Below are 68,491 nucleotides of genomic sequence, written 5' to 3'. Positions count from 1 at the left end.
AAAAAAAATGGTACTGATGAACCTAGTTGCAGGGCAGGAATAAAGAGGTAAATATAGAGAATGGACTTGATGACATGGGGTGGGAGGGCGAAGCTGGAGCAAAGTGAGAGTAGCATTGACATATATACACTACCAAATGGAAAATCGTTAGCTAGTGGGAAGCAGCAGCATAGCACAGGGAGATCAGCTCGGTGCTTTGTGACCACCTAGAGGGGTGGGATATGGAGGATGGGAGGGAGGCTCAAGAGGGAGGGGATGTGGGGACATGTGTATGCATATGGCTGATTCGCTTTGTTGTGCAACAGAAACTAACAAGGTATTGTGAAGCAATTATACTCCAATAAAGATCTATTTTTAAAAAGTTACAGCATATCCACCAAATGCAAGGTTGTAAAAATCACTTTTGGGGGTCCTATTTTATATAGACAAACATAATATACAAAAACATACACTCGAATTTTGAAAAGGAAAAGATACATCTGTGTTACATGTACAAAAACTTCTGAAAGGTAATGCATTAGAACATTACCAATGGTTACTTTGTGTATTGTTTGGGGGTGATCCCTTTATTTCATACATTTTTAAATGTCCAAATTGTCCATAATAAACATGAATTGTTAGGGAAAAGACAATTCTTGTTATTTTAGAAAATAAATGGAGCTTTCTCAACCATAAAAAAGAACTAAATAATGCCATTTGCAGCAATACTGATGGACCTAGAGACTGTCATACTGAGTGAAGTAAGTCAGAGAAAGGCAAATATATGATATCGCTTATATGTGGAATCTAAAAAAAGGGTACAAATGAACATAGCTACAAAACAGAAATAGAGTTACAGGTGTAGAAAACAAACATGGTTACTGGGGGGAAGGGGAGGAGGATAAATTGGAAGATTGGGATTGACATATACACATTACTATATATAAAATAGACAACTAATGAGGACCTACTGTATAGCACAGGGAACTCTACTGAGTACTCTGTAATGGCCTATGTGGGAGGGGAATCTGAAAAGGAGTGGATATTTGTGTGTGTGTATAGCTGATTCACTTTGCTGTACACCTGAAACTAACAGAACATTGTAAATCAACTATACTCCAATAAAAATTTTTTTTTAAATAGATGGAGCAAGACACAGAATTTTTTCTTTTGACTAGACAGCCATTTCCTTTTGCTTTATATATACAAATATTTCACAGGAGTGATGCTGTTAAAATTTAGGTTAATCCCACTTGGTTTTCCTTTTTTATTCTTATCTCATCTGTTTCATCTTCTTCATGACATTAGGCATGTTTCACTCAGACATGTGCCAGGTTATTGCTTCTGCTTTTTCTAGGGCACTGGGCAATCACCCAGATCCTTTCAAATAGTCTTACCAGAGAGGCATGACAGGAACACTGCCAGAGAACTTTACACAGTACCTTTCATGACAGGAAGATGATGAAATAGGAGGGCCCTGGAGCCTTATAGGGAATCCCAGTAATTCATTTAATTGAGAAATTGCAGTTTCAAGTAGTTGAAGCCACAAGAGCAGATCAGCTTTCTCAATGGTGAGTATTTAAGTAACTACTGGAGCCACGGTAAGTATATGCTTCCCACGAACCACATGGATCCCCGGATAGAATTCAGCGCCATTGTTAAGCTGGAACAGCAAGTGGATGCTGGGAAACAACCAATGTTGACCACAAGCTGTAATCCCAAAACCCTGACCTCATCGACCTCTAACCAAAAACTTAGAGGTCATATCTCCACTAAAATAGGATTTCATTCATTTGTCAAATATTTAGATAGCACCTACTATGTGTCAGGAACTGTGCTATGGGCAAGATATATGATACCAGATGTAAAAGACCCAGTCAATCCTCCCCCAATACAGCAGGGAAGAGAGGCAATTAAACTGGTTGTGAAGAGATGTTAAATGCTACCACAAAGGAGGTACAATGAGCTATTATGGAAGCTATCTATAGCAGCAGCAAGCCTTCCAAAAAGAAGTTTAAGGTAGGATATTTCTGTGGGTGGGAATTCATAGTGTGCCCTGGAGGTAAAAGAGTGGTCTAGGCAGAGAAGTGTGTGTGAGAAGACCCAGAGGAAGACATGATAACTCTAAGGAACAAAAGGAGGTCAGTGAGGCTGGAAGGAGGCAAGGAGGAAGGAGTAGTGAGAGATGCAGCTGGACAGAAGGAATGGGAGATTTGGGGTTAGAGGAAGGCAAGACTGGATACAGGGAGCTCTGTTAGGAGGCTGTGGTAGCATGATGGAGAGAAGTAAACTGATTCAGAAATATTTACGAAATAGAACTGACAGGACTTAGTGATTAAGAAACATAGTGGAAGCTTAGAACACTAATATTAGATCTTTCTCTTTTCTAATATAAGCATTTTTAGTGCTGTGAATGTCCCTCAGAGCACTGCTTTAGCGGCATCTCACAATTTTGACATGTGTTTTCATCTTGATTTATTTTAAAATACTTTTATATTTCTATTTAGAAGTTTGTTTAATTTTCAAATATTTATGACTTTTCCAGATGTTTTTCTATTATTGCTTTCTACTAATTCTACTGTGGTCATTTATTTTTAATTTACTGAGACTTGTTTTATAGATCCGTGTATGGTGTATGTACTGGCCTCCCCAAGTCCAGTTGATTCTTTTCCCTTTTTATCTGGCTTTACCTTGTCATTCTGACTTTTCCTTCTTCTTTCTCTTTTTCTTTTTCAATGGTCTCTCCTCCAGTGCAGAGATGTGAAGAGAAGGTCAGGCCTGCATGGATTTCCTACAGTCTGGGGATCTTTTCTCAACACTGCCTTTGAGGAACAATGCACCAACTTCATAAAAGTAAGCCAAAAAAAACTGGCATGTTGTAGTGTAAATCCATATTTGGGGGAAAGAAAATTACTCTAAAGAATCACAATCTGCAGAAATGTGACTCTGACCACAATAATTACAACCTTTATATTATTATGCAGAGGAGTTTAGCTCTTTGGAGCCAGAGCCACATGGTTTCAAATATCTCCTTCCCAGAAGAGGGTCTTTCTCCATTGGGGTGGTTTCCCAGAAGAAAAAAGATGTTCAGCCTCAAAGGCAAATTCAACGTCTTATTTCTTACGAGGCAGGAAATTGATGCTTTTTTCTATTTTCTCTCTTCATTCATCTCTCTTTATGTACCTGGTCTCACCCAGAGTCATTGTGTTTTATTACTATTGTTCAGAGAGGAAGAGAATCATGTATTGAGCTGGGAATTATAGAGTCTGCCTAGCTTTCCATAAGTAGTTAGGACATAAAAATAACCTCCAAATTCAGGTGGGCACCTATTGATATCTAATGCCAGCTCCTAACCCCTCTACCTTCTCCCTTTTTCTAATTGTAATAGTGTCTGGAAAGTTCAACTAAGAACTTGTTCAACTTAGTTCTTACAGTATTGGCATTCTAGTAAGTTTTAAGACACTGGTCACTTCTCTTGTTACAGAAGATGGAATCCCCTTAGTTGGATCATAGATATCCTTGGGAAACGCTGTGCAGGTCTCTGCCTTGTGAACTAACAATCAAAGGAGCAGTTGATAAAAATAGGTGAGAAAGTCTGGTGTAGGTAGTTTGAATTCCTGTGAGTCCTTAAAGTCACAAATTCTGGGGAATTTAGTGTTATTTAAAGGGAAGAAAACAAGGATAATTTTTTTCTGTCATTCAGAATTTTGTACTTTGGAAGAGGAAGTGGACTAGAGAAAGGGCTGTGAAGTGGGTTAAGAAGTCACGTGGTAGCCTGCATCAACTTTAAATAGAACAGCTTGAGGGCACTTTTTATTCTCTTTTGACAGTTGTTTCTTCTTGGGCTACTTAAAACCATGTCTACCCGCACTCCTTAACTGGAAATCGTCAGCCACATCCATCCCACATCTGAGATCACGTTGTGCCTCTGTCGACACGCTGAGAAGTTCTACTCTAGCAATCACCCTCACATTATATTTTATTTCTCCACCAGGCTCCAGTTGTGAGTTCCACAAGTCCTTACTTAACCACAGCCCAATGAGAGAAGATGTCATACATTTCTCTAGTCGCTGTAATGAATATTGGAAACCTCCACATCCCACAGGCTGCCAAGCCAGGGCAACAACTCAGCTTCTCTCCAGATGAGTATCTGTCACTGTCCTTAGACTTCTGACCTAGCTCATATGACATCACTCAGCAGTTATCAGCTGCTAAAGGTCACCATGGCCCCCGCCCCAATCACAGAGGACTTTTACTCAAGTTTTCCAAAATAAGATTGTTTTCTAAATGTCACAGTCAACCATGGTCACAGTTCAGAATTGTTCATTTTAGTCTGGATTTGTACCTTAAAAATTTCTACTAGCTTTCTATTGAGCAATTCGTATCTGTATCTCTTCTCCAGGTGGATTTGGCACAAGTTAGACGTTGTAGGAGCTGGACGGTTTATGCTAAGACAATTATATACAAGAAATCCAGAAGACGGTATGTTTTTAAGAAAGCAGTGGTGGAAATTGCTGGTTAGGAATTGGGATCCAGCAAGGCGTGCTAGTGAGTCTGTTGCCTCAGTCCCTGACAATAAAGAGTTATCCACCCAAATGCTAGTAGTGCTGAGGTCAAGAGACCGTGAGCTGGGGAAACTAAGGTGTATTTTCTGACCATTATCGCCCAGGGGCTACAGCGTTGCAAGAGTTACCTTTTCTCTAACCCAGAGTTACAGAAAAATGGGCACTACTCTACAGGATGTATTTACATGGGGAAAAATAACTTTGACACACAGCATACCTAATTAAAGTAACAAGTGGCACACACAATAAGTATTCTAGGAGTTTAGAGGACAAAGATTCTTCCTGGGATCTGCCTTCTGTCTGGGATAGTTAGAGACGACTTCTCTGTGACCTTGAGGCTTGAGGAGAACCTTGGGAAATGGGTAGGAGAGGCGAAAGAAGCACACTTGCAAGCATGACGTTGGAAAATTACAGGTATGTTTGCGGGCAGAGAGTAGACCAGATTGGCTAGAGTGGGGTTGGTAGGAGTGAAGGTCATAGTGGGGTTGGGGTCCAATTAGGGATGTTAAAGGGGCTTTGGTGTTTATTCATAAGGATTATATGATCATTAATGAGCATTCGGTAAATTTTTTAAATAAGTGGTAAAGAGAAGAAGGAAGGCATACATTTCAAACTCCCCTCCCCCATGGTGTGTAGCTTCTAATAGTTTTTTTTTACACATTTTCTGCTTTCCCTCTAACCATAGAAAAGGGACATTATCATGCTGCAAGTAAGAGGTGGCAGTGTAGAAAAAAATAAAACAGATATAGTCAACAATGGGAGCCAACAGCAGGGGACCCTACATCCCCAGTATCCTATATTCATTCCTTCAACAAATACTCATTGAGGGCCTACTGTGTACAAGGTCCTTTGAATTATTAGTTCATTATGGAGTCATAATCCTAGGTGAGAATTAACCTGAAATGTAATCCAGGACCTTAACAAAGGCCCTCAATAATCTTGAGTACAGATAAACCTGTGACTTGAGTGAGCTCCAAAAGCCACCACCAGAGATGACAAAGATGAAGACAACAAGTTGAAGTCTGGTGTTTTCCTGCCCGTAGCTGGCAGGAAAACACTATCTACTGGCAGTTTGTGACAAGGGCTTAGAGGTGTGATAGGATCAACAAGCTATGAAGTCGTCCCGCTTCCTATATACACTACTTTCGTTGTGCCGTCTGTGTCCTGTAGTAATATCTTTCCTGTTAGTTGGAATTACAAATAAGATGTTAGATATAAAGATGTAGGCACGCACAAGGCAATGCCAGTAAAATATTAATCAACGACCAAATACAAAGAGGTTGGGAACGCGTTCAAATTCTGGGCTCAGAGAACCATAAAATGCACCACCCCTTGGGCCTGCCTGGGACCATTTTGAACACTCGGGCTGAGCTGAGCTGGCCTGGAAAGTGCCACAGAGCCAGTGGGGCTACAGGCGTGCCTTGGAGAATGCAATGGGTTTTGATAAACAATAGTGCAGATGCAATAGAAAATTCTGAAACTGGAAAATCCAAACGTGTTTAGGGAATTGGTTGGATTCACACACAACTTTTCGGAGCACAACACATCTATTGTGTGAATTGAGGTGCGTTTATACTGTACAACTCCATCTCAGGTGGCAGAGAGGCTGGATAGCACCTCGAATAAATGCACAAAACTCAATCTGTATGGACCTACTGTGGGTCCAGACAGACGAGGCCTCAAAATGCCTTTCAATTGCTACTGGTTATTTGTATCAGCCTGCATAAGGGTTGTTAAAGGACTGGTGCAGTCTTCATAACAGTGGTTCCCCAAACCAGTGCCTTTGGTCTTCTTTTGTCAAATTGAGTTTGGGAATCCCCAACAGGTAGAATCACTGACTCTGATGTTCAGTCTGAGGATGCCAGTTTGGGGTTGGGGCTTGTAGCACGGAGTTTGGGGAGTACAACTATTTCTCAGCCAGAGACACAATCGAGTTGACACAGCTGAGCTCTCTAATGAGGGGCACCTGTTTAACGTAATGGGGGTACATGTGGAAGCTGCCTTCCCCAATGGCAGCAAGACTAAGACTTTCAAATTCTGTTCCCAAGCAGAGTGCAGGCCTGCCATTCAGACAAATGATGCTTACTGTTCCTTCCTGCCCTCTATTGTGACAGAGTCTGAAACCTGGAAAGAAATGACAGACCTATGATTTTCACAATTTCTTAGGATTTAATTGGTGTCAAAGTCTGTTCCTGTAGTAAAATAGGCTGTTTTCAAGAAGTATTTGCTCAGCTTCTTGTAAGGAAACTTAGTTCGTCCTCCCTTCATTTAACATCTGACACCCACCAACAAATTCTTTCCCCTTATTTTTCACCTTCCTACTCTGATCCCCCAACCCTGGCAATTAATCTTTGACTTTCCCTAGACAGTGAGGAGAAGGAGTGAATCCCAGTGCGGCCAGCACACCTTCTGTTAGAAAGCTGGAGATAGCCAGGCCCCAGGGCTGCAGGGAGCTGCATTTCTGGGCTAAGTCCAAGGAGCATTGCTGCATAAAATTACCCAGAATCCAGACCAGGGCCCCAGACTGTCAGCATGGGAGCCCAGAGCACTGAGGGGCAGAGAGCCATGGCAAACCCAATGTCGGAGAGGACCTGCTTCCTCCCTGTGGGCAGTGGTCCTCTGAGAGCACAGTGTGCTTCTAATGATTGCATGTCTCAGCTATCCTTTTAATTAGGTGTGAAAATTACAAATGGCAGAAGGTTTAGCATTTGGGCTTTGATTATTCTGATTTGCTAAATAAAACCACCAGAGAATTATCTAAGGGAAAAAATGCCTACATTAGAACAAGTTAAGCCGCCCAGCACAGTTTCTATAAATATTTGTTGAGTGCATATGTGTTTTGTGTAAAATACTATATAAGCCATATAATGCATTACAGCGAGTTTAGAAAATAAATGGAAAAAAATTACTCATAATCTCACCACCATAACACAGCTATTATGGTTTTTGTCGTTTTTCTTTTACTTTTTATGTACATTTTGTTTCATTCTCATCATCATGCAGTTTGGTTTTTTTTCCAGCTTAACTTTATACTGTGATCAGGGTCCTATGTCCTATCTGTCTATCTATCTATCTATCTATCTATCTATCTATCTATCTATCTATCTATCTATCTATCTGTCTGTCTATCATCTCCTGTAGGTTCTGTTTCTCTGGAGAACCCTTCTGGGCACAGAGATCCTCATCTTTCTTCCTCCATGGTGCTCTCAGAACTCTAACACCAAGCCTAAGTCCTCCAGGCAAGAGACTGAAAAATACTTTTCTAGGGAATCTAACCAGCTCAAGAGGAAAATCCTAAAACACAAATACTGGTGTCACAGGTTCCCAAGTTACAAAGCTCAGCAAATCTCCCCACAGGGAGCCCTAGATCCACAAAGCCCACCCAAATCCTCAGAGCTACCGATCAGCTTCTTAGTCCCTGATCCTTAAATCTGAGGATCACCAGACATCTGCCTCTCTGACATAAAAGATGGAGAGCAACAGGCAGGAGACAACCATGTGGAGGAAACAGAGATTCTGGGGGAAGAAGAAAGCTTCTTCTTCACAAATACTATCATTAACATTCTCAGAGAGGTAAGGGAAAATATTTCACTATCAACAAGATACTGTTTTTCAGAAAAGGAAAACTCAGAGAACAACAATAAAAGAACTCAGATATTAAAATATGATAGCAAAATGGAAAACTCAGTAGAAGAATTAGAAGGTAAAAGTGAGGAAATATCCAGAAAATAGAGCAAAAAGAAAAATATGGAATATCAGAGAGAAAAGATAATACAGTGGAGAATAAGTTCAGGAGGTCTAATATGTAAAAAAGAAATATCTATATATATTATAAGATATCTATAAGAAAAGAACACATCAAAGAGTAATTCAAGAAAATTTCCTAGAAGTAAAGGACATGAGTTTCCTGACTAGAAAAACCCACTGAGTACTTAACACAGTGGATGAAATTCCCCATTGTTGTGAAATTTTAGAACATTGGAGGCAAAGAAAACATCCTACAAGCGTCCAGAAAGAAAAAATAGGTGACATACAAATGACGAGGAATCAGGAAAGCTCCGTAACTCAACAGCAGAAGTGAAAAGACAATGGAGTCCAATTCTCCAGCATTCTGAAAGAAAAATAAATTTCCAACTTAGAAGTCTGTGTCCAGTCAAACCATCAACCATGTGTCAGAGAGATCAAAGACATTTCAGGCATGCAAGGTCTAAAATAAATTAACTCCTGTGCTCCCCTTCTCAGAAAGCTACTGGGCCTTACAAGCTGAAAATGGGAGGGGACCTCCGAGGGCTTGGGAAAACATTTATCCCAGTATTCCCAATACTATTTCCCCCACACCCTGTCATGTGGTGTGGGTGGTCTTATCTTGGAGGGGGCTGAAATTGGGAGAAAGTTTCCTTGTGAGTAATATAAACTTTGGTCAAAAATGTACACCTTTCAGATTGGCTCATGGCCAACAGGCCAGGACTGCTGAAAGAGGACCAGCATCTCTGAGAAGATATTATCATCATCTCCTTGTACAGAAAAGGAGGCAGGATAGCATTGCCAGCAAGCTGCAGAGCCAATATTTGAAAACAGGTCTGTCTGACTCTTTCCACCGTTCTATGCTGCTTCTTTACCTTGAAATTTTTAAAGGCCCCTGTGATGGTTAATTTTATGTGTCAACTTGACTACATCACAGGGTGCCCAGAAGTTTAGCTAAACATTATTTCCGGGGCTGCCTGTGAGCATGAGATTGGCATTTTAGTAGGTGGACTCAATAGAACAGATTGCCCTTCCCAAAGCAGGGGGGCGTCTCCCAATTTACTGAGGACCTGAATAGAACAAAAGGCAGAGGAAGGGCAAATTCTTTCTCCGTCTGCCTGACTGGTTGAGCTGGGACATCTCGTCTCATCTTCTCCCACCCATGGGTTGGGGCTTATACCATCCATTCTCCTGGTTCTCAGGACTTTGGATTCAGACTGGAACCACAGCACTGGCTTCTGTGGATCTACAACTGGCAGAAGGCAGATCATAGGGCTACTCAGCCTCCATAATTACGTGAGCCAATTCCTCATAATAACTCTCCATATATGTGTGTGTGTGTGTGTGTGTGTGTGTGTGTGTAATAGGATAAATATATATTTTATATATATATATATGCATATATCCTATGGGTTCTGTTTCTCTGGAGAATGCTGACTAATATAGCACCTTTCTTCAAAAGAGTTCTGAGTTCTTTCATGAATGTTCTACATTTATATATTTCTACCCTATCCTGTAATAGGAACTGTGAACCTGTCCAAAGCATCCCGGTTTACAGGGAGGTGAGGCAGAGTACAGGTAAGCTGCTGCCCAGGGTTGTGGGATGCCTCTGCTCCCTCTCACAGGGCCCGCTTCTCTCCATAGCTGGCACACATCAGGCTCTCCCTGCCGCGCCCCGAGCAAGGGCATTCCTAATCCAAGTTGAGAGCATTGCACTTTCCTCTTTACGTGGAGCTTAAGATCAGAGGTTACTAGTCCTCATACTTCGGAAATTCAAATACACATTCATCGCGTGTGAAATACTTTTAACTGGGTCTCACAATCACATAAAGAGCAGGAAAACGGCCAGACCGAGGAGAGGGGCCAGCAGAGCTGGGGACATAAAGGTCAGGGCTCTCCCAATCATTAACATTTCTTAAGTGTCCGCAAAGAACAGCTGTTTTTGTTTTGTTTTTCCCCTTGAACTTGGGCATGGCCATCCCAAAGGCGCCAAGCTAAAATAAGAGGAGAAAACAGGACTGGGCATATTGATGAAACACCCACATTTTATGGACATTTTTACAGGGTACAGTTCTTACTCGATTTAATTCACCTTGAAACTTTACCATCGTGAGCTTTCAGGCTATTACTCCTCATGCATTATTGAGACCCAGAAGACAGCAGACAGTGCTCGGGTTTTCTGTGCGCTGGGACTGGCCAGGAGGACTGTGCAGTGGGGCAGCGGGAGCTCCGAGCAGCCCCTCGCTCCATCCACAGGCTGTGCCCTCACCCGCTCGCCTCGGGCTTCGTGCCCCTCTCTGCGCATTCCCACACACTTGGCCTCACTGCGCTTCCTCCTCTCCCACCCCTGCCTCATCCTTCGGCTTGGACGCGGAGACTTGTCCACCCAGGCGTCCTCCTCACCACCATCCCTTGGTTCCAGACAGGCCGCAGCAGGTGAGGCCCTCCAGTCTTGCCAAGTGCTTCTTTCTGTGCAACTCCCAGGTTTGCCAATGCTCTCAGGGCAAAGAATTCCATGCTGACTGTCAGCGTTCTGTCCCCTAACCTAGAAGTCAACTTGCATTCCTGAACTTAACACAGGTGACAGACCCAGCTCAGGGAGGCCAGGGTCATGCATCCAGAATATTGATTTGGGCATCTCGTCGTGTGACAAGCTCTGGGACACAGTGAAACGAGGCTCATGAGGGTCCTCCCATCAGAGCCTATGGCCTGGCAGCCCCTGATCTGTGCACAGGTGACATCACCCCCAGGGTAGGTGGGCACCTTGTACCTGGCGGGTCACCAGGGAGTAGAGTCATGGATGATACAGCTGAGCCCAGAATGATCAGTCCACTCCTCAGTGTCCAGAGGGGGAAGCCGGAGCCTGGAGGTCAACATCGCAAGCTGGGGTTTGCCCAAGACCACTCAGAGAGGCACCAGGAAAGCAAGGACTAGGAAGCAGCCACGGGCCCAGCGTCCTCCCACCCCACCATCCTGCTCAGGCACACAGTTAAATGCCAGGAGCACCGTGCATTCGCTTCTAGGCCAGCTGCGGCTCATCAGGCACATGCCAGGAAGAAGGAGGGATGGATCCCAACACCATGAGAAACAGAGGAAAGAGAAGTGCTTCAGGACTGTAACACACAATGTTTTCTTATTTCTTAGACTTGCAAATGTTTGCCCAGCCCCAGATCTCTGGGCACATTCTCAAGAAACACTGCTACTTACATCTATTATAAGAGCTCGCAGGGAGAGCGTGGTTGAGTACTTCGGGTTCCAGTTTATTTATTACGGTCTCATGTTTCCCAACTTGAAATACCACAGTTAATGTATCAACATTAAAAACGCAGTACTCTAAAAAGAAAAAAACAAACAAAACGCAGCACTCAAGGTATTTACTAATGTTTAATTTAATCTTACACATCTCTGGCACCTGGAGAAATTAGGAGCCTGGGGATAAGAGTGACTAGCAACCACTCAAGTCTTAGAGGGCCCTGCAATTGCAAAAAGCATTTTTAAATGCTTTTTAAAATATGCGGACTTCCCTGGTGGCACAGTGGTTAAGAATCCGCCTCCCAATGCAGGGGACACGGGTTCGAGCCCTGGTCTGAGAAGATCCCACATGCCGCAGAGCAACTAAGCCCATGCGCCACAACTACTGAGCCTGCGCTCTAGAGCCCACGAGCCACAACTACTGAGCCCATGCACCACAACTACTGGGCCCGCGTACCACAACTACTGAAGCCCGTGTGCCTAGAGCCCATGCTCCGCAACAAGAGAAGCCACCGCAATGAGAAGCCCGCGCACCGCAACGAAGAGTAGCCCCCGCTCGTCGCAACTAGAGAAAGCCTGCGCGCAGCAACGAAGACCCAACGCAGCCAAAAATAAGTAAATAAATGTTTAAAAAATGTATTTCTCAGCACCTCTCCCATGAGAAGGTAGCTCTGCTCCAGAAAAGTTAAACTGGGTAATTTCCACAAAGTATTGTACAAGTGAGGGAGTTTAGAACTCTCCAGATTTAGTCCAGGTTCACCTCCTTGTGTAAAATTTAGGGGGGCACTTCCTCAGCACAAAGCTGGGTATAAACCCAAAATCAAGGGGTCACCCTCTGCAACTCTCCACCCCATTAGCAATAGAAGAAGGAAACTCCTCCCCCTGGTAGACTTTCGTACGCAGAATGCTCAGATCACTTGTATTATTTTTCTCTGACGTGGTAAATCCTAACTTCCTCATACTTTTTCATGTCAGTCTATAACATTAAAATAATTTAGAGGGCCATAGTCTTTCAAATGACACAAATGTCCTTTCAGGAACTGTGGCTCTGTCTCTTTGGCTGTACAATCAAAATAGCTGTGGGTCTGAGGGTACCCTGGCGGTCCCAGAAGGAGCACAGCATAAGTGTAAGTGTTTCTCAATGTCCCTTATTTTAAAAGGGGGCGGTAATGCCTAACATAAAAGGAATGTATTGCTAATTGTGGAATTCCATGTATCTGCAGGGGTTGGGGAGGCTGGAAGAGGGATCCTGTCCTTGAACATCTCAACTCAGACAGTGCAAGCTGGCCCTGAAGATGACAACGGCTCCTACAGACTAGACTCTTTGACTGTACTAGAGGAGGATGGTTCTCAAACGTGTCAGTCTGGGCTGGCACCCGCATTTCTTACACGTTCCCAGGTGATGCTGCTCTGAGAACCACTGGACTGCAAACACCTTTCTCAGGTAATCTCATGTGCTTGTAAAAGCATCTAAACCTGCCTTCTCTCTTTACTCACTGTGTTGACAAGCATCAGATTTGAACCATGGTGTGTGCTGCAATGCCCACCTGCAATATTGTGATTTACAGCAAAAATGTATATTTGGCCATTCGGATGAGAAACAGTATGAGAAATATATATTTGGTCATTCATCCACAGTTCCTGGCTCACAGGTCCCAAAACCCTTGGAATTCCCTGAGCGATAAGGGCAATGAGATAATATTCGGTCTCTTGTCCTCAGTTCCTGAAAACACTTCAGGGAAGGTGACTTCTGGATCCCACGCAGGTGTGGGGGCTGGTTGCCATGTGAACCATGTGATTAGAGAATGGAACTTTCAGTCCCACCCCCTGATTTCCTGGGAGGGGAGGGGGCTGGAGGTTGAATCAGTCGCCAGTGGCCAGTGATGTAACCAGTCGTGCCTGTGTAATTAACCCAAGAGGACAGGGTTCGGAGAGCACGGGGTTGGTGAACACGTGGCGATCCGGGGAGAGTGGCGCCTGGAGTGGGCATGGGAGCTCCACAACCCTTCCCAGTACTTTCCCCACTGTATCTTTTCATCTGGCGGTTGATTCTTATCCTTTAATATCCTTTTGTAATAAATCGATCTAGTGAAAAAAACAGGTTTCCCAAGTTCTGTGAGCCATTCTAGCAAATTAATTGAACCTGAGGAGAGGCTCGTGGGGACCTCTGATTTATGGCCAGCCGGTCAGAAGCCCAGGTAACAACCTGGACTTGGGATTGGCGTCTGAAGTGGAGGGCGGCCTTATGGAACTCAGACCCTAGCCTGTGGAATTTGATTCTCTCTCCTGGTAGATGGCATCAGAATTGAGCTGAATTCGTCAGCTGGAGTCCAAGAATTGCATGCTGGTGTGAGGGAGCCTGCACACGTGTGCTGGAATTGGGTCTGGGAACCCAAAAGGCATCCCACCCCCATATTTTCTGTATTTAAAGTGATTTAGGCCAAATAATTTAAGGGGGGAAAAAAGCTTTTAAGGTGAAAAACAGAGACTATGAACTGCTTTGGGTTTTGTCTTTAAAGAAAATTCCTGGGCTCTGGAACTGTCACCTTTAAGATGGAATCATGTCCATCTATTCCTGTTGAGAATCTCGAGCTCCCCAAGCAACGTGTTCTTTTTCTGCTTCCTAATCTTAAAATTCACACTTCCTAGACAACTGCTGAGCTTATCTTGTCTTTCCAGCCACTGAATTATATAAGGGCTGTTACTGATTTTTTTTTTAAAGGAAGAGCAGAGAAATATTGAAGAGCCCTGTCTAGTAGAGGAAAAAGTTAGCAGATACAAAAATGACTTGAAGTTCTAGCACAGTTCTGTGCTTCAAAAAGCCAGTTCCAGGCTGGCCCATTTGCCACACAGTGACCCCCTGACTCTACCCACAGCTGCGTTTGGGGAACAGAGTCAGAAGAAACATCGTCCCTCAGTTAGTGGTCCTTCTCCTCCCTTTCCGCTGGTAAGTTCTGGAAGTTTCTCATGCAATCAAAAAATGTGAAAATGAGGTGGAAGTTGGTAATAGAGAAATGAAGATAAAAAACAAAAAAGGTGGAGGGAGGGCCATGGGCCCTCCGAAGACAGCGCAGCCATCATTCTGTGGAGGAAAATCAATGTTCAAGAGAAGCCATTTATCAGACTCAGTCATTTTACACTTACCAGCCATCCAGCCATTGGAGGTAGTGCTGCCTGCGCTGGACTTGGGGGTGAGAAGGGTGGAAACTAGAAGGACCAACACAGGCCTTACCTTCAGGGTCTCACAGTACACGGGGAGGGGCCAGAATGATGGCCCCACTAATACGCCCCGACCTAATTCCCAGAAACTCTGAGTATGTCACCTTATGCGTCATAAAGTACTTTGCAGGCATGATTAAGTTAAGGGTCTTGAGAGACCGGGGCGTTATCTTGGAATATTCGTGTGGGTCCATTGTAATCACAAGGGCCCTTCTAAGGGAAAGAGGGAGGCAGGGGAGTCAGAGAAGGAGATGTGAGGATGGAGCAGAGGTGAGAGAGAGAGATTTGAAGATGGCATGTTTCTGGCTTTGAAGATGAGGAAGGAGCTGTGAGCCAAGGAATGAGGTGACCTCCAGAGGCTGGAAAGAGCAAGGATCCCCAGAGCCTCTAAAAGGAACAGGATCCCACCGACACCTTGATTTAGCCCATAGGACCCATTTCAGACTTCTCCAGAACCCTAAGATAATTAATATGTGTTGTTTCACAGGTAAAGTTGGTGGTAATTTGCTACAGTGGCAATAGGAAACTGATACAGAGGGACAGGGAATTAGAGAGAAAACGTCAAGCAGCCTGAGGCCCACACTCCCAGCCCAGATTGGGGCACCAGCCTGAGTCCTGCACCCGCAGCCCTGATCAGGGCCTGGGCACGGTAATCTGTTCCCACCTGGTGACTGGGGGTTGGGCACTGACCTGGGTTTCCATTTGTAGTGGAAGCAGCCCTGCCCAAGGGTTTTCTTCACCCACAAAACATGTAGTTGGCCCCTTCACCTCCATTGTTGACCAAAAATCTTTAGAGACTTAAAAGGCCTTACGCTAATCTGGGTAGATTAGAAAGTGTGGAAACTCCAGTGCAGTATTTTTCAGACCTCTCCCTACCACCCCATGGAAATGGGGTCTGAGAAATAGCTCCTCCAGGGGAGAACCCACTTAGAATTCTCCATCAGCCCAGGAAAGCAGACTGCACAGCACCCGTGAGGAGGGAACTGGCTTAGGGACAGAAAGATTTATTAGCAAGGGACACTCTCCAATAGTACTATGAATACTACATGTGGACAAGCCCTATATTAAGCGTTCGGGATAAAAGAAATTGATTTAAAGCCATTCACTGAATGAGCCAAAAATAATTGCCCAAGAGGCTTGGGATAAAAGCCAAGAAAAGCACAGAGCAAAGCCCACAGAAATACATGAAGCCCTGACATACATTTGCTCCAAAATTTGTAGCTCACCAAACAATTGCAGTTGGCCCTCCCTGTCCTGCTCCCTGTTTAGGAGGAGACCAAAAGGAGGAAGTACACGGCCCCCCAAGTGCAGGTCCAGAGGAGTGAAGAACTCCCGGTGGCTCTGAGCATAACCTTGGTTCAGCCAGTTTCTTTTTGTGGCAAAGAGATCAGACTTATTTGCTTTGGAGGCTGCAATAGGAAGTGTGGTGACAGGAAAGTGGACCAGGTGTTACTGAACTCTACCCATCATTCGTTCCCCAAGCTGCCAAACACCGTGCTGGCCAATGGGCACACACAGATGCAGGTGGCAGTTCTGTGCATTCCACACCCTACCATGTGATATAGGGGGTGGGAGTGGAGTGGCTGGAAAGGTGTAAGCCATGAATTATGATCTAAAATGTGGAAGAATGACATGCAGCCCCAGAGGAACATACCTGGTGAGCAATTGGTGGTCTTGTCTTGCTCAGCAGACAGCCGGGCCAGAGTGTGCAGGTTGACAAAACTTTGAGGGAGAGTGGGAGAAAAGAATGGTTGGCTAAGCTTAAGAGGAGATATGAGGGAGATAAGAGGAGATAAGGGATGGGAGAGAAAAAGTAGGAATGAAACAGCTGCTGTAGGGAAAAAGAATCTTGGAGAAAGAATTTTTTTTTTAATTATTTATTTTTGGCTGTGTTGGGTCTTCGTTGCTGCGCATGGGCTTTCTCTAGTTGCGGTGAGCGGGGGCTACTCTTCGTCGCAGTGAGTGGTCTTCTCATTCTGGTGGCTTCTCCTGTTGCAGAGAACAGGCTCTAGGCTCGTGGGGTTCAGTAGTTTTGGTACGTGGGCTCAGTAGTTGTGGCTCACGGCCTCTAGAGTGCAGGCTCAGTAGTTGTGGCACACGGGGCCACAACTAGTTGCTCTGCAGCATGTGGGATCTTCCCGGACCAGGACTCGAACCCGCGTCCCCTGCACTGGCAGGTGGATTCCTAACCACTGCGCCACCAGGAAAGTCCCGAGAAAAAACATTTTAAAGAGGATTTTAGGAATTCATGTGATTTGCAATATAATATCCCTCTCCAGCATAAGTAAAATCAACATTACTCATCCATGCTGCTGGAGTTTGTGAGGGAATTTTGGGGTGCAAAGATGTGCAAGTGTATCACTTAACATTAAATTTAGGCTGCAGATAACAGGAAAATCCAAGACCTTTCTAACTTGGGATCAAATGTCATCTGCAAGCTCCTGCTCAGAGCCCAGCACTATCCATGCAAAGCCAGGCCCCTGACAAGACCACATGCAGGTGCTCAGGGCTGCACTCATACCAGGGCCTGACTCATGAGGGAAGGCGCCGTCTTGGAAGTGGGCCTTCCTGCCTGTTCCTGCTGTTTTGAGTTTGGCTTTCTAAACTCTAACCCACAGAATCTGTGAGCATAAAAAATGTTTGGTTTTTATACTACCACAGCAGTAGCAACCATGAGGGAAAATAAACACATTTACAGTATGTCTTTGAATATATGTAGATCTTTGAATACATGTAGATCTTTGTAGGTCTTTGCACTTACTTAAGTCTCATTTATGTCCTTTCTTAAAATTATGTCTTTTCTTCATAAAGGGTATACACATCTTTTATTAGATTTATCACTAAAGACTTTTGTTGTTGCTTTTGCTATTATAAATAACATCTCTACCAAGTACATTTTCTAACCATTGTTTGCTTCTAGCAAAAAGACTAAATTTCATATTAATTATATTTAACTCTGATTGATATGTTTTATTCTTTAATTCATTTGAGTTTTCTAAATAATAAATTCTTTCCAGTTTTTTACATATGCAATCATGCAATCTAAAAATACTGACATTTTTATTTCTTCTAATTTTTATAACTTTTATTCCTTTCTCTTGTAATGTTGCATTGGCTCACGCCTGCATTTAGTACAGTGGATTTATTTCTGCCATGTCATTTTGTTTTCTGTCTGCCTTCCTTTTTATTTGGCTCCTTACTTCACCATTTCTATTTTCTATTGGATTTATCAAATTTTCTTTAGTTCCCCTCCTTTTTTTCTCCCGATCGGGAACTTACAGTTTGTATTTCTAATCTATTTTAACATGCATTCTTAAAAAGCAATTTCTTTTAAACGCTCTAAATGTTAACCCCCGATCTATATGCCCCTCTGGGCAGGCTCAACACCCTGGGATAGTCTTCCTGGCTCACTCTGAATCAAACTGCTCTGAAGGACAAGGCATCAGGAATAGCTTCAGCCTTTTCCAGTCTAGGAGATTCTGGTTTCTGGAGCTCTTTCCAAGCAGTAATGCTAGGGAAGACAAAACGATGGGGGAGATGTTGTATATTGATTTATTATCTAATGCTGATTCCACTCAAATCATTGATCAGCAGTACCTGGCGATTGCCTCTCCCTTTCCTACTTAATGGTCACAATATTTTCAGAAAAGTGGTTAGCAGAGATTGGCCTCTGACGAGTTGCCACTAGACTCCCAGTTTCAAATGGCTTCTACCAAAAAGTCCATGATACATCCCCCAATCTTTCACTAAAATACTGGGGAGTGTAAACAGCAAGGTTGCCATTCTCCTTAGCTAAACTAAACAAACACAACTCACATTTTCCTAGAGTTGCATCCAGGTGGTCAGAATCCATTTCAATATTTATTATTGAAACAGTAGACTGGAATTCCAATTTAATAATAGGACGACAGCTTGACTTTTCTCCCCCCAATCTGGCTGACTTGAATTTCCTAATTTAACTCCTTGAAATTTTAGTAGCTAAGCTAAATTTCTTTCTCTCCCTTTGCACAGTAGGTTTCTCCATCAATTAAATCTTCTGCAATTAATTCTTCCCACTCAGACTTAAATTTAGTTAAAATTTCTATCATTTTCTGGAACAAAACCACTCTCTCAGAATGTCTTCATTCCCAAGTCCTTTCCATTTCCACATTATTTTTTGTCATTTATTTTAGTTCCACCTTGTTTTTAAGTTTCTCAAAATTCATCATTTTTAACAAATTGGGTCTTGCATTGCCCATTGTATTTTACGGGTTCCACTTTCTTCTCATTACCCCTTAGTAATTCTCTCAGAGAGGGTTTGGCCTGGCAAATGTCTTAGACTGAAAATGTTATTTTACCCTCATTCTTGAATGATAAGGTAGCTGAATATAGAATTCTAGGCTGACAATTATTTTCTCTCCACATTATTTACTGGCATTTATTATTACTGATTAAAAGTCTGTTTTTAGTCCAATTGTCATTCCTTTGTAAGGGATGTGTGATTTTTCTCTGAAGGTTGTTTATCTTTAATATTCCATAGTTTGTTTATGATGAGTCTAATGTGGAGTTGTTTTTATTTTTCCTGTTCAGGACATTGTGTGCTTCTTCAACTTGAAGACTTAGGTCTTTCTTAAATTCTAAAAATCCTCAGTCTTTATTTCTTCAAATAGTTTATCTTCCCTGTTCTCTGCATTTCTTTCTTCTGAAGGAAACCTTGTGGGATCCTTCCTTTCTGAGCCAGTTGATATATTCTGTAGATATGTTGAAAGTTTTCATTCTGTCTTCCATGTTGCTTAATGTCTCATATCTTCATTCTCTTTAACTCTCTGTGCTGTAAAGTGACTTCTTCAGATCTATTTTCCAATTCATTAATGATCTCTTCAGTGACGTCTACCTTGTTATGTTGCCCACTATTGAGTTTTCATTATAATAACTGTATTTCTTATTCCTAGAGTTTCTACTCATTCCTTTCTAAATCTTCCTGCACTAGTTTCATTGCCTCACCTCCCTTTTGAGATTTCAAGCATATTTATGATGATGTCTCTTCCAGATTGCTCTGTCATTGGTGCTTCCTGGGAGGTTCTTTATCCCAGTTGCTACATCTGATTACTCTCAAGTGGTAGTTTGTTTCTTCACATGATGTGTACTATTTGGCTGTGAAATCAGCTTCAGTATGAGCTGTCTCCACATGCAGCCCTGCACCTGCCCTGGGATGTGGGAACATCCCTTGGGATTCCCTGGGTTTCATTGTTTCTGGACCAGATTCACATGTTAATTTCTCAGCTGAGGGTTTCTGCACCTCATAGGTGGTGTGATTCAGACTCTACACCTGCAAGTAGCCCAGAACTCTGCTGACTCTTTTTGCACACATGATCCAGAGTGAGTGGTGTGTTTCTGAGCCATGTCCTCAGTCAGATGAACAGAAGTTTCTTACTCCTGCTCACCCCTAACCTTCAAGGTGATTAGCTCCCTACTGTAGGGTCCTTCCCTGGCTCCCCAGTGAATGTCAAATCCCAGCTCTGTGCCGAGAGTGGAAGAAGGGCACCTGTGTCTCCTCTCCTTCCTTCTTGCAGGTGGAAGCAGAGGTCCGAGAGCCTCACAGGCCACTAAGTTTCCATCCTGTTTCTCAGCTATGGCTTTGAGTTCCTTTCTTTCTGGCACTGGGGAATTTTCAGCCTGGATCTGAGTTTCCAAATGTGTTGTTGTTTTATCAAGCATTTTTGTGTGTTTTTGGAGCGGGGCCATCATGGAGTGGGGATGTCTCCCATATCAGCTCCATCCACCATGTGTGTGTTGACCAGAAGTCTGAGATCAGGGGGCAGAATTGGAATTTTCAGTTAATAAAATAACCAAGTCCAGCTTGATACGAAAATCCAAGGATGCTGTCCTAGTGCCAGCAGTTCACTCTTTAAGCCTGAAAACTGCTCTGCTCCCCTGGGCTGTGAGGAAGGGGCAGTCTGTGCATCTCCCTTGAGTTCCGGGGTCCAACACTCCGTGCCCAGCCTACGTGCTCAGACAGCAGTAGCTGCTGTCTGCTTATGCTTCACAGATGTCTCCTCTATTGCTCCTAACTTTCTGAAGTCGGCGTGTTTTTAACCCCCACTTAAAAATGCAGAGACTGGGACCCAGTGAGATTAAATCACTTGCCCAAGGTCATTCAGCCAGAAAACAGCAAAGCTGGGAATTCTATCTGAGGCTTGTCTGAGCCCCAAGTCCATGTTTTTGACCTCTACTGCTCTCTGGAATCTTCCAGATGTTTGCTGAACAAATGAGTGTAGAAGAGGAAGGGGACCTACTCTGCACAGCCTCAGTGATAAAATGAGGTTAATGGGCAGAAGCTAAATGGAAACTTATTTCGATTCACATTAGAAATTTTTATACCAGTTAACACATCCAAATGGGCCTCCTTGGATGATAATGAGCTCCCGGTCATTAGATGAGCTCAGATACTGACTGGATAACCTGCAGAGATATTGCCAAAGGGAATTCCAGCAATCAGCTGAACTGAGTGATTAGACTGGAAGGTTTTAGGTCCTCTGCAATCCCTGGATACTGGGACTCTGGGACTCTAGCGAAAGCTGTTTTCACATCTATTCAGAGCTGGCCATTCACTGCACTATAATGCCTCTTTGATCTAATTGATGACCCAAATAGCTTTAAGCAGCTCTCAGCCGGTGGCCCAGCCATTGTGCAGGGTATCCAGTTCAGGGAGCTGCAGACACTGGGAGTGTTTTCTCTCTACCGTGGGCACGGCCTGGCAGCCCCCCAGTGTCAGGCTAAAGGAGATCTTTGGCTGGTAGGGCCCCAGCCTGTCCCCACGTGACGGTCCACGACCTCACCAGGGAGCAGAGGGGAGTAGAACTGAGAAGGAGAAAAAGAAGAAAAGAGAGAAGGGGGTAGGGAGGGAGAGAGAGCCTTTTGAAAGTGTTTCCCAGCAGCTGATTTTGATTACCTTCCACCTTCACCCCTGCAGAAGGAAGCTCACTTTGCTTGTGCTGACTCAGGGGCTCAGCTGACAGTATTGATGCCCAGTTAGTCCCCCGTCCAACGAGAGAGATTAGCTCCCTGCTCTGGGGTCCACAAGGCAGGACGTGCCTGTCACCCAGGTTGAGGGGGCAAAGCCCCGAGCGAGCGTGACTGTCCAGCAGACTTGTTTATGAGCAGGGTTGCTAGATCCAGCTCCGGCACTTTCTCTCAGCCACACACAGAGCTCAGTGCCCTGTGTCTGAGCCCCGCGGGACAGGGCCTTCGTGGGAGCAGTTATGGTTCCTCCGCCGTGTCCTCTCATGCTGGCTCAGCCTCAATGCAGCTCCATGTAGCGCCTTCACCGTCGGCCTCCAGGGGCCCTGGCCTCCATCCCTCCCCTCCCCCCAGGGCCATTGACCTTGGGAATTCAAGAGGAGGGCCATAAATGTTGCCATGGCTCTTGTCTTAGGAAGGCTCTCCTTCCTGAAACCTGCACATGGACTGACATTCCAGAATTAATATTTTAAAGAGGATATTGCTATGGTCTGAATGTTTGTGTCCCCGCAAAATTCACAGGTTGAAACCTAACCTTTAAGGTGATGGTATGAGGAGGTGGGGGCTTTGGGAGGTGATAGGTCATGAGGGTGGAGCCCTCATGGATGAGATTAGCATCCTTATAAAGAGACTCCAGAGAGCTCCCTTGCCCCTTCCTCCTTGTGAGGACACAGTGAGAAGACAGCTGTCTAAGAACCAGGGGTGGGTCCTCACCAGACACTGAATCTGCCTGGATCTTGGACTTCCTGCCTCCAGAACTGTAAGCAGTAAATGTCTGTTGTGTATAAGCCCCCCACCCCAGTCCGTCGCCTCTGTTCCCTATAGCAGCCTGAATGGATGCAGACAGCTACAAAGTGCTGACGAATTTATCCTGATCGGCGCTCATCTTCAGACCCGGGGTTTACTCTAGAGGACTGCCTACAGCTACTTAAAGAGCGAGCATTTCCTTCTACTCACGGAGCCTACGATCTCTGCACTGAACATCGGCTTTTCCGTGTCATCCTGATCCAAGCGCCGGGACAGACCAGGAAGGAAGAACCCTAGAGAGAAGTAGACCCACACAGTTCCAAAGATGGAGATTCCCATTATCCTGCAGGGCTCCCCGCCCTGGCGGCCTGCTGGGTTTGTCCCTTGCAAAATATACTTTTATTTCTTTCAGGTAGACGTGGTCTTGTGAACCGCTCACGAACCATTTAGGAGTGAATCCCTGTGTTTTTGTGGGTGAGACTCATTTGTAATCCGATAAGCTCTCCAGGCAGCAGCTAAAGGGCTGGTATTGACCAAACTCCTTAATGATGCAGGTGGGCCCCAGTCGGTTTCTCAGTCGGCTCCTAATGGCCCTGTAGCATTGTTCCTCTTGACCGTGCAGCCTGGCCTCGGCTTTTCCCTGACTTCTGTCGTTTGACTTGGACGAGAGCCAGGCCCCAGGGCCTCTCTCCGATGTTGTTGGTGTCCAGCCACAGGGCCACTTTCTGGCTAAAACCTCCAGAGCACTGAGTCAGGACATGGAAGGCCCCAGATCAAGTCACTGCACACGGAGGCACGAGTCCCCTGGCTACTTTAGCCCAGGAGCCACAGCCCCTCAAGCAACTCTGCAGGCCAGACCTGAACCAGGGCAACAGGCGGGAGTGGCAGCTAGAGAAGGGGCCCCGGAGCCCCGCTCCCCAGCTTCAGAGCCAGTGTCAATGCGGGCGTGTCCCCCACCATGGCTGCGTCGCTCAGTTTGGGTAACAGTCCTTGCGTTACCGTGTTGTGTGAAGAGAGCCGTCCATACAGCCGGGAGACAAGTTAGAGGGGCCATTCCTAAGTAGGAGAACCGAGTCCTGGGACGGGAACAGCCGTCCATGGAGTGCTCTGGTTTGGAAAACACTGTCACGGTCGTTTCAGCACCACCCCTGTGCCAGGCGCTGTGTAGCGCTGGGGAGCAGACAGCCACTCGCTCAGGCCCTGGCAGCTTGGCAGGCATTGTGCCCAGTGCCCTTCAGAGGTCACAGCGTCCGATCCCAGACCAGGAAACTGAGGCACACATCCACGAGTGGTGACATGCACACTTCAGCACTCTACCTTATTGCCTGCAGACCCCTATGAAGTTTGGGGGCACTGGATTCTACCTTATAAAACAAAAACAAACCAACCAACAAAAACAGAGCTGAAAAAGAAGCAGTGTTCATTCAAGGTGTTGGACCGCACCCTGCAGAACTGCAAGCCTTGTAGTTGCCCAGCCTTGAGACCGAAGAAAGAGCCAGGAGACAACGACAGAGACGTCAATGGCTTAGTGGACAGGGGACCTAACACAACCAAAACAAAGGGTCCTGGAGCGACGCCCCACCGCGTACGGTAGACGGCAGGCAGGACATGGCAGCAATCTTCGCTACTCGGGGAGGAGGCTGCAGTGTACAGGGGAATTGATGTCAGGTGGGCTCATCAGTTACCAGGGAAACCAGCAGCTGGGGCACGTCCCACACAGCCCCGCAGGTTAATGACCATCAGGGCAGATGTTTCCCTTTAATAAACTAGCCGGTTGGAGCCGTTCTGGCCTGAGGATTAGAACAGTCACTAGCTGGGGCAGGGGACAAGCGGTTCCTGTGAGTAGTGTCGGTGAGGCAGGGAGTGGTTGGGCAGGGGATGTACAGAGAGCAAGAGAACAGCCATCTCGAGTGGCCTGACCCCCGGGCCAACAGCAGTCTGGGTGCGGGTCTTCAGCGCCCTAGGCGGCTCCCCGCGGCCATCAGACCAGCATGCAGCGCTAACCCAGGCCACTCCCGGGGTGGGTACGCAGGAACCAGGGCCAGTCCCCACGAATCATCCCGCATCCTCCTTAAGGACACAGACTTGAGAGGGTTCTTTGAGAGACTCCACCCCGCTCCCCAGGGGTCCTGCTGGCGATAACCTACCCGGGTTCTCCTCTTGGCTTTGTGCTGGTCCCACAGTGCATGTGCCCTTTGGGACACTCTCGAGAGAAGAACACATTCCCACACACTCAGGGTCGGAGGCACGGGCGCTAACGTCTAAGTCAGTTCCAAGCATTAGCAGCTCGAAGGAGCTTTTCATCTTAAATGACTTTATTTGGTGTCAAAGACAAAAACATTATTATTCAAGTATTGCTTTAAGGAAAAGAATGTCTCTTTTTAAAATACAGTTATTTAAGTTCCGTGACCTTCTATTCATAGTCTTGAGGCACTTTTAAAAAATACTCCCTTCCCTCCGACCTCATCAGAAAGACTTGTGGATAGGCTCCTGATGATTTGTAACCTGCTGGTCTCCATTTCAATATTTGCAGCTGCGACGCTTAGCAACTCCCCCCATCGTTTGCGTTAGTGAACTCTTACTTCACAGAAGAATAAAGTTTCTCAGAGCAGTGTGGTTTTAGGTTAAAAGGACAAAAGAAAAAAAGTGAAAATTGAGTATCTCCTTTTGGGAACTTGATAGCTCAGCCCAGAACCGATCTTCGGAACAGGTTGAAGCAATGATGATATAATAACTACCATGTGGCCCAAGACGTGCACGGCCGTCCTTTCCCGTGGGCCTCGCTGTCACACGCGCACGGCCGTCCTTTCCCGCGGGCCTCGCTGTCACACGCGCACGGCCGTCCTTTCCCGCGGGCCTCGCTGTCACACGCGGAGGCAAGCAGAGCAGGACCCTCAGGCGCATCCCTGCAGAAGCTGGGGGGCCTTTGTCCCTGGGGCTTTCCTGCCCTTCTCCTCCCACTCCCACCCCTGAACTTTGCTTTCTAGCCCGGGAGTCCGGAGTCCACTAAACCCCCCGGGGAACCCAGCATCCTCTGCCTTTGTTTGCACCGCCCAGGCCTCCTCTCAGCTCTACAGCTCTCCTTCTCATCAAACAAAATGCTCATCACTCTCTGCAGCTGGTTTGGCTTATATTTAGGAAGTCAGTGAATTTGCTAAATGCCTGCATTTGGTCCTTCACTCAGACCAGTGTTGGGGTGTGCTGACTAGTGACCACCCCCCCAGAGGCCCACATCCTAATTCCCGGAACCTGCGAACGCTTCCTGATGTGACAAAAGGCAGAGGTGATCAAATTAAGGACCTTGCAATGGAGAGATTATCCTGGATTACCTGGTGGCCCTAAATAATCATAAGTGTCCTTAAAAGAGGGAGGCAGGAGGAGATCAGACTATGGCAGAGAGGGAGGTGAGGTGATAAGGGGAGGGATGCGACCACAAGCCGAGGGGAATCGGCAGCCACCAGAAGCTGGAGGAGGTGAGGAAAGGGATTCTCCCTGGGGGCTCAGGAGGAGCCAGCCCTGCCGAGACCTTGACTCCAGCCCAGGGAAACTGATTTTGGACTTCTTGCCTCCAGAACTTAAGGGAATAAACGTTTGTTGTTTTAAGCCGCTAGATTCGTGGAAATTTGTTACAGCAGCTGCAGGAAACAAATGCAGGTGTATGATATGATAGTTTATACTCCTGGAAATGCAGTATTTGCTTCTACAGAGGCGTGTCCTTGCAATGGGGGATTCATCTGCAGGTGGTGGAGTGTTCGGCAGAAGGAAGGGCAGATTTGTGAGGGGCGTCCTTCACCCAGCAGACCCTGCCTCAGCTCACTAGCATAAGGCTGGCCCCTGGTCTCCCCAAAGGACTGCACCAAGATCACTTTGAACAGGCCAGCGCCAGCCAGTTTTTAAAGACGTCCCACTTGATTGTTTTTCTGTACCAACATTTGGCAAACCAACCTAGCTGATCATCAGAATCACACGGGGAAGCTTTTGTAAAAGGTCGGGGGGAGGATTCCAGAGTTGCTGCCAGAGATTCTGGTTTAGAAGGTGTGGGATGGAGCCTGTACCTTTGCTGTCTTGGAGAGTCTTCACGCTCAGCCAGCTTGGGGAAACTCTGCTGTGCGTGCACCAATATTCCTTCTTCTGAGAGCATTGCCTCACTCTATTTTTATAGCTAACTGTGCATCTACTGCTTTCCCAGATCAGATAATACTTAAGAAACCGTTTAGTCACGCTGAACACCCCGCACTTCTAGCACTCAGGAAATGCGTGTTCAGTCGCACCCTCCAGAGACTTGATTGCCTCCTGAGGCAGGATTTCACCATCAGTTCCAGAGGCTGGTAATGGGCACAGCATGGAAACCCTTCATCTCGCTCAGCTAAGTTCCCTATTCTTTAGTTTGTCTGGCTCATTCATCCAAGGTGTTTATTGAGCACCTGTTACGTGCCAGGAACTCGGAATATAAAAGTGAATTAACACATACAAATCCCCGCCCTTTAATCCACATTGGGGCATCCCATCCTCTCACCCACCAATCTGAAAGGCCCCCTAAAGGGGTTGACCACTGTGTCTGATTTCTCCTTTCAAGGATGAGGAAACCCAATCCATCCTTTTATTCTTTGACCATCTTCCAGTCCAGCCCTGACCGCAATCCACCCATCAAGCTTATGGCTCTTTCCTGCATCCCCCTCCAGGTTCCCCTTCTTCCTTCGTGAATAGGTGGAGCACAGAGGATTTTTAGGGCAGTGAAACTACTCTGTGTGATACCGTGATAGTGGATACGTGTCCTTGTACATTTGTCAACACCCATAAAGTGAACCCTAATATAAACCGTGGACTTTGGTTGTAATGATGAGTGGATGCTGGTTCATCAATTATAACAAAAGCACCACTCTGGTTGGGGGGGGAGGTTGATAGTGGCAGGGTCTGTGCTTTTGTGGGACAGGGGGTATATGGGAACTCTCTGTACTTTCTGCTCAGTTTTACTGTGAACCTAAAACTGCTCCAAGAAATAAAGTCTTTTCTTTTTCTGGATGGCAGGCTTGGTGTAGAGCTAGCGTGACTCAATTCAATGCAGACTAGCTCCAGCAGCTCATACTAACCCATGTTATCCCAGCTGGCACTTGGACTTTTTCTAGAGGCAATGCAGATTTTAAAGCCGAAAAATGATGAGATTAGTGGGTTTTAGGAAGATGGTTGAATGGGGATTAGTTGAGCTAGCAAGGAATCCGGGGACCCATCAGGACTGTGTGGCAGGCCTCCTCCTGCCTCAGTGCTCCCAAATCATTTACCTTAGAAATATGCGGGACCAGCAGAATTCCTTCACGGGCCCAAGGAAAACTCCAATCTACTTTCTCTTATCCCTGAATTTTGCCATAATGGATTCTAGGCATCCTCCTTTTGAGAGAGGAGGAAGCACCTTACCAGTGCTGGGTTATTAACAGAGATGAGTTCCACCCATGAGTTAGTGAACTTGGTCAGGAAGCCTTCAGGGTAGAGCTGGCATGCATGGCAAAGCACCCATGTATGACTGGTAGATACTTGGCCATCCCCCTTAGGAATGAGTAGGCATTAGGCATCCAGTAGCGCATTAGGCATCCAGAAAGGGTCTCATACGACTGTTGGTCTTTCTCTACGGCATGCTCCTCTTTTCCTGCTCAAATGTCTGTCTCCACCATTTTTCATTTACTTTTTTAGTTTTTCTTTTCCCAACCAATTTCTTTGTTTAGGTCTCACTGAGTCTTATTTTATTGATTCCCATTTATTTCTTCCAAGGAATCAGAAAGCTTAATGTCAGTTTCAATTTCCAAACCTGGCAGCAATTGAGAAAAGTGCTTTCTTCAGATCAATACTTCCTCCTGACTTGACGTTGAGCTATTAACGATTACTTGGTATATGATTTCACTGGGAAAAAAATAGGAGCCAATAAAACTGCAATCAATGGATATAAAACTAGCTGGTTTTCCCTGAGATAGGTTTTATGGAGAGGCCACAAATGCTCAAAAGAAGCAGAAAGATACTCTAGTTCACTGCACTCCCATTATCCACTAAGCTTGTTATCACCTCCAGAAATTAGGTCCATTTGGCAAGAGTCCCTTCAAGACTTGTTCTGCCAGCTGTGTGTGGACATCTCTTCTCCTCCCTGTGATGTCAAATGGACGACTTTGGCGGCCATGTCAGCAATTTACTCAGCAATTATAAGCTATTTACAGTCGCTAATTGACTTGTTGGGGTCCTTTCTTATTGGGCCAAAAAGGTTTCGATTGTTTCCCCTGTAGGTGTGAAGCTCAGTCATTCCTCCAGGGGCGGCCCCGGTCCTTCTGCAGCTGCTTCTCCATGAGCACCCTCCCCCCTCAGCTTTCTCCCCAGAATTCCCTTCCTGGACTTGGGGACACCACATGCTCCTGTCCCAGGCAAAGCAGAGGGAGATGCTGGCCTGCTCCCCTGCCTCTCTGCCCAGCCCCCATTCTGCATACCACCTCCTGATTCTCCTGAAGGGTTTAGAACAACAACTAAAGGGAATTACACAGTGGAAGAAGGAGTTTTTTTTGTTTTTGTTTTTGTTTTTTTGCTGCTTTGGGTCTTTGTTGCTACACTTTCTCTAGTTGTGGCGAGCGGGGGCTACTTTTGGTTGCGGTGCACGGGCTTCTCATTGCGATGGCTTCTCTTGTTGCAGACCATGGGCTCTAGGCACGCGGGCTCAGTAGTTGTGGCATGCGGGCTCAGTAGTTGTGGCTCGCGGGCGCTAGAGCGCAGGCTCAGTAGTTGTGGCGCACGGGCTTAGTTGCTCCACGGCATGTGGGATCTTCCCGGACCAGGGCTCGAACCCGTGTCCCCTGCATTGGCAGACAGATTCTTAACCACTGCGCCACCAGGGAAGTCCCAAAGAAGGAGATTTTTAACAGTACAAGATGGCATCACCTCCATAGGTCCAAGAGGAAGAGCACCCAAAACAGGCTAAGTCCTTCACGGGCTCACCCCTTCTCTAGGCCACAAAGCTGCCCTGGGCACAGAACCCGTCCTCGACCCAGGGGTGCCTGTCCCCTTCCTAGAGTTTGCCTTCAGAATATGCCCTGAGGGTGTTATCGATGGAAGAACAGGCTACGCTGGCGTGGGCTCCCTCAGTGGCCCCCTCAGGTCTCTTCATCCTTTCCTTCCAAACATCAAGCTGGTACCAACTGGTACAACATACGGACACACACACATGTACACCCATGCGCACGCACAAAAACACATGCACACCCGCTCCCAAATTCAACCTCAGTGAGGAGTAACGGAGTCAAATCCAAACAGAGGAATGCAAACATTTTCCTAAGAACCCCACAGCTTTCAAGGTCGTGATGCCATCAGAGGGGGGGGTGCGTTGCTGCATCTTGTCTTAGTGTGTTTGCTCACCCCCCCACCCCCCCCAGCATGTTTTCAGGTTATGCTTCCTTGGGCTGGAGAAATGAGCCCATTTCTTACAAAGGCATAGGGGGCTGGGCCATCCTCTCCAGCTGGGGAAGAGGGGAGGGAAGTGGGAAATTGAAAGGGAGTGTGATTTGTTCTTTCACTTATACACGGAGGGTTTACATTTTAAAAGGAAACTTCCAAGATGGGGAGAGGGGTCAGGGAGGGCCTCGCTCCTGTTCCCCTGGCTCTTCTCACCTCTCCTCTCAGGAACACTGAGTGCTCTGCAAGCACGTTGGCTGAAAGGCTCCACCAGTGCGTTCATGAGGACTTGGCACCCAGCTGTGGAAGGTTTCCAATTCCCGTGCTGATCTGTCATTTCTACTTTCAGTGTCTCTGTGGATTTTATTTCCCAAAAATAGTACCATTCATTTCATATTTTCTTTTCTTCTGTACAAGCTATTTTTTAAGGAAAGACTTAAATATATCTATCTTAAATATAGTACATAGATAGATAGATAGATAGATATAGATACATGATGGATGGATCCATGGATCGACGGATAGCTAAGATAATAACTTCTGTCTCCTAATCTAACACATTCCAGCCATTTCCTTAGAACAGGCGCCTAAACCTTCTGGCTGTTCATTAGTTGAAAGTGGGCCTCCCGTTTTAATCTTCAGGCTCAGCTGAAGAGGAGCTTTAGCGAAGCTGGAGAGGAGATGGCTGCGTTGACAACTTCATCAGGGATCTCAGGCCTACGTGTTCCCAGGAAAACCCACGTTAGAACTTATTATGAGCCCACGTGGGCCCGGGGAATCAGCAGCGCAAGCAGCTGTCTTCTGAGGCCCTTGCCGATGGGCCTGAAGATCAGTTGCACCGCTGGCCTCGCCACCCGCCCCGCCGCGAACTTTCCGAGTCACCATACGGCACTTCCTGTCCCCCCGTGAGCCCCTCCCATAACGGTCCCCCTGTGGGGAGGTTCCAGTCCCTGGAAGCTTTGGAGAACAGAGCCACAAAGATGGATCCAAGAACAAAGGTGTGTCCAAGACGCAGATGTGCTGGTGCTCATTTCCAGCAGGCTCCTGCACCCCAGCTAATGCTGGACCCAGACAGATGTGCTTAGTCATCCCTCTCCTCTGTCCAAAAAGTGTTTCAGAGATCACTATGGTACAGCCTTTGGGTTTGAAAGGAAATATATTTCCCAAGAATCCTTCAGCAGAAAAATCAAAAACCAAACCAAAGCAAAATAAGGTATCAAAGGCCCCAAATATACTTTTGGTGAATTACCTTCAAAGTTTTACAAACCTGCTTTCTTTGTCTGCCATGTCTGGTTTTTTCTCCCTGTATCTTGAAAATTTTAAGAAAAGGCTTCACAATGCCAATGTCCTTGATCAATTATGTTGTAGCAGCAATCAGAAACTTGCTGCATCTTTGTGGAGAGAGAGGGATTTGAAAGGCGCGTCTTTTATCTCTACTTATATTTAGGTATATAGTCTACTTGTCTCCCCAAAATAAAATAGGTTAATTACTTCAGAAAACTGCAAAACAAAAAAAAGGCAATATCAGAAGTAAAGTCAAATTCCATCCAGTCAACATAGTTCAGTAAATAGTGCCTTGAATTTGAAAGCATTTCAAGAATGAACAGTACATTCAAATAATGCAGTTTTCTCTCAAACTACGAGCATAGCCTATCATAGACGCTGTGTTTATGTAGGATCGTATTCATAAATATAAATTCTAAGTTTCAGAAAATATGAAACCAAGCCCCTTCCATGAAAAGAAATATCCATGTACCCCTTATGTTATTCAATAGGTAGCACATATTTTGAGTGTAAGAGCAGAGTTGCTTTGCTTCCCGACTCACAGAACAGTTCTGTACTAAGGATCCGAGCAAAAATAACCTTGATTTTTATAGACTTGTATTTTTTTCTAAGGCCTTGGCCCATAATCTTATTAAATTTAACAGTTTAAAATAAGTTTCCCTGGGAAACTTTGAAAACTGACTCTTGGAAAACTTTGAAAACCTTGACTTTTAAAATATGTATTTGTTATTAATTTTTAATTACCAAAAATGATTATTACCAAAAAATCAGAAATAATGCAGAAGGATATAATTTAAGAAGTGGATATCTATCCTTCCCACCCTCTCTCAGAGATAATCACAATCAGTAGTTTTGTGTGTATACTTTTAGAGTTCTAAATACATATATTTGTATATACATATATTCTCAAATATTCGTATATACACACATGCACACAGAGGTGCTTTTTATTCTTTAAGAAAAATTGAAATGTATGCTAAGAGATTAGATCTTAATTGTTCCTGCCACAAAAAAGAAATGGTAATTATGTAACATAATAGAATTGTTAGCTAACACGATGGTGGTAATCATAATATAATATATATTATATGTTGAATCATATATATTATATTATCAACATGTTGTATACCTTAAACTTACACAATGTTATATGCCAATTATATTTCAACTTTAAAAAATGAAAAAAAAAATTGGATTGTAATATACCAACTGTTCTGCAGCTGGGTGTTGTCATGTCAGGATCTATCAAGGCCATCTCTCCTGGGTGGTGGAGGGCAGGCAGGGCGGGGGCGGTGAGCCCCCCAGGCTGTACCCCAGAGGGAACAGAGCAGTGGGGTCACCAGAGGCGCGTGCTGCAGACGCCGGCCTGACGACGCGCTTTACAGAGGCTGCTGGAAGTGCCCATGCCCAAGTCCAGCCCGGGTCCTGCTGTCCCCACCGCCTGCTCCCAGATGCCAGCGGAACCAAGCGAACAAGGGGCACACCCCTGCCCTCAGCAAACTGGGTTGTGAATACCCCCAATGACCCAGATGACTCTACTTTTAAAGTTACGCATTGTTATGCTATTAAAGAAGAGAATTTGGCCATTTTCCCTCCAAGAGGCTGCATAAATTACTTTATTATGGAAAGCAGAGCACTGTAATTTGTTTTCCAGGCTACAGCCTTTCTTGGTGGAGTTGCTGCATTAGCTTCACGCCCCTGTCTTCTGGAGTGTTCGCAGCTCTCGTCACTCAGGCCAGCCACGCTTCAGGTCTTTACAAATAGCTTTGCCTCTTTGCCCTTTCACCACTATCTGTGGTAGCTAAAGCCTCCTGTTCTAAATGATTGGGATGCCCTCACTAATAAGTAGGAGGGAATCGATTGTTCTTTCAAAGAAGGCATCTCCTCTAGAATTAGACAGAACTCCACCTGCACTGGGCATCCCCTCCCCCATTTCTCTCAGACTCTTCCAAACAGAGCTCGGGAGTGGGGGGCCCGTCATGTTGGGAGAGGGGCCTCATCGTGTACCCTGTGTTCCCCACAGCACAGCTGCCCCTGGCCATGGTCCTACTCCCACTGTCCATCTGTCAATATCTTCCAAAACCCACTTGGAGTGATGGTGCTTCTCCGCCCCAGCAGGACAAACTGGCACACCCGCCTCAATACACCACTTGGGGAGATCCGATCCTAACCCTGGAACCTTATGCTACAGCTCCGGGCTATGTGCTTCGTCCTACACTCTGAGCTCCCATGACCACAGTCCCATCTTAATGACCTGGTACCTGGATCACGACGCCTAATTGTGTCCTGTCCTCGGTGCTCTCCATCCCGGACAGAGGGGCAGGGCCGGAGGCAACTGAAGACGCAGTGGTGAGAGGCGCCGTGATGGGCAGAAGCAGCAAGAGAACGTCCCAGCCTTCAAAGAGAACGGGGAGGCCCCTAGAAGCCCAGCTTCCATGGGAGAGGACTCAGAACCGAAATCACATGGTACAATCGCTACAGTTACCCGTACCACCTGGTTTTCTTCCTGCCAACTGAGCCTGGGAAGGCAAGCATCGCACACAGTAGAGCTCTCAGTCCTTGATCATGGGCCTGTCATTCCTTTGTTTTCTGATGAGAAGGTTGAACCCCATCATCTCAGGAGCAGCATCTGGCAATGATTGCTGCTCAGTCTGAAAGCCTTGGAGCCGGACAGCCCAGGGCCCAGGCATCAACCCCACCGTGTACAAGCTGCGTGAATTCAGGCAAGTTATTGGCCTTTCTACACCCTAGGCTGCAGCTCTGGGTTATGAGCACGTTAGTCATCCATCCCCGTTAGAATGGAGATGATTAACTGACACAACACATGTGGGGTGTTTACTTAATGCCTGACCCATAGTTAGTGCTGAAACAACGTCAGGCACTGTTGCTACTATGACATTTTCTTCCCATCTAAGAACCTATGGTGCTGTGACTGAGTGCAGAGAACTTGGTGGATGCAAACGGGATAAAAGGGGCATGATTTTGCAAGGTGCCGCCTGGTCCTGCTAAGCATGCCGGCCTGAGGGAGCCTGCGTCCTGCAGACACAGACCTCCTCCGTGCATGCCACTGGGTCGTCCGTGCAGGGCCACTCTGGGCTCTTCACTCTTTGCCCACCCCGTCCTTCCAAGCCTGGTGGTCGGTCTAAGCCTGCATCCTAGACCTCCCAGGAGTTTGGGTTCAGCAACGGTGCTCCTAGCGCCCTGTGCACCCTAAACGTCCTGGAGATGCAGAGAGATTCTGCTGGTCCCCCTGCAAGCGGCCCCTGGGAGAAGTGTTTACTCGCAGTCAGCTCAGAGTGGAGCTCTCTGAAGTACTGGAATCGTGGCCACCACTGGCCCCACGCATGACGCGTAGGTGGAGTTTGATGAAGCGTTTCATCTCTGTCCAGTGGAGGCCAAGGTCAAAAGACTGAGGGTTTTCTGCCTTGGACAGAATTCGGATTTGACCTCACATGTTGTTTTCTCATCTCTAATACGAGCTCGTTCCAGCCTCAGTGTTGAGATGGGAATTAAATAAGCCCATGTTCGCAGAGCACCCACACGGCGCGGGACCCTGCTCTACAGTGGGTGACGGGGAGGGTCACAGGAGCCACTGCTGGGTGCAGAGTCCCCACCAAGCCAGGGTCCACACTGCCTCGGCCCAGCAGCCCCAGAGCAGGCACGAGTCTCAACTTGCAGACGGAAACGGTCATACAGCATCGTCAGTGTGCGTAATGCCACTGAACTGTACACCTGAAAATGGTAAATTTTATGTTATGTATATTTACCACAAGAACAAAACCCACGGAGTGCATCGATTTTACTTGTCAAGTGCGAGCTACACGTCCCTGCCTGCTCTTTGCCTCTTTCTTTCTCAAGCGTTGCTGTAGACGTTGGCCTCCTTTAGGAAAACGTGTGGGTATGAGGCGAGGTCCCAGGTGCACAGAACTCCACAGAACGTGTGGGAAAGAAACGCAATGAATCAGAATTGCCTGTAAAAGCTTTGTAGTTTGCCTTCCTAGAACTGAAAGCCTACAGCGTTAACACCCGTGGAACAGGACGCTCTGCAAGGAAGCGGGACCAGGAGGCCCCTCGGCCCCTCTGCTGCTGCAAGCGCCCTGACCCCGAGAAGCTGTGCTCGTGGGATGCGGTCTCCCCTCCCCTCCCGGGGAACCAGCCTCACCGCCCACAGAGAGGCTGCTCCTCACAGGGCAGCCCCCGAGTCCCCTGGTCTCTGCACAGCAGAGCACCCACAGGGCCCGGGGGCCCCAGGGGGTCTGGGGAAGGCCGGCTTGCAGCGGGTTCAGCCGAGTATTTTCAGAGGAAACAGCAAGATTAAAGATGTGGCAGGAGCAGAAGGTAAGCAGGAATTTTTTATAGTGAGTCAAAGTATTGATTAAAAAAGCACTAATTTGGAGACTTTTGTAGCTTTCTCAGAATGACATGCCTCCTTGTTAGACATCTCCAGTTTCATCTCCCTGCCTTCAAAGGCCTGTCAGGAGGCTGGAGAGGATAAAAGGAAAAGTGATTAGAGAGAAGGAAAATAGTAGCAAAGAAGGAAGTTTTGAAGTGCCGAAGAGTCTGAAGAAAGGAGGTTTGGGGATGATATGCTGCCTTCCGTGCGGGGAAACGGTGTGATGACATAATACGAAGCACTGCTAATGAGCAGAGCCTAGCCCACTCTTGCCAGCTCTCTGAAACCGTGTGGTGCCTGCAAGACATGGTTTGAAGGAAGGCGAGGATCCAGGCCAGCCAGGTCCTCTCCAGATAGGCAGATATTTCTAGAACACCCACAGGTACCCTGCTCAGGAAAGGAACAGGTGAGAAGGGATGAATGGCCCCGAGTTTCTCATCATCACTACTGGAAAACCAAATCAAAACACCCCCAGTCTTCAGAAATGTGAGGGAGGAAACGTGGTCCTGCTAAGAAGAAGGGGAGCAAAAGCATCCAGGGAAAACCCTTCCATAGCCATTGAAAACAGTCATGCAGTTTCTTGAGATATGTTTTTAAATGTGACAGCTGGTAAGTGTCCTAGACTCTGCTTGTCCCAGGCCAGAGATTTCTTTCAGGGCACATCAAGCTTTGGCAACAAAGGTGGAGTGAGAGAGAGTAAATGAGTTAGAATGATCTCAATGGAGTTGGGGGGAACTTTTCTCAATGAACAATCACACAATGAGTGAGTGACTACATATTTTCTGTCCTTGCCCTGAGCAAGGGGCATTCTCTTAGGACGGTGAGAGGGAGGAAGAAAGGAGCGGTCAGAGGGGGTGCTTCCCAGCGAAATGGGGACAAAGTGGCACTTCCTCAGCCAGGACAGGCAGCTGAAGGGTCAGGGCAGCGATGCTTCTGGACCACCAGTCGGGAGTTTGGTAAATGGGCTGGTGACAGTTGACGTTAAGGAATAGAAGTTGGAAGGACAGAGGTCGTACCTCCATGTCTATTATGCAAAAGTGATTGGTCAGCAGGCCATTATTTTATGTAAAGATGATCCTTTGTAGAAAAACTGACTCAATGCCCTGCAGCTCAGAGGAGCTTGCTTGAGGAAAGACCTTCTGTAGGCGTCACACTCCAGCCAAGGCCCCTGGGAGCCAACTGGTAACGGCCTCCTCAACGATAGACTTAGAAGCTATCCTCAAGGTTTTGGGGTGCATCGGAAATCATGGGGGTTGGGGGCAGGCTCAGCCCCAGAGACCCTGATTCCAGACCCAGGAATTTTCACTTTGAAGAAGCCTCCAGATGATTCTGGGATGACTCACAGAGAATCACTACTCCACAGTTTTCTGTCAGCCCATCTCGTTCAGATGGACCTGCCATGATGGCAGAGGTTCCAATGTCTCTGTCAGCAGAGTTTTGTGACTGAGACCCTGCTTTGCGCCAGACTGGGTCCAAAGTAGAATTCTTCCCTCCAGGATTGTCTGGGGCCAGTTCTCCTTAGCAGCTACAGTACGAGTGGCTTTTGTAGAAGTTGTAATAGTGATCGAATCATACTCGTAACCAGCTACACTTTCAGCGTGACTTCTATGAGCCAGGCCTTACTCTTGACACAAGAGAAAGAGTTCTTTCAGTTGTAAACTGAAAAGATGAGAGAAAAACTGACTTTGGGGAGTTTAAAAAATAGCGGTAAGTAGAGATGCTTTCTGTGCCTATCAAGGAACGAATGCCTTTTCCCAGCTCTGCTCCAGCCAGCCCCACAAAGGGCCACATCCAGCAGACCCCACTGGCCTCCACCCCTTTCTGCTCTGTCCTTGCTCTTTGGGGAGCCCCCTTCAGCAGCATGGGCCAGAAGGGATTGATTTACATGGTTTAAAGTGGGTGAAAATGCAGGTATTTTTAGAGGGAAACATTTGCATCTGTGCATTAATCCCCTGCCAAGTTCACAGACTCTTTCACCTACTTTATCTCATTCAATTCCCTGAAGAAGAACATTTATGTCACATTTTGCAGGTGAGAAAATTGAGGCAGAAGGTAATTGCCTCATCTAAAGTTACACAACTAGTTAGCATGAGAACCAGAACCTTAACCCCAGGCTTCTGGCTCCAAGTTCGGGAGCCTTCCAATAAGCACATACTTACTTTCATTCAAATGCCAGGTCCATTTGTATATCCTGACACACAGCAATAAAATAAAGCTGGGCCTAAAGAGAGAAAATAATTTGAAGTGGCTAAGAGAAAATTCACTCCTCTTGTGAAAACCTATCCAGATGACAAGCTGCTTTGGAACAACATAAAAATGAAGAGTGGGGTGTTTCTCACAGTGCTTTTCTCCAGAAAGTTCTCTAAATGTGCTTTGTTTCCTTTTTCTCCAGAAATGTGCTGACCAATCACCTTGCAGTTGCCAAGGCAGTTGTAATTTCCATTAAGCATATCCCTTTCCATAAAACGACTCGGTAAATGCTTTGATTGTGTACTTTTCAAGTTAATACATTTTGAACATCAGAACTGACCATTTGTCCTGACTCTTGCTTCATAACTACAGTGCATTCCATTCCTCCTCTCAGGTTTCTATTGGGGAAAATAAAGGACAAAGCAATCAAGTGAGCCCAAATACCCCAGTTTAGTTTCTTAACCACAAAGTGCCACAAGCATCTCCCTGATCCCTGCACACAGCCCTGGCTCCAGTGTCTTTCTGAAGCATTAACAAGCTCAGGGCATTGAGAGCAAACGGACGCTGCAGGAAAGCAGCTTGGCAAGGCGCGTCAAGGCACGGAGGCCTTTGCAGGGTCAGAGCCTCCCAACACGCAGAGGCACAGATGTTAGCTGGGAGTCCGCGCTGTCTACATTGGGAAGCGGGGCCTAGGAGGTGAGGGAGAGACCGTTCCCGCAGGCAACCCTCCCACCGGTTCAGACTTACTGGGGAGCGGCTGGCTCCCTTCTTCATGGCCAATGCCATTTCCAGCAGCTCTGCCCAGGAGGCACCTTGGGCACTCACAGGTAAGTGGTGGTTGGAGACTCTGGCAGCCCCGGCATTGCTCCGCTCACACCCTAGCAGGCTCTCTGCCATGCACCCCGGCACTGCTGAGCCCACCGCTCTCAGGGAGGGTCAAGGACAGCGTCCAGGGCTGGGCAGTCCTCTTAGTCAGCTCAGGCTGCTATAACAAAATACCATAGACTCGTGGGAAATACAGGGGATGCTGGCAGTTTTAGAAGAGGAAAGGGAGAAAGGCTGAACCCAGAGCACCACGAGGAAGAAGCAGAGAGGAGGGGGGGCATGGAGACTTCTCCCAAAGACAGGAAGAAAAACCGGAACTCCTCACCAATCAGGTGCCCCACCAAGGGACTCAAAGTGGGCCCAGCAAATGCATCTGCTCTTAACATTTTCCCACGGGATTTCTCATGAAGCTTCACTTCAGCGATCTTTAAGAGGAATGAAATACAGTCCACTGGAAAAGCACAAGGAGCAAGATTAAGGCCAAAGTCAAGAATCAACGTCTTCAACACAGGTTTCGGGACCCAAAAGGTGGGAGAAATCACGTATGTTACAGAGCCAGAGTGGCATTTTCCCCCTACACTGCAGTTACTAGCACAGTAAATGTTAGTTTCTTTATATGTTCCTTGGTTTCAGAAATTTCCAGCCTAACTCTCCCACCCCAGCTGCTCAAAAAACAGCTTCCAAATCAAGTTTTTAAAATAGCTGCTCTTCCAATAATTTAAGTTAAAATGCTAGGCATTTGTTTTGGGTGTTCCCAGATGACTGGTGCCGAACATGGGGGCAGACCCATGGGAGACAAGCCTAGAGGACTTCTTGGAGGTGGCACATCTGTGAACTGCTTGCTACTCACTTCCTGTGAGGAGATAAGAACTGAGAGGAGGGTTAGAAACATTTGTGGCCACTTGACATCCTCCACCCCTCGTGGACCAGTTCAGGTATCATGTGGTCATAGCATGTGGCCTGAGCTGCCTACAATTTCTGTGCAGTTAAGGTTTGTCACCTGTAATCCAACAGGGCATAAAATCTGGAATCATTTCATCAAAAGATCATTTTAACTATAATTTATTAAGATAAATTGTGAAAATTGACTTCTGATGAGGGATTATAAATGAATAAAGCACTACTTGCTTTAATTTGCATAAAACTTTAAAAGGAATAAACCGTGCTTGCTGAGCTCACTTTATAATCTCTTCGAGTCCCGTTCCCACAGCACTGAGCGTGTTTTGTCTACTATGCATGTTATTAAAACAAAACATAGAAATATTTAGGCAGACATTTTCCCCTACAAATAAGGTGGTTGTTTAATCAGATAAGCAAGAAACAATCTCACTTGTCACATTAAAAATATTAAATACAGATACAGTGTTTGTTTATTGTATTATATAAAAGTATTATTTTGCAAGGGTTTGAAAATTGAAAAAAAAACAAAAAACAAAAACTGAACTTCACCACAATCTAAGAGATACTGCCATAGAGGGAATTCTCCAGGCGGGATGGGAAAGGGGCGTGGTGTGTGTCTGTGTGTGTTTGTGTGTGAGATGCGTGGTCAGACGCAGGGGAAGGAATACACTGCACTTTTCAGCAATAAAAACACTATTGTGTTGGGTAATTACATATTGCACAGCCTCCATGACAAACAGAAACATTTGTTTCCATTCTGGTTGAAGTGAAAAGGAACCTTTTCCCTCCACTGCCTGGGCGGTTAGCTCAAAGGCCAGGAAGGGCTGTAACCCCAGGGCAACCACAGGAGACCCATGTGCCCTCACAATGCAAAAGCCGACTGTTTTGAGGGCACAGACCGCAAAACCCCTGCGCCTCCCTCCCTCACCGTCTATTTCTCACCGTCTTCGTGGGAACCTTTGGCTCAGAAAGAGAACCTGCCCCGAGGGTCCCGAGGCTCATTGAGACCCTCACCACTGCAGACACAACCTCGAATAGCACAGCTCAGGTGCAACAAGCCTCCACTGGGCACACCGCAGCCAATTCTCTTTTCTTTTAGAATCTACTAATCCAGCGTCTGTGCTCAAACTTTAGTTTTAATTTACTTCTGCCACAAAAGTGACAGACGTGGATTTTTACTGCCTGCTAGGCAGAGTGGGTCGTTCATATATTTGATTAGAGGAGGCCGTTGATGAAATTCAGAGTCATGTGGAAAATGCCAGTGGTGATTGGGGAGGGGAGGGGTCCTTCCAACCAGAGTGTGGGGAGTCACAGAGTTAGAACTGGGGGGCCTTAGACTACACCCCCCAACACGTCCTTCCTCAGGGTGAGTGGAGATGCAGCTGAACCAGCATACATAGGCAATTGCTCTTTGTCTGCATCAGAAGGGGTTTGGGCAAGGAAAAGAGAAATACTTGGAATTTGTCAATTTGTGATATTTTAAAACTTCAGATTAATTTGTCTTCTCCTGTTTGTAAACCATCAACAGAATCCCTAATCCTCTCTTGGCGTCTTTCTGGGTTTACCTTGAGGTGGCCTGTGCTGGTTTGCTGAGCTCTCACCCTCCCCAGATGTGGACTAGGCCCGTGCCCTCCCCCCAAGGTGGACAGACCTCTGGCCGGCTCCACGTGCCCGACCCGGGGAGTGACCAGCATGCGGTTTCCTCCCGTTTGCTCTCCTGCAGCAGAGCGGCATCGTCGGGAACCCCCTGGAACCAATTCTGCCAACAGGTGACATGGGGCCTGCGGCCTGGTCTTCACTGGAGCGGCAGAGAGGCGCCGGGTCACAGACAGGCACTGAGCACAGGCCACCTGGCCCTGGCTCTGCCTTGAATTCACCAAGCCTGCAACCCCTGCTCCCAGGGAGGATGTGCTGTGGTAAGAGATGAAATGCTCCCTAAAACCGATGTTACAATCCGTAAAATCCATGCATTCCTCAAAATGAAAACCACTGTAAACTGTGCTTTCACACCCTCGCCAGTACAAACTACAGTTCCCAGAGATGAGGCTTGGGTTTTTTATTGTTTTCAATTCCAAAAGCAAGGTGACTCTTCTCTGCTAGCGAGGCCTGCGGTGCCAGTGGATACGCCAGAGAAGGCACCTTCCCCGCCCGGAGGCGCACAGGCCCACACCCTCACCCGCTCACACCCACCTGCTCACACACGCGTGCACACACGTCCACACACCTGCGCAACTCTCACGGCCACGTGCGCACTCACCCTCGCGCATGCGCGCGCGCGCACACACACACGCAGGTGCGCTCTGTGACGTGATGACGTCTGCAGGGACGTGGCGGGGCTCTTGCTCCAGCACAGCGGAGCCTCCTTCCGAGAACGCGGCGCGGGGACCCCCTCCCTCGTGTCACTTCGAAGGGGTGACGGGCGAGGCCCGGAGGGGGTCCTCAAAGCAGAGCAGAGGGAGGAGGCGGCTGAGGGACGAACAGCGCCGGGCGGCCCGCTCCGCACACAGTAAGTGTCCCCGAGGCCTTTGTCCGCGCTGCGGACGCGCTCCCTTCACCGCGCGGGGGCCGCGGCTACTCATCCTCCTGCAGCTCCCGCAGCGCGGCCTGGAGGAGGCGCCGCAGCTTCGCGAGCACGCGGGGCGCCGCGCCCTGGGCCCCCGGGGCCGCGCACTCGAGCACCGCCGCCCGCAGCTGCCGCCGCAGCGGGGCCGACACGGCGGGGCTGCCGCGGGGCGAGGAGAACCAGTGGCGGAGGATCTTGTCGCAGACGACCTGGGGGAGGGCGGGAGGGGGCTGTCAGCTCAGGCCCGGGGGCCTCCTGGAAGGGCCCCTCCTGGACCCTAACCCGCCCAGCGGGGAGAAGGCCGCCCCGGGTGCGGTGGAAATGCCGAGGGGGAAGCTCCGGGTGACACTCAGAAAGGACTGAGGACACCGCAGCAGAAAGTCACAGGCGGGAGCTGCTGCGTAAGGACTGGGCCCTGGGCAGGCCCGAGGCTGCCAGCCCCGCCGTCACCGCACCGCTGAGGGCGCACTTTCTTATCCATAGGTTGGTCACGGTGACAGTCATCGCCACCTGGCAGGGTTGTCCTGAGGGCCCCAGGACACGCTGGTGACAAGGGGTATGCAAACGTGATAGTACTTTGAGGCTCACTGAAAAAAAGGTATATTGGAAGGGAAAAGCTGCAGACTCTTTTTGAGGAGACTTCGAGATGTTTTATTTTAGGAGAAGTAAAAATTAAGACACTGTCTCACAGCCTTTAATTCTCCTTGGGTATGAAATTCACTGAGGCTGAAGATCTCTTTAAATTCTCCATTTAAACACGCTGTCTGTTTTACAGCCTTCATGGTTTCCTCCCTGTTGGACGGAGCACTGCATAATTAATATTCTGCTGCATTTTTCTATGTCACACTTTATATTAGACTCAATTTACAAATGCATCAGTTTTATAGAGCTACTGTTTCTATAATTTTGACTTGTGTTTCCCAACCTCTGCAAGACTGAGGATTCTGTTTAAAAACAAATTATCTTATTTCTCTTTTGAGTTGATAATACATTTTCAGGGGCAAACATTGAAAATGTCCCAAAAGATAGGCTGTAATCTGAAGTCTCCATCCCACTCCTGACAACCAGACACTCGGCTCCTGGCTCTGAGAGGCAGCCACTCCCTTGAATGTCCTTCTGGAGAGTCTATAAATATACATGCATTTCTTTTTTCTTTTACTTTACATGGATGGGACTATATTACACACACTGTTCTATAGCTTCCGTTCCCATTTAATGAAATATCAGGGAGAGCCTTCCAAATCAGTCCTTATAAGGATATTCCATTTGTTTTAATGGCTGTACCTCAAATGCATATCATAAATTATTTAGCTGGTTCCCATTGATGGAAATTTAGGTTGTTCACTAACTTTTGCTATTATGAAAAATGCTACAATACGTATCTTGCAGATATTTCTTTTTCATTTTGCATATGACTAAATTTCTGGAAATGAAATTTCTGGGCCAAGGGGTATGCACATTTTTTGTTTTGATAGATATTGCCAGATTGACCCCATAAAAGTTGTACCGAGTTACACTCTCACAGCAGTGTATGACAAGCATGCCCCAACAACATGTGTCGTCTTCCTTTTTTGTCAACCGATGAATGAAAATGGTTTAATTTGTATTGCTCTTCTTATCAGTCAGGTTGAAAGTATCTGTGCTTCCTTTCCAGTGAGTGGTCAAGGTGATGTTCTTTGCCCACATTTCCATCAGATTGTTAACTTTTTTCATATTGATATGTAAATGCTCTTTATATATTAAGGACATTAGCCCCCTGCTTAGATTGGTTTCCTGGGGAGCAGACTATAAGGTGGAGGTTTGCATGCAGGGATTTATTGAGGGGCGTTCTCAGGAACCATCTTTCCATGGAACTAAGGGAGAAGAAAAACTTCTGGTACTGGAATGGCCTACAGAGTTGTTCTTTATAGAGGCCAGGGGGCTGGGCTTTGCATTTCCCCCCTCCCCACTGACCAATCACTAGATGCTGCCCCTGGGATGTGGGGTTACTGTGAGCCAAGGACGATGCTGGGGGATGCTCTGAGTCTCAGCAGCTCTGAGTCTCAGACAGATAAGGGCTGTCTCTGTCCTCTATGCTCCTCATCTGTAAGAGCAGTTGCAAATATTTTGCCAATTTTCTCATTTAACCTTTAAATTTGCTCATATTTTTTGTAACTTTGTTTTGTTTTTGCCATGTGGATTTTTTTTTAAATGGTTAAATGTGTCAGTTGTTCCTCTTATAGCCTCTGAGCTTTGTTCTGTACTTAGAAAGGCCTTCCAAACTCTAGGATAATACTTTAAATTCTCCCAGTTTTTTTCTGGAACATTCAGGATTCCATTTTTTAGGTGTAAGCATTTGAGCCATCTGGAGTTTAGTTTGATATAAGGAGTGAACCAGGAGTTAATGTGATCATTTGTTGTTCCCGAATACCCACTTTACCAGCACCACTCACTGTATAACCCAGCTTCCCTCCCACTGGCCTGAGAGGCTGCCTTTATAACATACTAAATGCCCATATGTCATTAGGTCTACTTCTGCAATTTTAAACAATTCTATTCCTTTGATCTGTCAATCAACTGATGCAGGGCAGGGATTTTTTTTTTTTTTTTCTGAGTAAAAGTGTAAGTTAGAAAAGTAATACATACCGCCGTAGAAAATTTATAAAATATAGGGCAAAAGGAAGAAAATAAAAATTATCTGTAATCCTATCATCCGTAAGTAATTGCTTTTGACGTTTTGATATCTTTTTTCCCAATCACATACTACTTAACGAAAATGAGGTCATGGGTAAATACTGATTTGTAACCTGCATTTTTTCGCTTAGTGAATGCTTCATATTTTCTCATATCCTTAAAGGAAGCGTAATTCCGTTTCTAGGTCTTTATTCAAAGGCAATGATCGGAAAAGGTGCACAAATGAAACTGCTCAGCTAAAGAGAGTATTTCCAACAGTCATGCACCCTCCAGAGGGATGGAGAATTTTACAATCACGTTAACAATATAGACTCTTACCTATATTTCTCTGAAGCCTCACCTGTTAATTAATAGCATTTTAACAACTATTCCCAATAGTTAAAAGTAAAAAATTATTATCGCTGGGTTTTAATTTGCATGTCTTTGAATAGTAAGATTAAATATTTTCCAGGTTCTCTTGCCGTCTGTATTTCAGCTCCCGTGTATCTGTCATATGTTCTTCTCTTGCCAGTTGTGTGTGTGTGTACCTCTCACCGCTTAACGGCTCTGTAAGAGCCGTTTATATATTAAGGATACAACCCTAGTCTCCAGTTATGCTGCAGAGGGCAGGTGTTAGTGTTTCCGCTTTGTGGTTTGAGGTCACAGGGTGGTTGATGCTCTAGTGAAAGCATCTTGTTCCCACATCTGGAGAAGAATGGTTGCACTGCAGACCCACCGAGGGTGTGAGCCCACGTTAAGTTGGAGAGGCTGCCGAGCCAGGGCCTTGTTCGCCCTGGTCCAGGACCGCCAGGTTAACTACACAACCGTCCAGGTCTCCCCAGGTCAGTCCTCTGTGCCGGCGTGACTCAGCCCCAGGCTCTGGCCCCATCCCCAGGTGTGCACCGGGGTTATATTGGCCTTATGGGCTGGAGGGCTGTAGGGAGGAACAGACTGTGGTGGAGGTGAGACTGCGGAGTGGACCGGATAGGAGAATGACAGAGTAGGAAGGCTGACGCTAGAGCACAGATCAGCGGTGGTGGAGGTGCGCCCAGCTTCCCTGCCATGACCTCTTCCTGGTTGTGATCAACACCTGTGAGCCCGGCTCATCCACACCCACCTGAGGGCCTGGAGTGAGGGCCGGGAGCAGACAGCTTCTGCCGCAAGAGGGGAGATGTCTTCCCAGTGCAGGGGTCTCCAGCCCCACATCTGGGTCTCCGTCACTCTAGACCAGATCTGAGAGCTGGAAACCAGGATGGGTTCCTACTTATCACTGGTCTCCTGGATGTGGGACCCATGCACTTTCTCCCTCTATTAACCACCTGCTGGCCTAACCCCTTGCCTGTCGGATCTGTGTTGTCGCCCACCCTCTCTGGTTTGGCCAGTTTTCAGGACTGCTTTGCCCTTTTTCTAGATTTATCCTTGGTGAATCAGTCTCTGGGTGCTCATTCTGGGGGAGTGTGTGTGTGTGTGTGTGTGTGTGTGTGTAGATGCAGAAATTAGACCCAGAGAGAAGGGCTACCCAAGTCCCCATGGCTCTGGGGGACCCAGTAAAGGCTGTGCTGGGAGCACCATCCATTAGCCCCATGGGGTCACTTGGCCGACAACCTCCGGGGTAGACGACTAAGAACAAATGATCCCCGTCTCCCACCATCCCTGCCCTTAACTGGACACACCGAGCCCAGGTGACAAGGCAAGGGTGATGACCTTCAGCTACGTCACCGGGATGTCACAGTGTGGCAGGCAGAGGCACCCTGAGAGGACAGGATCCACCCCCCAGAGAGGACAGGGTTCCCCCCCCAGAGAGGACAGGGTTCCCCCCCAGAGAGGACAGGATCCCCCCCAGAGAGGACAGGGTCCCCCCCCCCAGAGAGGACAGGGTCTCCCCCCAGAGAGGACAGCAGCATTGCTCACCTGCAGGTTGCTGTTGGTTCTCTGGGCTCCACACCTGTGCACTCGCAAATCACACTTTGAAAAACAGTCAAAGAAATTGCAATCTTCATCTCCCGTGCAGTTCTGCTCAAGAATTTCCCTCATTTTAGGTTCAAAAAAGGCCATGTCCACGTCAATAGCCACCACCTGTAATTGAAACAGCACACGCCTCTCAAGAGGACCCCCAAGGCCGCAGCACAGAGGGAGCCCTGCAGTACCACCCCACCCCTGTTCCCCTTTGCAGGTGCAAGTGTCACAGACTTCAGGGGTCACAGAAATCTGCCAGCAGGGAAGAGGAGCCAGGTTGTGCTGGGGACATACAAGCCCCTGGCACAGATGGTATGGCAAGGCTTTAACTGCAAAAAGAACCTTTGTGGTCACTAGTGAAAGCCTAGAATGTGGAACTAGCATCACTTTTCATCTTTAAAAGTTTTCTCAGATTTAAAAGTTGAATCTCTGAAATATCTTTAAAATGAATTGATTTCCCCTTCTGTTGCTTTATCACTTTGGTTTCTGACATTCAAGGCTCAGGAATACAAAAGCTGTGAGACACAGATAATCTATCCCTATGAATATAAGCAACAAAAGAAAACTACATTCAAGGGACAGGTGGAGGGTGTGATGGTGAGAGTGGGGTGGGCAGTACGTAGGTCGTCTGTTTATGCTGTCTGTTACCTGAGTTGACTGGTTTCCAGCTGCGGGGAGCAGGGGGAGTGCAGGGAGTGGCAAAGCCAAAGTTCTCAAATTAGGGTCGATACATATGGACCCTGATCCAGCAGCATCAAAAACTAAGTCCCACTATCAGCGTGAAAATGTGATGAGCCCCTGGAATTTCAGATTTATCTTCCTGGCTTCAACCCAAATAGGCTTCAAAACCAGAAAAAGAATAATGTCTAAATTATGCAGATGTTCCTCCACCACCTGAATTAAAAAAAAAAGATGAGCTCAAACCTGAGAAAACCTGGACTCTGCCCAAATCAAGCAGTGTATAGCTTCAAGGTATTAAAGAGAAGACTCGATGAGGTTAATGGAGTCTGTGGCATTTCACAAGCCTTCACAGGTCAACCTCAAAATATCAGCCTTCTCCCTTTGGTAGCGTCTCAAAAAAGTGTTCATTTACATCTCAATTCTCTGCAAAGTCAGGAGGCACATTCCCAGGTTGTTGTTTCTGTTTTTTCCTTCAAGATTGATGCCAGAATGCAGTAAAGCTTCTTGGGGATTATTCAGTAAAACAGAGGAGGGAAAATACTTTATTTCAAAATATGTGGAGAATAATGAAAATAAAGAACAGGGAACTTTTCCCTATTTAAGAGCTTTGTCTAATTACTAATTCAGGCTCTGCAAACAGAAATTATCATTTTAATCAATTTTTCCTATCTTATTATTCAGCCAAAAGAAATAGCTCATTTCATTATTTATACTGGTTAATACACTAAAAATATATGAGTCTATTGTCTTTCATAATTTATTTGGGGGCCTACAAGACCCTTCTCTTCTTTTGATAGTTCCTGGCCATCTCCCCAGCTTCCCCTGGGCCCCTGGTGGAATTTCAGCTCCCTGTTACTTCTCTCTTCCAGCTCTGATTGTTCCCTTCTCATCTCCCAGGAAGAGCCAGATTTATTTTTTAAGTTTAGTGTATGCTGTAGAATGGATTACAGCTACTGGAAGCATAACTCTATGCACCTAAAATAAGAACAGTAACAAAATGAACAGAAAAACCTGCCTGAGGTTTCTTAGATAACATCGGGAGAATCATAAAATTTTTCCTGCACAAAATTACCTAACTTGCATCATCTTCAGACATGGTCCTAGCATCAGACTAGAACGGATTGATGAGGATTATTTCATTCTCCACTGAAAAGTGTGCCTCTAGAGCAGGAAACGTCATCTGTTTGAAAAGAGCACTTTCTGGCAACAGTTTGGGAGCAAGAAGTAAAGATGTTTTCCTAGTTCTTTTGCAACCGCTGGACAGATTCTCAAGACCTGCAAGGGGGGACCCGAGAAAGTGAATGACTGCGAGTCATCAATTCTTACACGTTACCTGAAGGACAGCGCTCCTTCCCCGCTGCAACGCGGACCAAAGGGGGAACCCACCTGCTGGTGCGTCAGTTCGCTAGTTCTCACACTGAGCGCGCATCAGAATCACCTGGAGGGCTTGCTTTTAAGTTTATTTATTTATATTATTATTTTTGACTGTGTTGGGTCTTCGTTTCTGTGCGAGGGCTTTCTCCAGTTGCGGCAAGCGGGGGCCACTCTTCATCGTGGTGCGCGGGCCTCTCACTGTCGCGGCCTCTCTTGTTGCGGAGCACAGGCTCCAGACGCGCAGGCTCAGTAGTTGTGGCTCACGGGCTTAGTCGCTCTGCGGCATGTGGGATCTTCCCAGACCAGGCTCGAACCCGTGTCCCCTGCATCGGCAGGCGGATTCCTAACCACTGCGCCACCAGGGAAGCCCTGGAGGGCCACAGCCCACCCGGAGCGCCAGTCCTCCTGCTGCTCCTCCACCTCGGTTCGTTCTTTGTAGGCCGGCACTGCCTGGAGTGGGACATAAAACTCACCTGCCTCCTGCAGAGCCTGCAGAGGCTGACGTGTCCCCCCGGGCAGGACTTTCCCTTGTGTAAGGCACCAAAACGCCAGTTGTCCCTCTAGAAATCTTACCCACAGAAGGGAAACTAGAACCTCTCCAGAAGAAAGTATTAGAAAAGTTGCAGGGCTTCCCTGGTGGCGCAGTGGTTGAGAATCCGCCTGCTATGCAGGGGACACGGGTTCGAGCCCTGGTCTGGGAAGATCCCACATGCCATGGAGCAGCTAAGCCCGTGAGCCACAACTACTGAGCCTGCGCGTCTGGACCCTGTGCTCCGCCACAAGAGAGGCCACGATAGTGAGAGGCCTGCGCACCGCGATGAAGAGTGAGTGGCCCCCACTTGCCGCAACTAGAGAAAGCCCTCGCACAGAAACGAAGACCCAACACAGCCATAAATAAATAAATAAAAAACAAAACAAAACAAAAAAAACAGGCATATTATTAAAAAAGAAAAGTTGCCCGTCATCCTAGAGCATGGACAGCTTGAAAACTGTCCCCCTACTGAGCCTTTGTACAAAAGCCCCCAAAGGGCAGCCTCCCTCCTCATCCTCCGAGGCTCCTCGTCTCCTGAAGACTGTTTGCTGCACAATTTGTTTGCTTTCAAAATAGCCCTAAGAAGGCGCTAAGTCGCTCTGGAGACAACAGAGCAGCCCTCAAGGAGGACAGACCGCGCCTGCTGCTGCGAGCGGCTGTCCTCCCAGTTCGGCACCGGGCAGGCGCCTCTGTTCTTTAAATTCTCTCATTCCCACTCGGAAGGTTTGGCAGGTCGAGGTTGTCCTGGCTGGAAGGTTGCATAACGCTGCAGGGTCTCCCCCGATTTCAGAACCCCCCCTCGTTTAGGACCACCCGGACCCAAGCCTGCCCTCCATGGGCGAAACAAGCCGCAGCCACTCACCGTGAAGTCGCTTCTGATGGCAAAGTTCTCGGGCTTGACATCGCAGAGGTGCAGGCGGTGCGAGAAGTCGTGCTCGAAGTGGCGGACCATGTCCAGGAAGCTGAGCGCCACGCCGCTGAGCGCGCGCGCCTGGGCCCGGCCTCCGCGGGCCGCGCCGTCCAGGGGGAAGAGGGCCCGGAGGCGGGGGCTGCCCGCGGCCAGGTGCTCCACGGCGTAGAAGTGGCCGCAGGAGCCCAGCACGGGCGGCGCGTGCGGGCTGCGGCCCCGCAGCAGGCTGAGCAGGACGAACTCCTCCTGCTGCAGCAGCGCCCACAGGCTGGCCAGCTGACCCCGCAGCCGGGGCCCCCGCCGCCCCAGGCCCAGCCGCCCCAGGCCGCCTTCGGCCAGCTCCAGGCCCAGCGCGCTTTTGACCTCCCCGGCCGCCAGCAGGAGGAGCTCTGCCTCCGGGAAGCCAGGGCCGCCGGCCTCGGGCTGGCCGTCCAGGAGGCCGAGCGGCGGGAAGCTGGCGAAGGCTTCCTCCTTGGACTTGAGGACCACGGGCCGGCCGCGCCAGTCAGCCTGCAGCACCTTCTTGCCCCGCTCGTAGTACAGGCAGCGCCGGTACCGTAGCTGCCCCGCCACGCACAGGTCCTCGCACAGGTCTCCCCCGAGTGCGCCGCCCCGGTAGTCCTGGCACTGGAAGGAAGGGGGCAGTGGGTCACACGGCGGAGGGGCAGCGCATAGACACGAGGCTGGTCCCCGCGCCCAGCACGCTCCTAACAGCTGTGCAGAAAACCTTCACCAGAGTGAACCACGCGGCTGCTCGGGTCAGAGAGGAATGATGAAGAGAAAAGCGTGAGGGCTTCCCTGCTTGCGCAGTGGTTAAGCGTCCGCCTGCCGATGCAGGGCACACGGGTTCGAGCCCTGGTCCGGGAAGATCCCACATGCCGCGGAGCAACTAAGCCCGTGTGACACAGCTACCGAGCCTGCGCTCTAGAACCCACGAGCCACAACTACTGAAGCCTGCGTGCCACAACTACTGAGCCCGTGAGCCGCAACTATTGAAGCCCGTGTGCCACAACTTCTGAGCCCACTTGCCGCAACTAGAAAAAGACCGCGCACAGCAACGAAGACCCAACGCAGCCAAAATAAATAAATACATTTAAGTTAAAAAAAAAAAAAGACTTGAAAGAGCGCCTCAAGTTTGCTATTTTCTCCATCAGGCCCAGGCCCAGGTCTTAGGAAGCAGGTCTCTACTCTCCCCCACTTCCAGCTGAGGTGGGGGATGCTGGCAAAGGCCTTCTGCATCTGCGTTCAGTTTCCTTGACTATCAGTGAAAGGGCTGGGCCAGGCCCGTGGTTCCCAACTCTTGGCTTCACGTCAGGGTCACCCAAAGAGCTTTCAACCCCCGGTCAAGTACAGGTCAGCCAGACCTCGGGAGGTGGGTCCCCGGCGACCTCAGGAATGGCCCTTCCTTTAGAACCGCTCCTTGCGCCCATTGTGGTCACCGGGAAGCGGTGTGGCTGTAAGGCCAGCAGGCTCTGGGGGACTACGGGGTCTGGAGAGCCCACTGCAGGAAACAGGAGGTAGAAGAGGCCTCGTGGCTGGCAGGGCAGGCACCGGGCACCTGCAGAAGAGGAGCCCTGCAGGGTAAATTCCAGAAGCGGGGGGTGTTCGGTTCCTGGGGGTGGTGAGGAAGGCACTCAGGGACCCTGAAATGGGGAACTTCTCCTAAACGTCAGGCTCTTGGGCCCAATGGGGGACCTGGTGACCCCACCACGACACTACAAGCATCCGTCCTAAGAATACGGTCCAGCCAGGCCCTGTCCTTCAGACCTGCTAGAGGGGGAGCAGGAGATGCCAGTGTGAAACCGATTGAAAGGGAGGATTATTTTTCTGTTCTCTTTCTTTTTTATCTCTTTCAGGAAACCTAAACCTCTGGACCCACGTTTATTAGGGGTTGAGCCTATTTCCTGACTCCACCTGTTTCCCCCCAGATGCATCTTCCTCCCACGTGGGCAAAGGCAGGTCAGGTATGTAATTATACGCTGGCCAGACTCTCTGGTTTTTCCGTGCTGCTCGTTTTTATTAACCCCAAGTAGATTATATACAGCTCCTTCAAGTCAGAAAATATAGCTCCAATGCTTGGATATGTGAATAATCCCCAAATCCAAAAAGCTCTGAAAACTACAAGTTTTTCCATGACTCATTCGCCCTCATGGAGTGTCAAATCCGACTGAAAAGATGAGAGCCTATTTATGGTCTGAATGTATTTGACCTGTGACTTTGCATATACTTTGCTGCAGAGTTATTAATCAGCTGGATTTGTTTGATTACTGGTGCTACCTCATATGCAAAATAGAAAGTATATATATGCTGCATATTATCTAACACCCAAAACAGTGTGAATTCCAAAACAGGCCTGGCCACAGAGCATTGGATAAGGGATTGTGGATCTTTATAAATACTCTCAGTGACTTGTTCAAAGCATATGACCAAAACACTTATTAAAAAGATATACTCCCTGTTCTTGAAACAAGTATCTGGATTTCAGGGACCATTTCAGGCAGTAACTGGACAACAGCCCAAAAGGACCAAGACAAGCCATCAGACCTGACCCCCAGCTTCCTGCTGAGGGGCTCCCGCAAGCTGTTTCTCCTTTGCTGCGTTAGATCTCAGCACCGCACCGTATTGGGTGGTGGGGATTTCACGCTTGCCAAACCCAAAGATGCACGCGATGGAGTCCCGATCTTGGAGTCTGGGAGTGCCCCGTTTGCCTGGGACTGGCTTTTTGTCTTTGGAAAACAGACAACCATAATGCAGCTGTATTAATAAACACCCATGAAACTGTTTTAAATACACTTGATGCTGTGTACATCTTGCAATTTAACTTAACACCATTTTGGTCAAATGCCATCCTTTTACTTTTCATCCTGGTACCTCTTTCCAAGGCATGGGGTCATGAGGAGCATCAAAGGGATAAGGACCCTCTGAGTGACTCTCTTTGCTTGGAATTGCTTCCATATCACGGTGCCTCGGAAGAAAGCATCAGCTGATTCTGGTTCCTCTGAGACCTTTCAGGATAATCTTAGAGGTAAGGTGGGAATGAAAGGTTTAAATGATTGAGACTCCCAAGAGTAAAAAAAGATGTGAATGACGGAAGTAATGTGGGGTGTTCATTTTACTTGCTGCAGCTTTGTCCTATTTTATCTGGTATTTACAGAGTTTCACATCTCTGTAATAAGCCTGATAAGAAAAGGCAACATTTCTTTCTTTCTTTTTTTAAAAAAATAAATTTATTTATTTTTGGCTGCGTTGGGTCTTTGTTGCTGCGCATGGGCTTTCTCTAGTTGCGGCGAGCGGGGGCTACTCTTCGTTGCGGTGCGCGGGCTTCTCATTGCGGTGGCTTCTTTTGTTGCGGAGCACGGGCTCTAGGCGCGCGGGCTTCAGTAGCTGTGGCTCGCGGGCTCTAGAGCGCAGGCTCAGTAGTTGTGGCACACGGGCTTAGTTGCTCCGTGGCATGCGGGCTCTTCCCGGACCAGGGCTCGAACCCGTGTCCCCTGCACTGGCAGGTGGATTCTTAACCACTGCGCCACCAGGGAAGCCCAACATTTATTTCTTGATTGCCTTATAAAGCCCCTAAACCCTTTGAGTATATCCAAAATGGTTTAATTCAATTCCATAATCCTTTTTAGAGTGTCTTCAAATTTGTAGTTTAATCAAAGGTGTTTTTGTATGAAGGACAGAACAGAACTGGAAAAGAAAGAAAAGCAGGTGATACAATCGAGTTTGGTAGGAGGAGGTGGGTCCTGAGCTGCGAGCTTCAGAATCCTGCTGTGCTGGGCAGAAGGGAGAGGGGAGGCTGAGGAGAGACGTGGGGAGGGCAAGATAGGAGCGTGGGCCCTGGCTGGGCCACAGCAGGAGAGCGGGGAGTGCTGAGGGTGTCAGCTGTGACTGCCCAGGGCCTTCACTCTCCTCTTCTGGAACTGCGGCCGAAATTGTCACTGGCCATGAGAGACACCTGTGGGCCCAGAAGCCCACTCCACACCCCCGGGGCGGGGAGTGGCCGTGGGCAAGCTGCCTCGGGCACACCCAGCCACCTTCCAGCTAACAGTGCTGTGTGTGAGCTGAGCCACGATCCAGCTACAGGTGCCTGGCTCAGGCGTCACAGAGCGAGGTGGCTGCCTTTCAGACTCCTCAAATGACAGTGGAGTGTAAGCAAGAAAGGCACATGGCCAGGCTTGGCTTTGGGGCCAACTGGGTTTGCCTCTGGGCTCAGCCTCTTGCTGGCCTGTGGCTTGTTTCCAAGTCTGTAACATGGGATGATGACACTGTGTCGTGGGAGACCTGTAAAGGTCAACCAAGGTCATGGGTGCAGAGGACCTGGTGGTCTCTGAATTCTAGTTCCCTCCAGCCCTGGTCATTAGAAGGCAGGGGGCTGGGGAGGCTTCTTCCTGGAGAGATGCACCCGAGCTCAGTTTTGAAAGATGAATTGTGCGTCTGCCTAGCGGACCAGGAGGGAGAAGGCAGGGAATGACCTGCTGAGGAACCCACAGATGCAAAGTCGCTCAAGTGTTCAGAGAACCAGACAGTTCAGGGGAGCAGAGGGCAGGGTTAGAGCAAGTGCCAGTGCGTCAGGGACTGGGCATCCTGCCAAAAACGCCACTTGCTGTGTCTCCACCTGACAGAATGCTCCCCCCTGCAAGGGTCGGACGCACCTTCCCTGGGAGGCCGCCCCACCTGCCAGTGGGAATTCTTGTCTCCTCTGCCCCAGGTACCATTAAATAACCCCCGTGAGCCACCGTACCATCCCCTGCCCCCGCTGGCTCCCCACACCATGGTGTTTTCTACGAAACTGTACCGCGTCGATGAAATCGAATTCAAATCGAACCCGTAAGAGATTTGCCCCTGCAAATTTAGAAGGCAGTTCCAAACAGGGGTTGCAAGGAAATTTGGCATATAGTCTGCTGATTTTGGAGGAGAACATTACCTTTGGCCATTTTTCTGAAGGTCAGCACGTTGAGGTATAGGCATGCCTCCGGACGGCTGGCAGCTTGTGGGGAAGCTACGGATCAAGAAGGGCAGGCGGTGGGGCTGGGCGCCCAGAGCCCTGCCGGGCCACCAGCTACTGGAGGTGTTGTCCTAGGTTTCCAACCTAACTTTCCGTGCCCCGGCTACCTCGTTTGTCATGGGAGATGGCTTACACGAAAGCAAAGTGTACGCAAGGGCAATTAGTGCAGAGCTGTTCTTTGTCGTCACCCTTTGTGATGAGGCCTTTTTGTCACATCAGTCCCTACTCTTCTGATACAGAATGTAAAATTCATCCACTGTGGCTCTTCCGGTTACCAGAGCTCCAGTGAGTTCTGTGGGAGCTTTTTGCACGCCTGTGCTTGCTAAACTCAGAGAAAAACTTAGCTCGGCTTTTAAAAACCAGTAAATTTACAGATTACAAGTTTACAAGCTAATTAAACAGTGTCATCATGGTAGAGACAAGAGTGAAATTACCTTATTAGCAGCATGTCCTATTGAGGTAGCTCATTTTTTTAAACTCAATAGAAGTAATGTACTTTTAACTCCATTAAAAAAAAATCACTTTCCTCTGGATATGAGGAGGCCCTAACTGCCATCTTGAACAGGTACATTTCTGTACCCAAATGTGTGTGCATACAAAGTCCACAGGTATCAGATTTTAAGATAAGCTGGGAAAAAAACCAAGTTAATAAAGTCTCATTGTAGTTAACTGGCATTTTTTAAAAATTAATGAAACAGCGAATTCATATTTCTTATAGGTTGTGTGCAAATGTGCAAACGCACACTCCAGTTCTTGTAGAAAGCGTTCTCAGTGGTGGTTCCTTAGAACCTCCCTCTCTGGCTTGTATCTCGGTTCTCAGGCAAAAACAAAACCTGTCCTCTCTAGTCTGGGAAACCGGTGACAGGGTCTCAGAGGTCATGCCCAAGGGCTGGGTTTTCTTTTGTGTGTTTGTTTTTGTTTTTAAGGAGAATTAAGTTCCTATGCGGTTAGCAGCCCTCATATCTCATGATGGAATTCCTTCACGGAGCAGTTACACTGTACATTGCAGAATCTCAGAGCAATTAGCCAGGCCACTCTGCAACCCCTCTCGACCCCTGGACAGCTTAGAAGATAGACATTACAAACGTGGCCAAAGCACTCAGGAAAGTGGAGTCATTCCCTGCTATAAAATCTCTCTGGGTATGTGCCCTGGATGCTGTAGTCCCGCTGGGACCTTGGGTTTCTATCAGAGCAAAGAAAGAAAAGCCTGCCCTGTTAAAAAGAAATCCCAGATGTAGGCAACTAAATTGAGTCACATCAAGATCTAACTAGCCGGAAGGGACGTAAACCTTCTGAATAACAGAGAGTCTGTGGGAATCTTTTTGAGATGCTTTGAAAGTGATGCGCTATGGAAGGGTTCAGTATGCCCAGTTGTTACTTATGGTTTTCAGTATTGGAGGAGCGAGTTCTGTCACGGGGTCTCTACTACCAGAGTCACATCCTGGCTCCACGACACAGTAACCGTGCGAATCAGGACAAGTTACTCCACCTTTCTGGGGCTTGGTTTCGCCATCTGTGAAATGGGAGGAGTAAAAGTACGTACCCCCCAGAGGCTGAGATCAGATGCATTAATACGTGTAAAACTACTTAGCACAGAGCCTGCCCTGAGTGAGCCTCAGCGGGCACCCGCAGCACACGTCCCCGCCGCCCTGGGAGGCGCTCTGCCTGCAGAACCGGAAGCCGGGCCTGTGAACGGTCAGACCCAACGCTAGTCAGCCTGGCACAGCCTGCTGACACGGTTCCCTGGGAAAGTGGGGCTCTGGAAACCTCACAGAGATGTCTTGATTACGGGATGAGCTGAAAAGCCGCAGGAAAAAGGAGGGCTGCCGTCTGCCCAGAAAATTCTGAAGCTGGAAGACCTGGGCTCAACTCTGGAACCAATCCAGTTGGCTCTTCCAACACTCTCTCTTGAGACTGGAGTGTGGTGGGCCCCCTCCAGAGGTGGGGTGAGGCTCGGGGGGGCACCAGCACCCATGACTCCCCCCTCCTAACCAGCCCCTCAGCTTCACCCTCAGACTCCTCCACGGGCCAACAGTGTTCACCTGCCTGGCATGAGGGCCCGGGAACGTGCTCAGAGGTTCACAACTCCCTTGGCTCCGCCCAAGGGAAAGGGGTTCCCTCTGGCTCAGCTGCAGCTATTCCTTCGGTGCTCTGGGATTCATAGTGAAAGCTAATGAGAGTCTGGAGGCCAGTCAGAAAAATAACAGCCAGTTTTATTATTAAGGATAAAAGCCAGGCAGAATGAATTGAAAGGACCGGCGGAACTGAGAGACAGAGGCTCGATTCAGTCCTGGGAGGCCACAGTGCCACAATGCCAGCCTCTGCCTGGCCGCCAGGGCCCGGCAGAGTCTGGGATGTGGAGACTGGGGTCCTATTCAAACCTCAGTCTAGTTCACAGTGTCCTGGGTGAAAGGGAGCCACGGTGCTGTGTGGGGTTCCCGCCAGCAAATCCACAATGGAGAGGGTAGAGAGGGAAAGTCGGGTCCTGAGCAGAGCGTGAGAAACGGCATCCTCAACGGGGGCCTCCAAATGATGCTCCCCCCAAAATCAGGTCATTGAGAACCAGTCAGGTGAACTTCAGACAGACAGACAGACATGGTATTTCAGATTGTTCTTTCGGCAACAGGAAAGATTGGCTGCCACAGGAGGTATGTTGGTTCAGCCTCCAAACAGAATTGGTTTTAATTTATGAGCTGGAATGCTGGGAAAGTTATGATCAGCAATGACTTAAGTTATACTAGGCTATTTAATTTCCATTAGGCCTTCTCTCACCAAAGGTAAAGAAATGAAAAATAGTGTTTGTTTTTTATTTTAATCTAAAAGACTATTATTTTTGGTACATGGATATTCATCCTGGCCAAGCTATTCATTTTTTACTATAATTAGTCAATCAGTCTCCCCAAAACAGAGGGAAAAAAATCTTTATCAGTGAAAGGAATTTTTAGAGGAGTTGAGGAAAATCAATGAGCTCTTGTAACTTAAAGAAAACTTGATAGAACATCAGTGTAACAATGAACAGATAAATGGATAGATTATTGATAGATAGGATGGAGGGAATCGATGAGTATCTCACCAACGTTATGATCAATTCATGAGGACACGTCAGACTCAATTAGGGAAAATGATTTGGTTTAGCTTGTCCATTTCACCTCATTCCTTTAGTTTTTCCAATCTCACTTTTAAAAAAAATCATTTAGTTGAAAGCCTTTATGCTACCACGTTTTGAAAATCTACAATCTCAAAAGGCTCACCCAGATGCAAGCAATTGGACTGAAAACTTTCCATGCGTTTCTTGAAGGTCTCTTAGAAAATAGATCGTTTTTCACACCAAATACTTACATGTCAGTATTTTAGGAAGTGAACACTCAATCAATGTAACAATAGTTGCCGTTACCTTCACCTTTCTTGGCCTTCCTTTTAGGGATTCCTACCTTTATCCAAGTCTCCTAATGCGCATCATCTTCCGAACCAAAAAGACCAAAGAGCAGCCAGCGTTCGTAATCAATTAATGAGCCTCTGGGGCCCAGAGCGCGCAGCAGCAGTCTGCAAGCCCAGGCGTTTCTTTCTCTCCCTAATTGCCGGGCTCAGCTATGGAGACCCCCGGCCCTCCCCTGTCCGGAGACCCCGCTCGGACCCCAGGGTCCGGCCGCCTCCCTCGCGCTCCGCTCGCCTGAACGCGCTCTGTCTTGGGTCCCGCAGACCGCGCCGGGGAGAGCCGCGGCTCTGGGGCGCAGCGGGGCGGGGGCCCTACGAGCCGTCTGCACGGGGCTCGGCGAGGTGCAGCCCAGGCTGGACTCGCCGAACAGCGGCTGAGCGACCGAACGGCGAGTCCAGGGGCAGGGGCGTGGTCTCCCCGACCCGAGCCCTCAGCGGCCCGCGCCCCGAGCCCCGCTGTCCGAGTCGGGAGACTGGGAGCAGACCCGAACACTTGCTTTAGGAGCGCGGGCTGGGGGCGGCGGGAGAGCAGTCGGGCAGGAAGACTCTCTTGGGACAAAGGACCAATTTGGGCGAAACGGGGGGAGACATCCCCGCCCGCGCACGGAGGACTCCCGGACAGAGTCCCACGCTGGAGACCGCATCCCACGCACCGTGTCCGGGCCCCCTCCCCTCGGTCCACGGCCGTGCCCGAGTCCCCGGCTCCCGGGGCCCGCGGAGGGTGTCCCAGCCCTGCCCCCGGGGCGCGCGGCTCGGGGCAGTGCGGCGGCGGCGGCGGCGGCACCTACCAGCGCGGTCAGGATGCGCCGGCTCTTCTCGTCGGTGCAGCGCTCGGAGAGGACGCCCGGGTGCGCGCGGAGCAGCAGCGCGGCCGCCAGCACCCAACCCGCGGTCCACGCGACGCAGACCAGCAGCGCGCACCGCCCGGGCCGGCCCCGCGAGCCCGCCGCCCGCGCCCGCGCCATGGCCCGCCCGCCCGGCGCCCAGCGCCCGGCGCTCGCGTCTGGGCTCGGCGGCCCGGCGGGGGAGGGGCGCGGGGGAGAGGTAGCGCGGGCGGAGGGGAGGGGGCGGAGGGGAGGGGGCGGAGGGGAGGCGGCGCGGGGGAGAGGCAGCGCGGACGCCCGGCCCGTCCTGGGGGGCGGGGAAGAGGGGGGGTGTCCCGCGGCAACAACCCGCGCCCGCCCGAGCAGCCGGGGTTCAGTGGGTGTCCGCGCGCGGGACGCCCTGCTCCGCCCGCCGCACCCCGCCACCGTTTGCACTTTTTTTTGCACCTTTTCCCCAAGAAGACCAGCTCCTTCCTGGTACCGACTCTGCGTAGATTCAGGCTCGCCCCTGTTTAGACTCCTGGCTCCCCTGAAGACAAGCTCTCGCCCCTTCTCCGGGCGGCTGCTCGGCGCCCTGCACTCTCTTTTACAGACCCCCGCCCCTCGGACCCCTGGGCGCCCTCGGCTGCAGCCCTGCCCCCCATCCCCCTACTTGGGTCTCCTCCGAGCGCTTCCCGGGGTGAGATCCTGAGTCGGGGGTCCGGGACAGTCTGGGAATGTCGTGGCGGCCCCCGCCCGCCCTTCCCAGGCAGATTCTGAATCCCACCGCCGTCTCCCAGGCTGCCAAAAACTCCAGGGCGTCCTTGCCAGGGGTAAAAAAGCGCCGCACTCTCTGAACGTTTCCCTTCCCCCTGGCAAGGAGAAATGGTTCACTGAATGTATCTAAACCTGTGTTTCTGTGTATTTGCAACGTTCTCTGGGGAGCAGGCTTCCATGTTCCGTCGCAGTCATCGTATGAGGTCGGCAGGAGCCCCGGCCTTCAGAGCTGCCCCTGGTTCTTTCCAGCCCTCCCCGACCCCACCCCAGCTGCCCTCTGCTCCCTAAAAGCATTTCTCCCCTGAACGGAGAGCCAGGGCGGGGGAACTGTCACAGCTGAAGGCCTCTGAAAGCTGCCCTGCCCCAGAGGCTCCTGCATTCACTCAACAAAAGCCTATTCAAGGCCCATCCCAGTAGGTCAGGCCCTACCTGACCGCCCTGCACCTAAATTTCACATATTCCCACCCTCCACCCCCAGTGAGGGGATAAGAGGAATTACTCTCGCCCTGATGGAACATCCTGTAATCATCCCTGAGGAACTGGCTTCTTAACCTTGTCTATTCTGCAACTTGCTGGTTTAGCTTTCAGTTTCGTGGCCCACTGGTGAAGTTCTCCAGGAATTATGAAGCATCCAATTAACAAATGCTCAGCCCTCAGGAACACTTTGGGTACACCGCAGCTATTCCCTAATGCAACAGACACTTGGGATTTGGGGATCACTTGGCTGGTAACAGTAGTGCATGTTCGAGTTCCTTCTGTGTGACCGTTTCTCCCACCTCCACCCTACCCGCCCCCCCGCCGGGCACACCCCACCAGAAGAACCACATGGGAATATTTCCCTAGGCTGGCTGTACGAAAACTTAGTCTCTTCTTTTAAAATATTGCAGTTGTGGAGTAAAGGAGGCATCCTAGGACGCTGCTTTAAAATCTTGGCTTGATGGTGTAAAGCTGATTCCCTGTCCCAAGAATTTTATTGGGAGGGGGCGGGAATAGGAAGAGGAATAAGATACAAAAGTGGTAACACTTCTCCTTTAAAACCTAGGCGTGAAAACCACAGGGGAAAAGCAGAGCATGAAAGCAAAATTAATATTAGGATTTGCAAGGTAAGTTCTACTTTCGTAAGTTTTAAAAATACGTTATTAATAATACTTCTTTTGGCATTTTTATAAAAAAAAGTATACCAAAGAAAATGATAATCCCACAGTAAAGAGATCCTTTAAGCATTCAGCATATTTTAAATTGAAATATAGTTGACATACATGAGCATCATTTTAATACAGAAGATATTGTACGCTCTAGAGCCAAAACAAAATGCTTAGAATGCAGAACTTACGCCAGCTGCCACCCTCTTGTGCAGTTTGTATGCTGCGCAAAGCCACGGAGGGGTGGATGGGGCTGAAGTCCACCAGAGCCCAGGCCACCAGGCCCTTTTCCTGGGGGCCCCATCCAACCAGAGGGGATGCCTTTTTAAATGACCTGTGCAAAGGGGGCTTTTTTGGGGATTCGCATGACAGTGCCTTACAGGCCAGCTGTACCCTTGGTACTAGATATTCCCCTAGAGCAGCAAACAACTAAACAGATAATTACATTAGCAATAAAACGTGAAGCTTTGGCTTAACAAGCAAGGTAAAATGAGTCTGGTCTCACCTCCCAGGAGCCCCGTGTGCTGGTAGCACCAGCGCGTAATTCCCGGTGACTGGCAGCCTTGGCGGGGCCTGGCAGGGAGCCTGTGGGTCAGGATTAGGGGACAGGCAGAGCTGGGGGGGTGGCTTGGCTCAGTGCAGGCTTCACATGGAGTTGATCTGAATAGTCTTTGACTCCTTCAAAACATTGTATGAAATCCAAGAACCACTTTTCCCCGCTTCCTTACCCAGGCTGTGAACACTGAAGTCATAACACTAGAAATGGCTTGAGTGCAGTGATCCTGCCAAGCATACTCTGGTCACACAGATATTCACAAGGTGGTTTTCCTTTGTCTTGAAGGAGATGGAGACGTGTCTCTTTATAACCACACGAGGCAAAAAGCCCTCTGAGCCGGTGAAAGGGGCCCGGGGTTCCAGGGCCCTGTGCCCACACTCAGGCACCACCACAGCCAAGCAGAGGGAGTGTACTAACGAGGGTGTGTCTGCTTTAACTAAGCACTTAGACTAAACTGTATTTGTTCACTTACTTCTTCCGTCAGACCAGAGGCTACTTGAGGGTAAGGACTGTGTCTCCCAGCACCTAATCTGGTACCTGAATCAAAGGAGGTCCTTAAAGACCTGCTAAAGAAATGAGTGGAATATGTATCCTAGCTTTTCCTCTGAAAGATCAGAAAACTTCGAGCACCCTGGAATTTTTCTTGAGAAAGTGCTCTTAACACATAAATATTTCTCTCTGATTTCCTGAGGCTAAATGGAGCAATCCAGACACGTCACAGGGGCAGGAATACGTTTGAACATACCCTTTGGATTCTGAACTCATCTATTGGCAGTTGAACTTGTCACTGAGAACAGAATATGAATATTTTGCTTATAGGCCTTTCTTGGAAGAAAAGGTAAAATTCTATAGTTTCGACTCTGATTATATTAGACAAATAGGTTTATTAGTGCTCAATTCTACTACATTTCTATGATCTCATAAAAGTATTTTTCTTCCTGAAAGGACTTTGACAACAACAAATATCCCTGTGTTTGTATAGTACTTGGTATATTCCCAGACATTAGCTCATACAATTCGCCTAGCAACCTGGTAGGGTGGATTGAGTGAATGTTGTTATCTAATATTTCATAGAAAAGGGTAATGGCCTTTTTTTTTTTTTACTATCATCTGTTAGTGGGAGTGACAGGGTTAGAGGCTGACTCACCTGCTTCTAGGTGTGATATTCTAACGCCTGTTTCCATGTCGGAGTTGCCCACCTTAGAAGTGAGCGGGTGAAGTGTTCTGTGCATCTCACAATCATTTATTGACGTATCCCGCCTCAGGCCAAGAAAGTTTCAAACATTTATCAGCTTTACCAGTCATTTGCAAAATTACAGTTGGAATAGGATTTTAGCTCATGCCCAGCTTTGCCACGGTCTCTCTGGCCCTCTCCCAGCAGTGGCGACCACGTTTGCACAAGGGTCAAAGTGCAGGAAAGGGGAGGCCACCTTTCGGAAGGGGGCGAGTTTCCGATCACCTGCGGGGTTGCGGGGTGAGGGAGGATAAGCCTGAAAATGAGAGCCAGCCAGACTTCCCTCCCCACTCAAAACCATCTCCCCTCAAACTCATCCCACGCTTCAGCAAGCTCAGCTACTCCATGGTTTACTTTATCCAGATACTTACCTTGCTTTCCTCCGAAGCGAGACCAGCCTGTTTTAAAATGAGAGTTTTGTTTGGAAAGGAAGAAGTTACTTCGTTGTCTGGGACCAGCCTCGGGGTGGGATGGGAGATCTGGATGTAGGTCTCACTGGGAGCCTTTTGTAACCGGAAGCCTGGGTTCCAAGAGCTGAGGAGACAAGAGCTTAGAATGGTTAGCAGAAAAGTTGGGCTTCTCTCGCAGTTTTGCCTAGACTCCCCAAATCATCTAGTTCATAAAGATCAATAACTGTTTTACCCTGATTCGGGAGAATTAAGAATAGGTGAAGGATACGGGCAAAGATGTAGTGTTGGGATTTCCTTTCCAGCACGGTTGCTAACAGCAACAGCTGGAAGTTACCTCAGTGTGTGTCCTAGGGGTTGGGTTGATAAACGGTAGTCATCCACCGGTGGAACCATGTGTACTGTCACCAGAGGTTGGACATGAAGCCTGTGTTGATAGGAAAGGTGTTATTGGAGAAATGGTCCTTCTTCCTGGCCCTGCACCGTCCCTTCTCAGTGCGCACCCCACGTCTTCTTAGGGAATCACACCTCTCACGCTCAGTCCTGTGGTTTGTCCTGAAATGCAGGGGTGGTGAGGGCTTGTGAGAAAGCCCACTGAGGAGAACAGAGAGACAAGCTCCCAACCGCAGGGTTGGTCCGGGGCTCCCAGCAGGCCAGCGGGACGGAAGGGACTCACTTCTCAGCTTTGTTGGAACCATTGGGAAAGAGGAGGCTTCTTCCCCCTGAGGATGCCAATGCCGGACTCTGAGGGTTCAGGGGCCAGAGGGCCATCGCACGAGGATCTGCTGGAGGATGAGGCCAACCTCGAGGAAGGAGGGGATGGGGAGCAGGATTCCTCAGGACTTCATGTGAGCGCCTGACTTTTCAATTATCCAGCGGATAGATTCCCTTTGTGGCTGAAGCCAATTTGGGTTGGGTTTCTGACATTTACAGTGGACAGAGTCTTGGTCAGTAGACATTCATGATACGTCATGGAGTGAAAAGGCAGGTTTCAAAACATTATGTTCCGTCTTAGTTTTTAAAAGCATACCATATACTTATTTACAGACACAAAAATTCTTGGAAAGAGACATTACGATGTATGTTATCTCTAGCTGGAGGAATGACAAGTGATTTTTCTTTTCTTTTCTTCTGTTAATTTTCTAATTTTATGTAAGACAAGCATGCCTTATTTGTGTAATGAAAACATTTTTATTTAAGGAGATGAATTACAGGAAGAGAAGCAGACATCAGGGCTCTGGGATCAGTAGCTTCTAGTTTCAAGAGCTGCTGTGATGCTGGACGTCTGAGAGGTGCAGCCCTTGGCCATCCTGAACCACTTTGTAAGGGCTAGTTCGTCTTCTGTGACCTCTCAGCCTTGTTCCTTTTCCTGTAATAATGCTTACCGTGGTGGGAGTTCATTCATTCATTCATTCACTCTGTAAGCGCCGCTACTCTAGTGTTAAAGACGTCGAGATGAATGACACAGGGTCTCAGTCCTCCTTTGCTGGGAGCAGATGCTCTACAGCGTGGAATTCTCTGCAGCAGGATCTGCTGCATCTCTGCTCCTCTCTGTTCCTTCCTGACCCCCCGGGCCCTCTGAGGGACCCTGACAAAGGACAGGTCTGGGGCTGCTGTTGCCAAACCTCTGCTGGACCCAGGACCACCTGCTAGGCCTTGCGCTGCACGCACACACGGGGATCCCGCCAGGACTGGAGTGGGAGCCCCAGGGGGGGAGGGGCTGTGGGCCAGGCCTTGGGATGATAGAGGTTCTTTTCTCTTTCATCCTTGTCATCTTCCAGGAGCCAGAGAAAGCCTCTCACAATCTTCCCGAAACTCAGGAACGGCTCCTGCCCCTCCCAACTCCTGCCTGGAAGATGAGGGGACACAATTTCCTCCTTCCTAAGGGCAGGTGGCCTCCTAGATCAGAGACCCTACACACCTTAGGTTTTCAGATTGCTGGGCTATAGTCGTCGTCATTATTTTTTAACAGATTTATTGAGGCATGTTTTACATACATGAAATTTCCTCCATTTTAGGTGTACAGTTCAGTGATTTTCAGTAAATTTACAGGGGCTGTGCAACCACTCACACCATCCAGTTTGGGAACATTTCTGTCACCCCAGAAAGATCTGTCTCGGGCACCCATTTGCATTTGCTCCCTGTTCCCACCCCCAGCCCCAGGCAACCACTGATCTGTCTCTGTAGGATTGCTTCTCTTTGGACATGTCATCTAAATAGAATCGTACAATAGGTGTCTTTTGCTTCTGGCTTCTTTCACTCAATTTAATGTTTTTGAGGTTCATCCGTGTGGTAAGAGTATCAATCCTTCATTCCTTTTGTATTACTGGCTGGTATTCTATCGTATGGATAAGTCATGTTGTTTATCCATTCATCAGTTGATGGACATTTGGGTTGTTCCCACTTTTTGGCTGTTGCGAATAATGCTGTTATGAACTTTTCTGTACATGTCTTTATGCGAACATATGTTTTTATTTTTCTTGAATTCGTAGGGATGAAATTGCTGGGTCTTATGCAAATTTACCTCTAGCTTAAGGAACTGTCAAACTGTTCCAAAGTGGTTGTACCATTTTACATTCCCATCAGAAATTACAAGGGTTCCAGTTTCTCCACGTCCTTGCCAACACTCATTATATTGGTTCTAGTGGCTGTAAAGTGGCATTTCACTGTGGTCTTAAAGTGCATTTTCCCCATGAAGAGTCATCGTCTTATTTTCCGTGGCCAGAAGTGGCCCCACGATTTCTGTGATCACTCTTTCCTTGTCCTGCAATTTGGTCCTTTTGTGATAGAACCGCATTTCAGGACCTTTAGTGCAGCTCCTTGTCCTTCAGTCTGGAGCACCGGTGATGCTGGTTAAAGGGATGTGAGCTAAAGGCCGGCAGGCACTCAGCATGATTTCCTGAGCTGTCTTGAACGTGAGACTCTGGAACCACCCACTGCAGTCTTTGCTGTGCTGTTTTGCTGGTGCCTTTGCTGGTGTTAAGGTTGGCCCGAAATCTTTGCACAGAACAAATCACTGTGTTCCTTGCAGGGTTCACCTTGGTCGTATAAGCCTTGGAGTTTCCTAAGCCCCCACACAGTTGCACTACATTGTTTGGGACAAACTTTAGGAAATCTCTGACCTTTTTTTGGCCTCCTTTCTTGCATTTTCATTTCAACTCAAGACACAGCTGCTGGTTGGGATTTCCCTCCAGTACGAGGGGAGCGATGGGAGTGATCACAACTCCTCCCTCTCACCCACAGCCCCTGCTCCAGCCCACATCGTGTGCGGTGCTGGCTTCGAGCAAGCGCACGTGAAAGGTCGGTATCACGCCCATTGCATTCATGTGAAAGCACCTCGCTGGGAAAAAAATGCATCCTGCGATTTGGCCTTGAGACTCCTATACAAGGGCTCTTAGGAAAGGGTGACATTCCAGAATTTACTTCCCTTTTGGCGAATGACATGCCGCTCTGCAGGGAGTGTGCTCCACCCTAAAGCGTGTCTGAAATAGTCTGCAGCTGGAACTGCTCACCTAGCTCAGAGCTGGGTCCTGTTAAGGGGGTGTCCTTCACCAGCAGATGAAAGCAGAAGGCCCTCAGCTCTGGTGGGTCCAGGTTGCTGAAGTCGGGAGAGCCTACTGCCTTTGCCAGATATGCGTCCTGAAAATACTGATAGTTCTGGGATGAGATTCTTCTCACCAGGTTATTGGATGTCAGCCTATGAGAAGACACAGTGTCAAGTCACCCCCATTTCCCCTCCCCCCCATTAACCTTGGCTCTCCAAGTGCTGTTGAGAGACAGCGGTGGCCTCGTGAGTGAAAAAGATCGCATTATTACATCCAAGAGGTTGTGCCACCTGAGCCCCACTCCCCAGAAAGCATCTTCCAGCTTTCACCTTCTCAGGGTAGCGGGCTGGACGCCGAGGAATTCAAGATGAAGAGACACTGCTTTTCCCAGTTGGTGGGAGAACCAGGTTTGTAAAACACAAACACACACACCCAGGTGTTCAGACAGTGGCGGGTGGAGTGAGGGGAGGGGAGTCAGGTGAGACCCTGAGGAGGTGGTCTGGAGCGTGGCAGTCGGCTTCCTTGTCCAAGAAGATAACTCATAGCCCTATTGAGGCGGGACTGGAGGCCGCCTTTGGGGAGAGGAAGGGCCTTCATCCTGGATGGAAACCTGGATGTGAGGCCTCAGAGGACCAGCTGAGACCTTTAGTGGCCCCCAAAGCACTGAAAGGGTGGTGGCACCCCGCCCCCCAACTAAGTCAGCATAAAAATAACCCTCAGCCATAAATTAGCTGCATGGAAGTCTAACAAATTTAGCTTTCCCCGTGATGATTATTCCATTGCTTCTCATGAAATATCCAAAATAAAATTAAATAGTTTCAACACATATTTTGAGTTTTCGTGCCATCCATATGTCCTAAGCCTGTGCTCACAATCCCCACTGAAAAATGCACTCAACATCGTATGTGCTCAGGGGATTGCAAATTAAAACAACAGTAAGCTATCAGCTATCACTACACATCTATTAGAATGGCCAAAATCCAAAACACCGACACAACCATCCTTCTGGTGAGGATGTGGAGTAATAGGAACTCTTTGTTTTTTGCTGGTGGGGATGCAAAATGGTTCCATCCACTCGGCAAGACAGCTTGGCAGTTTCTTACAAAAGTAAACATATTCTGACCATATGATCCAGCAATTACACTCCTTGGTATTTACCCAAAGGGTTTGTGTCCACACAAAAATCTGCACCTAGATGTTTATAGCAGCTTTATTCATGATTGCCGACACTTAGAAGCAACCAAGATGTCCTTCAGTATGTGAATGGATAAATAAACTGAAAGGTATATAATTCCCCATTGGGAAACATTTTTTTATTGTGGTAAAATATATATAACATAAAATTTACCATTTTAGCCATTTTTAAGTGTATAGTTCAGTGGCGTTAAGTACATTCATTTTGTTGT

At 48.1% G+C, this 68,491-nt stretch overlaps 1 protein-coding gene across 1 annotated transcript; it reads right to left on the bottom strand.

Moving 5' to 3' along the window:
• Window positions 1-41,920: 41,920 nt before the first annotated feature.
• Window positions 41,921-64,311, bottom strand: DIPK1C (divergent protein kinase domain 1C). The gene is made up of 7 exons (XM_061169219.1): window positions 64,217-64,311; window positions 63,574-63,667; window positions 61,849-61,928; window positions 59,410-59,752; window positions 50,137-50,811; window positions 46,643-46,807; window positions 41,921-42,288 (listed from the first exon to the last, which is right to left on the bottom strand). The coding sequence occupies exons 1-7, from the start codon at window positions 64,309-64,311 to the stop codon at window positions 42,088-42,090; spliced, it is 1,653 nt and encodes a 550-aa protein (XP_061025202.1). The 3' UTR covers window positions 41,921-42,087.
• Window positions 64,312-68,491: the final 4,180 nt, after the last annotated feature.

This window comes from Eubalaena glacialis, chromosome 15 (assembly GCF_028564815.1).
Source record: "Eubalaena glacialis isolate mEubGla1 chromosome 15, mEubGla1.1.hap2.+ XY, whole genome shotgun sequence".
NCBI lineage: Eukaryota > Metazoa > Chordata > Mammalia > Artiodactyla > Balaenidae > Eubalaena > Eubalaena glacialis.
Note: the sequence above shows the minus strand (reverse complement) of the source record. Positions and strands in the feature narration are given on the sequence as shown.

Coding starts and splice junctions, on each gene's coding strand:
- DIPK1C (XM_061169219.1), bottom strand. CDS start 64,311: ATGGCCCTCTGGCCCCTGAACCCTCAGAGTCCGGCATTGGCATCCTCA. Junction 63,668..64,216: donor GGTTCCAACAAAGCTGAGAA/GTGAGTCCCTTC, acceptor TTGTCTCCTCAG/CTCTTGGAACCCAGGCTTCC. Junction 42,289..46,642: donor GAACCAACAGCAACCTGCAG/GTGAGCAATGCT, acceptor GCCCTCCCCCAG/GTCGTCTGCGACAAGATCCT.